This window comes from Callospermophilus lateralis, chromosome 5 (assembly GCF_048772815.1).
Source record: "Callospermophilus lateralis isolate mCalLat2 chromosome 5, mCalLat2.hap1, whole genome shotgun sequence".
Classification (NCBI taxonomy): Eukaryota; Metazoa; Chordata; class Mammalia; order Rodentia; family Sciuridae; genus Callospermophilus; species Callospermophilus lateralis.
This window is the reverse complement of record NC_135309.1, coordinates 27,702,893-27,774,981: the sequence shown is the minus strand read 5'-3', so window position 1 is coordinate 27,774,981 and position 72,089 is coordinate 27,702,893. Positions and strand designations below refer to the sequence as shown.

The 72,089-nt window shown below is 35.4% G+C and overlaps 1 protein-coding gene across 2 annotated transcripts; it reads right to left on the bottom strand.

Annotated features, from left to right (window-relative positions):
- Positions 1-12,298: 12,298 nt before the first annotated feature.
- Positions 12,299-48,785, bottom strand: Sox30 (SRY-box transcription factor 30). 2 transcript variants are annotated; one of them, XM_076855723.1, is made up of 5 exons: positions 47,777-48,785; positions 46,214-46,453; positions 44,811-44,990; positions 35,972-36,464; positions 12,299-12,799 (listed from the first exon to the last, which is right to left on the bottom strand). In XM_076855723.1, the coding sequence occupies exons 1-5, from the start codon at positions 48,783-48,785 to the stop codon at positions 12,418-12,420; spliced, it is 2,304 nt and encodes a 767-aa protein (XP_076711838.1). In that variant the 3' UTR covers positions 12,299-12,417. The 2 variants fall into 2 exon arrangements, with proteins under 2 accessions (XP_076711838.1, XP_076711839.1); XM_076855724.1 differs by lacking the exon at positions 35,972-36,464 and having other exon boundaries at positions 12,652-12,799.
- Positions 48,786-72,089: the final 23,304 nt, after the last annotated feature.

The following is a 72,089-nucleotide window of genomic DNA, read 5'->3' as shown; positions in this document are numbered from 1 at the left end:
GCTAAGCAAATGAGAAATAGGACCAAATTAAACATTAGAAATTAAACAAAATGGCAGAAATTAATAAACATCTCTCTATAGTAACATTGAATGTAAATGATCTCAATTCTTCAATTAAAAGACATAGGCTGGCAGAATGAATTAAGAAACAAGGTGCAACTATATGTTGTTTGTAAAAGGCTCATCTTATATAGCCTCAGGCTGAACATGAAAGGATGAAAATTGATATACCATGAGACTAGATCCCTAAACAAGCAGGAGTAGCTACTCTTACATCCAACAAAGCAGATTACAAGCCAAAGTTAATCGGAAGAGACAAAGAAGGTCACTTTATACTGGTAAGGAGAAAAATCCAACAAAAAGATATAATGATAGTAAATATTTATGCCCCAAACATTGGTATACCTAATTACATAAAAGAAACAGTCCTGAAATTAAAGACTCAGAGAAACACCAGTATAATAATAATGGGTGATTTCTGCCACTTTCACCAATACAAGGTCATCCAGACATAAACTCAGCAAAGACTCTTTGAACCTGAAAAATATTGTAAATCAATACAATTTCTTCTTAGCAGATCATGGAACCTTCTCCAAAATAGACCATCTTTAGGACACAAAGCAGCTCTTAGACAATATAAAAATTTGATATAATTCCTTTCATCTTATCATATTATACTGGAATGAAATTAGAAATTAACAAAAACCCTACAGAAACTACATAAACACATGGAGATTAAACTATATTTTTGAATGATGAATGTCTTATAGAAGAAATCAGGGGAGAAATTTTAAAATGTGTAGAATCAAATGAGAATAGTGATATGCCACTGAGATACTATGAAGGTAGTTCTAAGGGGAAAGTTTTGAACTGTAAGTGCCTATAATAAGAAATTCAGAAAGATCCCAAATAAGCAATCTAATGATGCATTTCAAAAACCAATTTCAAATCCAGTAGAAGAAAGAAAATAATTAAGATCAGAGCCTTATTTATTCTCAGTTTCATTACAAAAGATCAATAAAATTAAAAGTGTGCTCTTTGAAAAGATAAGCAGGATTGAAAATATGGAGCCAAACTAACCAAAAGAAAAAGAGAGAAGTCCCAAATTAATGAAACAAAAATGATGAAAAGGAGAAATCACCACAGACAAAACAGAAATAGAGGATTGTTAGGAACTATTTTAAAAACTTATGCTCCGGGCTAAGGATGGAGCTCAAGCGGTAGTGTGCTCACCTGACATGCGCGGGGCTCTGGGTTCAATCTTCAACACCACATAAAAATAAAAAATAAAGATATTGTGTCCACCTAAAAGAAACTAAAAAATAAATATTAAAAAATCTTATGCTCCAAAATATTGGAAAACCTATAAGAAATAGATATGTTTCTGGATACAAATAACCTGCCAAAATAGAATAAAGAGGACATTGAATATTTAAACAGACCAATATGTAGTACTGAGATATGAGCAGTAATAAGAAGTCTTCCAACAAGGGAAATTCCTGGACCAGATGGATTATCACCTTAAGTCTACCAGATCTTTAAAGGATAATTAAAGTTAATGCTTCTCAAATTATTTCATGGAATAGAAAAGGTTGGAACACTTCCAAATTTATTCTATGAAGCCAGTATACACTCATACCTAAACCAGATAAGGTCACATCAAGGAAAGAAAACTACAGACTAAAATCCCCCTCATGAACTTAGATGCAGAAATCCTCAATAAAATATTACCAAATCATATTCAACAATGTATTAAGAAGATTGTACATCATTACCAAGTTGGTTTTATATCAGGGTCGCAAGGATGGTTTAACATATGCAAATCAATAAAGGTCATCATCACATAAATAGAATTAAGGACAAAAATCACTTAGCTATCTCAATAGATGCAGAGAAAGCCTTTGACAAAATTCAGCACCCATTCATGGAAAAAACTAGGGATAAAACCTACTTCATAAGGGTTATATACAAAACATCCAAAACCAACATCATAGTGACTGGGGAAAAACTGAAAATGTTTACCTTAAAATCTGGAACAAGGGGGCTGGGGTTGTGGCTCAGTAGTAAAGCACTCACCTCAGCACATGCAAGGCACTGGGTTCCATCCTCAGCACCTCAAAAATAAATAAATAAATAAATAAATAAAGATATTGTGTCCAACTGCAACTAAAAAAAAATTAAAGTCTGGAACAAGACAAGGATGTCTCACCACTGATATTTAGTATAGTATTAGAAATCCTAGTCAGAGCTATAAGGCAAAAGAAGAAAGTAAAATAGATGAAAGTAGGAAGGAAGAAATCAAATCATCACTATCAGCAGATGATATGATCCTATATGATCCCCACCAGAAGACTTACAGGGTGTTATGGGTTAGATGTGATGCTCCCCAAAAGCTCATATATGAGACAATGCAAGAAGGCTTGGAGAAGAAATTATTGGGTTATAGCCTTAACCTAATCTGTGGTCAATTCCCGATGGAATTAACTGTATGGTAACTGGAGGCAGGTGGGGTGTGGCTGGAGGAAGTGGTTAATTGAGGCCTGTCTTGGGGGTATATATTTGTGTCTGGCCAATGGAGTCAGCCTCTACCTCATCCCTGTCCCTCTGCTTTCTGATCACCATGTGAGCTGCTTCCCTCTGCCACACTCTTCTGCCACCATGTCCTGCCATACCTTGAGCCCCGAGGAATGAAGTCTGCTGTCTATGGGTTGAGACCTCTGAAACCATGAGCCCCCAAATAAACCTTTCCTACTCTACAGTTGTTCTGTCAGATTCTTTAGTAACAGCAGTGAAAAAGGCTGACTAAAACATACGGCTAATAATCAAATTCAGCAAAGGAGTTTACAAAATCAACAGGTTTCCTATATACCAACAACGAAACTGCTGAGAAGGAAATCAGGACAACAATTCCATTCACAATAGACTTAAAAAAAGAGAGAAAAAAATGCTAGGAATAAACCTTACCAAAGAGGTGAAAGATCTCTACCATGAGAACTATAGAACACTGAAGAAAGAAATTGAAGAAGACATAAGAAGATGGAAAGATGACATTTGCCCATAAATGGGTAGAACTGGAGAATATCATGCTAAGTGAGATAAGCCAATCCCCAAAACCAAAGGCCAAATGTTCTCTCTGATATGCTGATGCTGACTGACAGTCAAGGGGGGCAGGTAGGGAAGGATAGCAGTACCTTGGATTAGACAAAGGGGAATGAAAGGAAGGGAGGGAGAATGGCAATAGAAAAAATAGTAGAATGAATCAGACATTACTGACCTATGTGCATATATGATTACAACCAATGTAATTCTATATCATGTACAATCAGAAGAATGAGAAGTTATACTCCATATATGTATAATATGCCAAAATACATTCTACTGTCATGTATAACTAATAAAAACAAATTTTTAAAAGAAGGTAGAAAGATCTTCCATATTCATGGATAGGCAGAATTAATATTGCTGAAATGGTCATACTACCAAAAGCAATTCACAGATTCAATGTAATCCCCATCAAAATACCAATGACATTCTTCACAGAGCTAGAAAAAGAAATTCCTAAAATTCATTTGGAATAATGAAAGACCCAGAATAGCCAAAGCAATTCTAATCCAAAAACAGCAATGCTGGAGACTTTAAAGTACACTCCAGAGGTATAGTAACAAAAACTGCATGGTACTGGGATAAAAGCAGACATATAGACCAGTGGTACAGAATAGAAGACAGAGACAAAGACACATAGATAACAGTCATCTGATCCTTAACAAAGGCACCAAAAACATCCATTAGAGGAAAGGGACCGCCTTTTAAACAAATAGTGATGGAAAAAATGTTATTCATATACAGAACAATAAGACTGGACTCTCCTCTCCCACCCTGAACAAAAAAAAAAAAAAAAATCAACTCAAAATAGATCATAGACTGAGGAATTAGACCACCAGTTTTGCAACTTCTAGAAGAAAACAGAGTCAACACTCCAGCATATGAAGAGGCAATAACTTTCTGAATAGGACCTGTAAAGCTTGGAAATAAAGCCAAGAATTAATGAATGAGATAGCATCAAATAAAAAGCTCTGCACAGCAAAGGAAGCAATTAGTAATGTGAAGAGAGAACCGACACAATGGAAGAAAACCTTTGCTAGCTTCTCTTCTGACAGAGGCTTAATATCTAAAATATATTAAAAACCTCAAACACTTAACAACAACAACAAAAATGACCTGATTATTAAATGGGCAAATGCCATCTGAAAAGAAGAAATACAAATAGCCAATAAATATATGAAAAAATATTCAACATCATTAACAATTAGGGAAATACAAATCAAAACCCGCTAAGACTTCATCTCACACTTGTAAAAGGGCAGTCATCAAAAATACAAATAATAATAAGTTATGGAGAGAATAAGGAGAAAAAGGAATAATTTTACTCTTTTGGTGGGGTTGTAAATTAGTTCAACTACTGTAGAAATCAGTATGGAGGTTCCTCAAAAGACTAGAAATGGAACCATTATATGACTCAGTTATACTACTCCTCAGTATTTTTCCTAAAGAACTGAAGTCAGAATACTATGGTGATACATGTGTATCCATGTATAACAAGTCACAATAACCAGACTATGAATCCAGCCATCCAGCCTAGGTGTCCATCAACACATGAACGGATAAATAAAATGTGATATATTTACACACACACACACACACACACACACACACATAATGTAGTTTTATTCAGCCATAAACAAAAATGAAATTATGTCATTTGCAGGAAAATGGAGGGAACTTGAGACCAATATGTTAAGTGAAATAAGTCAGATTCAGAAGGTCAAGGGTCATCTGTTTTCTCTCATATGTGGAAGCTAGAAGGGAAAAAGGAAAAGAAAGGGGGTGGTTTCATGAATATTGGAGAGAGATTAGTAGAGTAGAGGAAAGGTACCAGGAGCGGAGAGGAGGTGAAGGAAAAAGGAAATCCTGGAGAATGGTATTGGCCCAAGCTGCATTTGTTATATTTTGTGCATGTATGAATATGTAACAACGAATCCCACACTGTGTACAACTATAATGCACCAATAAAAAAATGAGAAAAAATGAGAGAATCATTTTTCATGAGGAAAGCAAAGTTGCCCCAGCCTACCCACTTAGGAAAATCCTTGTGAAGGCTCTGACTGGCAGCACAGCCAGCCCTGAATCAGTGTGACCAGGGGCACTGTTGTGATTAGCTACACCAGAAATACCCGACTGCAAAGGATCCCCCAAAGGAACAGGTGGGGTGAGGGTGGTTGTCACAAGTAGAAAGAAAATGTAGGAGGGCTCTGTCATACATGGCTGGAATTGGGAACATGGGGATGCTCCTTTCAACTTGGAGCTAGATTTGTGTTTTCCTCCATCCTAAGCTAGCTCAGCCTCTGGTCAGGATGCCCATACCTGACGGAAGAAAGGACTTCATCTGATTCAGTTTAAGTGGATTTTACTCCAGGATTGTTTGTCAGTCATAGAGCAGAAAGAGCGCCAGGTTTGGAGGCACACTGACTTGAGTTCGTTTCTCAGTGTTTTCTATCACTTGTTGGGTGGCCTTGGATAAGTCGATTCATCCCTTAAAGTCTTCATTTTTTTTTTCCTTTGTTAAACACAATACTTATTTAGAAGCTTTTTGGGAGGACTAAGTGAAATAATCACATGAAATAGCAGATATGGTAGTACCCAGTTGCTGAGACTAGCTTTGAATTTGCAATCTTCCTGTCTCTGCCTCCCAAGTCACTGGGATGACAGGCATGTGCCACCACACCCAGCTCTCTCTGGTGGAACATAGTAGGTGCTCAGCAAAGTAGAGCATCTATCAATTAATTCAACAAATATTTATTGAGCATGTAACACACTGGCAGAAGCAGTACTAGGTGTTAGAGATAATGCATCAAGCGAGAAATGCAACATTCCTGTTCTCTTGGAGCTTCTAGCGGTGAGGTTTGTAGGAAGAAAATAAGCAAGGAAACTAACCATGTATTTAAAGAAGGTAATAGGTGCTTTGAAAAAAGAAAAATTATTTCTATGTTTATATTTATTATTTGTGTAAAGCCCCTCTGCCAGGGATTTTGAAACCTCCTTTTCAATCTTTCTCCACTTCTATCTATGTGATGTGAACTGTCCTCAAGAGAGATCAACAATTACCTCAAACTTGAGTGTAGTAAGACATTGAACCATTTTTCCTTAAGGTGCCACGGATAAGATAGAAGAAAGGAAATGGAATGTTGTCAGGAGGAAAATCTGGTGCTATCCCAGAGCTTGCCCAATGCCATTTTATGAATCCTTGCCTGGTGGGTTTTCAGATCACTTGGGAAGTCTTTAAGATTTAGATTCCCAGGTCCCATCTTCAAGTATTTAAATTCCAGCAGTCCAGAGTTTGTCTTTCTTTCCTTTCTTCCTTCTTTTATTTTTTTTATTCTTTATTCTTCCTATCTTTCTTTCTTTCTTAAAAAAATTTTTCCTGGTAATTTTCAGGCAATCAGACATAGGAAGCTTGCCCACCAGTCTATGAATTGCTGTAGCCAGTGAGGCTGGTAATACAAACTGTTATTCTGTTGAACAACATATTTCTTTTTCTAGTTTATAGAATAAAACATTGATCTTGGCTGGTCACCAACAATCTTAAAATTGGCAGGAGATAAAAAAAAATAAGGGTGCTGTGGGAACAAGAAGCAGGAGCAATTAACTCAGTCTTTGAGGGTTAGAGGACACTTTCTAGAGGAGAAGAATCTAAATTTAGAATTTGATTCCACTGTATGTGATGGAGAATACAAAATTATCATGGATTACTGTAGATAGATATATATTTATCTTATATAGTCTTAAGGAAAGCAATCCAGTCCTGATTTGGGGCTTCCCTCTTCTTTTCTACCATCTTCTGTGGAAGGTCTATGTGTTCCAAGATAGTTGCTCAGATTCCAGCCATCACTTTCATATTTCTGCCAATAGAAAAGATAAAGGAGCAAAGAAGGGCCTAACCTCGCCATTTAAGAATTTTTTTGAAAGTTGAACATGAAGCTTCCATTGTTATCTTATAGTCCAGAACTTAGGCATTTGGCAACACCTTTCTTTAAGAGACAAGTCTTTATTCAAAATAGCCATGTATGTAAGTAAAAATACAGGGTTCTGCTAAGAAAAAAAGGAAATAAAAGATGATGTTGGGAGACAACTAGAAAATCTCTGCAATTTGGAAAATGATAGGCAATTAGACAAAAGACATCAGAAGTAGACTTTCCAGAAAGAACTGGTGAGGCCTACGGTCAGAGGGACACATGTAGCACGCGTCTTTCCACTTGCTCTGCTCATCATGCTTATTGTGGTCCGGAGCCCACCTGGCATGTGCCTGCTTGCCCTAGCTAGATCCAGAATGCCTTTAGCCCAACTCAAACAGTAAAATGCATCATAATCCCCAGAATGATGACTGCTTAGAGAAAATCCCTCCTTTTGGTCTGTCAGTATGAGGGCTCACTTGAAGCTCATTGTTGAAATTTGTTGGGACCGATTACTGACACCAATTTAGAAGGCCCTATAATCTCAACTCTTTCAAATGACACATCTGTTAGAGAATAATATGCAAACATGAAAGGTGATCAATTTGAAGGCATAAAGTAGGATAAACAGCTTATAATGAAATAGATAAAATGAAAATTTGTGCATGTGTTGTGATTATAATCATGTGAAAATGTGTGTGTGGACAAATATTAGAACATCAAAAAATAGAAATAATTACTGAATTTGGATTAAAGCCTTTTTTTCTCCTCTGAAAATTCTCTTTAATGTAACTATATTGTTTTCAAAACAAAATTTGAAAATAAGTCTTGCAAACATTACATGGTGTCACTGATAGAGATGCATGACAATCATGTGATGAACTTATTAAAAATGCAGTTTACACACCTGTAATCCCTTAGCTGGGGAGGCTGAGGCAGGAGGATTTGAATTCAAAGCCAGCCTCAGAAACTTAGCAAGGCCCTAAGCAACTCAGCAAGACCCTGTCTCTAAATTTTAAAAAATACAAAAAGGGTTGGAATGTGGCTAATGTTGTAAAGCACCACTGGGTTCAATCCCCGGTACCAAAAAAAAAAAAAAAAAAAAAAAAATGCAGTTTACCACTAAAGAAAGAGTGCAATTACCAGGCTCCAGTTCAAGAGATCAAGTGTATACATCGGAGAATGATTACTTTTTACATAAGCATGGGGGCTCAACTTGTTGGAGGTAGTTTACTGAAAAACACTGACATGATGTCTCACAGACACCTGAAAATGGGTGGGACAATATCTGTGCCAAAGTAACTCAGCTTTATTTGTTCTAAAGGCTCTAGACTCATATCCCTCTATAATTATTGGGGAAACTAAAAAAGTTCAAAACAAAGACTCCATGTTAATGAAAACATACCCTTCTCCCTGGTTTGGAAAGTGAAATGTCACTAAAAGGCACAGCTAGGATCATTTTTCTCTTAGTCTTCCAAGTAAACTTGAAGTTGTCTGGTAAAAGCACCTCCAGTAATAATTGTTATGAATCTCCACACATCCTGTGTCTTATCCCACATCTTTCTAATGGGCTCTCCTACAAGTTCAGCCATGATCTGCCTTCGAAAGTGAGACTTGCCAATTTCAAACTCCATGTGGGGTGGAATAATTTCGAAAGCCAGCTCTGTAGGTGATTCAATATTCATTTTACTCATTAGGGTGACCAATTCACCCTAGTTGACACAGAAGTTTCCCAATTTTAGCACTGAAAAGTCCCTTGTCCAGGAACCCTCTGCTCTTCAGTCCCTGGCATAGTGGGACTAGGAGGATTGGTAGTCTTATAATTTTTCATATCCTATAACCTGTGTACTTTCAAAAGCAGCTCAGACTTTCTTTGGCTTAGAAATAAACTCACTGACTGGGTAATTACTTGTAGCGTAAAAGAAAAAACATTCTACAGGAGGGATTGTCAGCCCCACAGTGCCCCAGGACACAGTCAAAACCAGCTTTCTAATGATCTTCCTTTGAAAAAGAATATGTGTTAGATGCAGGACATTCTTTTTAGAAAGACATTTCCCTGAAGTGCTCTCAGAGGAGGAGATATAAAGGTGTAGAGCAAGAACCCTCCCTCATTTGCCAGCCCCCTTTCCCAATAACCATTCAGTAGTGAAATTTTTATTAAGCTTGATATGTTAAACTCATCACAAAGCAGAGGGATAAGGTTGGGTCATGCAGTCAGAACCCAAAACAAAGGGTGTGAAAGTTTTCTATTAAGTAGAATTAGATAAAAGGTGCTTTCTCCTTTTGTAATTATTTTTATATAAGTATTGGGATGCCTTTGGAATTTCTCTTAAATCCATAAAACTTAAGATCATTAAGAAAGCTAAAAAAGGATGTGTTTCAGCCGAAACTGTTTAAAATGCAGAATTAAAACATTTCAGTTACTCTGCCCACATCAGAATTAGACTACTTGAAAATACTGCAAGCAGTTCACAGAATCCCCAGAAATTCACTTCAAAATCAGTTCCAAACTACAACTTTCAAAAGCAGCTCAGGCTTTCTTTGGCTCAGATATAAACCCATTGACAGCTGGTTGGCACTGTCAACCAGTGAAAAATATACTGTGTACGCATTTAGCACTTTTGCCTACTTGAATTCTTCGGTGCAATATCAACTTTCATTAAAAAGCCAGTTTAATAGCCAACAGCAACTGACAACAATTTTTAGTTTCAGTTCTTTAATCTCTTAAGATCATTACATATTTAATTCAAAAAAGTTTATTCAGCTACTGTTTTCTTTCAGTAAAGGATTTTAGGTAACCAATGCAGAAAATCATATGTAAAGTCAACAATTTTTAAAACAAGGCCACCAAATATACTTATTGTATTAGCATTTTCCAAAGTGTATTCCATGAGATGTTAGTAGGCATTGTTAAAAAGAAAACAAACAAGGGTGGGGGTCTCGTGCACTGGGAAACACAGAGACAAACAGAGGTCTTTACAGCTATACTTTTGAGACATTACAATGGAGATGAATGTTAACATTCTCCAAGGTAGCAGGGAATGGTATGAGTTTCCAAAACTTATTTGACCAGATTTTGTCAGAATATCTGAATGGCTTGGGTTCTAACTAACACACACGGAGAAACACATCTCTTGCCTTTCTAAGTCTGATAACTCAGCTCCTTGAAAGTTGGAACTAAACATATTTTCAATCTATTTGCTGTCAAACTGGTTATTTTTATTTGCAAATGACTAGAACAGTTATGTCAAAAGCATGGAACAGTTTGAGTGACATCCTAAACATATTGACATTGCAACATACTTTGAAAGGGAAACTATTCTTATAATATCATGAACTCCAATTCATAATAAGAACAAACAAGGCAATGAGACCCATTACAATATACTTGTGGCTTCCAGATCAGAACATTTTCCCTTTGATGACTTGGAGAGGCAGATCAATCATTGCCAATGGGGCAGGGCTTTGTTTAGTCTGTAGTTCTTTAGTCAGTGATTTGAAGAGCTATAAGGGAGTAGATATGTAGTTATACATGCTTATCTACAATTGGGCACTTTTCTAAATAAGAGATAAGCATATTTCCTAACCCAAATTATACCATGGATCTATAAATATTCTAAATTCCTGACTTCTGATCCCAGCACTAAAGAAAAAGGAGAAGATTAAAAGAAATGTTCAGCCATTAAGAGAAAAGACTGGGGAAGACTACCCTGAAAACAGGTAGAAATACTGAACTATGCTCTATTATCATTTCACTACTTTACACAATGATTCTCCCAACCAATTTTTCTGTAAAAATAAGGTCTATGATGAAGACCTAGTTTAATTACATAGGTGTTATTAAAATGAGATCTGGAAAAATGGGTCAAATTGTTGCATACATCACTCCTAAGGTATAGACATTAAATGTATATACAACCAATGTTGCTCTAGTTCGGATGTGAAATGATATAATGTTTAGTCTCTACCAAGAAAGAAATTCATGTTTTGCTCTTTAACCACATCAAAATGGCATTGGGTTGAGTGATAACAAAAATATAAAAAATGAAAATAAAAAATTTTATTGGGAGTGAAAATGTTATGTACAGTCAGAATAGGGTTGATGAAATGTATTACATTAACAACCTTTGTTTAAGAAACAAATGCAGGTTTAGTAAAGGAAGAAGTTGGAAGCTTAAAACAGTTTTCTATACACAATTTCCAACTTAAGTAACAAGACCTCAATTTACACAAATTATACAGATCACTGAGGGAAAAGTGTACTGATTTGTGGCAATTATCCATCATCAACTCACTTTGTGCCTTCTAGATCTGTCTTTTACCATGATCCCATCTCTGGTGGTCCTGATCCCATTCCAAAAGGTCTTTGCTATCTATAATTGGGCATTTGCCCATAGCAGGGGTTAATAAGTAGGGGCTTTTGTGTATTGTGGATTAAATAAATTCCATACGCTTTTGAGTAAACTCATGGTTTTCAAGACAGCTGCTTGAACCAAATCTGGAACCATTGCCCCTTCATAGGAGTGTTTAAGTTACATGTACACATGTGTAAACAGTTTTGAAATAATATAAGTATGTGCACATCTTTATTAATACAATATCAAGTCTCATGCAAGATAATGGGATTCTGTACAATTCTAAAAGCCATTAAACAAAAATAAATATCTGTATGTGGTATGAAAAATAATCTTAAATGAACAATATTCATTATACTTATTTCTATCATCCAAACAGAAAACATCCATCAAGAACAATTTTATCTATGTTTATTTAATTATAACAAAAATACAACAATGCATACCAAATGGAAAAAAATATATTTTAAAATGATAAAAATGTTTAGGGACAGCAATGACTAAATATAGCTGAAAGAATTACCCAGGTGCCATTAAAACACATTTACAACTTATAATTGGTTATTGGTGTAAATTAGTAACTGAGTCCCAATTCACTTCTAAAAGTTATCAAAATATTTTCAAAATGTTACATAAAAACTGACAATATAAGTATTATATAAACACCAAACAAAAATTATTTAAGAATATATATGTATCCTGAGATAAAATGCAAATCACACTTCTTATGCCAGATATATACTACCTTTCTCTTCACACACAATTGTGAGGTTTCTGTATTTTGTACATGCCAACATAAAGTAATGATAACATGTTGGTGCAAATTTCAGCCATAAAAGTAATATGCTTCATATTTTAAATATTCCTATGATGAAACATCAGGACTCCAGTTTCATTAATCAACATTTTATGAAGACATGAATAGAATTTGGTTTTGACTCCTCGAATCATGGCTGAAAACTCTCAGCAAAGGATTCTAGGCTTTTTTTCTCACACCAACTGACCCAGAGTATATTTTAAGAAATGTTTATTTTCTGTGCATATTTGTTTTAAAATTATAAATTCCTGAGCACTTTTTCTTCTTCCTCCTCATCGCTGTCAGTCACGTTGACTTGCTGGATACTAGAGGGAGTTGAGGTGGGAGCTGTGAAGACGTTCTCCAAAGCCCCAATGTCCAGCTGGGGCATGGGATTTAAGTATTCTTCCCCACTGTGGCTGTGGCTGTTATAGTAAGAGGTCCCATCCATGCTCTCACAACCCCGAGAATCTTCATTGTGTGTGCGCTCGTCTGGGTAGTCTCTGAAAGGGTAGTCTCTATTTAAAGCTGAAAACATGGCCTCGTGTTTTTGGTACCTATCTTCATAATAACCAAGGCATTCTGGCATTGAGCTTGGAAAATTCCCATAGCCAAAGGGAGGCCGACTGTAAGGACATGTGCTGTGGCAGAAAGATACAAAAAAGGAATTAGATTAGATCTTGCCCGAATCTTTCCTTGCATACCAACTAATTGAGAAAGTTAACTGCATTCTCTTTGGGGTCTGGAAAGTTCCCAAGATCCTTTATGAAACCATTTCATATATTCATTTGCTCTTTCCCCACTGCCCAAGTCCCTACTCAAAATAAATAGCAAAGGAATTCTGCAACTAGAATAACCATCAGTATTTATTTATTACTTGCTCCTGGCTTCTTACCTTTTGCTGACCTTGATAAAGAAAAATTGCTTATCCTGGCCTCTTAGGGTATTTCACATTATGAAAGGTTTGGAAATGCAGATACATGTTTTGTCAAGCTAACAAATAACATGGTAAATAATTCAACAATTGTTCTTACTGGTGTTTGAAAGAAAGCTCATGGGGGGCAGAAAATATATAAGTTAAAAGGGTTGAAATCAAGAGCTCCTAAACACTGAATTCCTGGAACAGAAGATGACAACTTTATTTTTTAATTAACATTCAATAACAGAGTAAATTAAAAACACTCTTACTATCACGTACCATATACCATCAAGATTTAGAACTGAAATTTAACTGTGATCTTTAAGGTCTTTTGCAAACATTTTTTGGAAAAGAAGAATGTGGTTCGGAAAAAAAGACTTTTGCAAACCAAATAATTCTGCCATTCAAAATCATTTGCCAGTTTTTAAAAAAGTATTATTATCTCCTTCAAAAGTCAAGAAGAGGAATTATAGGAAGAAGTATAGAAAAGGTCTACCACCGTGGGCTCGTGGACTCCATCTAGTGACAAATAATTTAAACATAATAACTATATGTATTAGGCAAAACCTATGATGAATTGGGTATTTCATTTCATGACACCACGTTTGAAAGAAAGAAAGAGAAGCCAGTCAGTCAATTTTGTTTACTTTTAAGAATATAAATATGACTGACATATTAGATTACTCTCTCAAACTGTGAAACTAATTCCCACTTCCAAATCTTCAAATGCTAGGTTCCTTGTTCATGTTAAATATCACAAATGTGAGGCAAAGCTTCCCTAAATTTTCAGCTTTCCATTCTTACTGCCACATCTTAGTTCCGGCTTTTAAAATGTAATACGTGTGCCCTCAATTTAAAAGGTCTGTTATGAGAAACAAGAGGATATATATATATATTAGTACTGAATATACTATCCTTCTAGCTACTATGATTTTGTTCATGCAACTTCCCAGCTACAGGTCTCTTGGTCCATTGCGTTTTAAAGGTTCTCCAGAAGGAATATTAAATCTACCTGCTCCACAAAGTCCTCACTTCAGGTAGAAATAATTCACCCGGTAACTATCTTTTTCAAGATTCAGTGTAAGCAAGACACTATGCAAGGCCTGAAGGAGAAATTTTTTTAACGACCTAATATCTCGATATATACTAGGTGTGCTAAAGTTTGTAATGCCAGCATTACGACGACTATATTGGTGCAGCAAAGACAGGTTAGTGTCATACTCAGAGAATTAAAAATTCAATTAAGACAAAGGTAATCCCAGATTACATGGATGAAAATAAATGACAATAAGAGCATTGTGATGGTAGTGGGGAAAGCATCAGTGAAAATGATTAGAATAATATTTTCTAGGCATTGGCTAAGGATTTTATGTTGTCTCAATAATTCCTCAGAACAATCCTATGAGATAGATACTATAAATATCTCTTCAGTGGAGGAAACTGAGCCTTAAAAGAGGTTAATATTACACAAACTCATAATTAGTAAGTGGCAGAACAGTACAGGGCACTCTGACTCCAGAGCTTGTTTTCTTAAATACCATGCCACACTATCTGGGCACTAGTTCTAGTTGTGCCACATACAAACCTGGTAAACTTAAGTAGCTCTTCAATCATCTGAACTTGGGTCCTTAATAAAATAGCGATAACATTGCCTGTTCTGTCAATTTAAAAGGTCTGTTATGAGAAACAAGAGGATATGTATAAGTACTTTGGAAACTGGAAATACTATTTCAATGTGTGATTGGTAAATCTCACAGGAAGTTATATTTAATAATGTGCTCATAAACACACATAAATGTACATTTTACTTTTACTTTCAAAAAGAATGAAAACAAAGCTAGGAAAAAATGTAAATAAAGATGGTTATCAATGGGGTAAAGAAGAAAGGAGAGAGGAGACAGGGATAGAAGCTAGATCTTTGTAAACATACAACTTGAATTATGGTTTGGACTTTGAAACCACATGAATATTACATAATTTTTAAATGAACTTATTTTTTTAAAAGTCAATCACTAACCAGGCAAAGTGGTACACCTGTATTCCCAGTGACTTGGGAGACTGAGGCAGGAGGATCACAAGTTTGAGGCCAGCATAGTAATTTAGAAAGTCCCTCATCAACTTAGTTAAGACCCTATTCCAAAATAGAATAAAAAGGACTGGGAAAGTACCTTAGTCACTGTAAAGCACCCTAGATTCAATCCCTAGTAATTTAAATCTAGTATTTGTATTGTTCCTTGCTGGTAACATATTTCATAAAGATAAAATGAATCACAAATGAATCTTAAACTGTACTGAATAATTTTATTGTTAGTGATATTGCTGATTTGAAACTATTGCTATCATTTTAAAATTATGCTCAGGAAAAAACATGTTTAGTATGATAAAGCAAATAATTATGTAATCATTATTGGAAACTAAAATTTTTAACTTGACGAAAAGATACTATTTCTCATAAAAATCAAAGAAATCAAAACTCTGCAATATTGTATTTATTTGGGAAGTAGCAATAAACTTGTAATTTTTTCTCATTCAAAAATACACATATTCAAATAATTTCCACTGACAAGGCCTATATACTTTGTTAATTCAATAGTAGTGAGCGTCCCATAAAACTACTTTCACTAAAAGGAACTAGGGCTTCTGGGGAAAATGGCTGGTTCCAGGTCTCAAATAGATAACCTATGAGATGAATGAGATGAATGTGGAACACACTGTGCCAAAGAGCTAAAATCTTTGATAGACATACAAATGGTATATGAAAAAATGCTCAGCATCACTAGTCATCAGGAAATATAAATCCAAACCACAATGTGATATCATCTCCCTTAAGTTAGAATGACTATCATCAAAAAGTTAAAAAGTAACAAATTCTGGCAATGATTCTGTACACTGTTAGTGGTAATATAAATTAGTTTCACCATTATGGAAAACAGTATGGAGATTCTTCAAAAAACTAAAACTATAAATACCATATGATCCAGCAATTCCACTACTGGTTATATATATTGAATCATTATACCAAAAAGATATTTTCACTCTCATATTTATTGCACTATTCATAATAGCCAAAATAAAGAGTCAACCAGTTGCCCTCCAATGGATGAATGGATAAAGAAAATATGGTATTATCTATATAACAGAATATTATTCAGTCATATAAAGAATAAAAGCCTGTCATTTGCAGGAATTTGAAGTCATGATGTTAAGCAAAATACATCAGACATGGAAAGATGAATATCAAATGTTCTCAACTCATTTGTGGAAACTAAAAAGTTGATCTTTTAGAAGAATAGAATAGAATAGGGGTCACTAGAGAATGAGACAGGCAGGTTGAGGATATTTTATCCAAAATCCTTGGGACCAGAAATGTTTTTGATTTCAGAGTTTTTTTTGGATTTTGTCATAGTTACAGAGACAATACCAATTGAGCATCTCTAATCCCAAACCTGAAATCTGAAATGCTCCCAAATCTGAAACTTTTTGAGCACTGATAAGACACATGAAGTTTCGGATTTTGGAATTAGGGATTTCAACCTGTATTGATGTATTTGGAGATGAAATTATATGTCTGTGATTTGCTTTAAAATATTTAAGATCTCTTCCTTCAAAAAAAGTCATAGGAAATAGGATAAACGAGAAAAGCAAAAATGTTAATTGTTGAAGCTAGGTGATGGGTTCATGGAGATTCTACTATTGAAGGAGAGAATTTTTTTAATGACCTAATATCTCGATATGTAGTAGATGTGCTAAAGTTTGTAATGCCAGCATCACGACATATTGGTGGAGAAATGAAAGGTTAGTGTCATACTCAGAGAACGAAAAATTCAATTAAGACAATGGTAATCCCAGATTACATGAATGAAAATAAATGACAATAAAAGCATTGTGATAGTAGTGGGGAAAGCATCATTGAAAATGATTAGAATAATATTTTCTAGGCATTGGCTAAAGATTTTATGTTGTTTTCAATTATTCCTCAAACTACTATTCTGTTTTACAAATGAAATTTTCTATAAAAACTGATAAATAAAATATACCATTCATGAGGAATTGAAAGCAAGTTTTCCCTCTATTACTGAAGGAAACAAGAGTTTCTTCTAGTCTTTAGCACATTCTATCAAGGATTCAACCTTCGTGCTTACTGCCCTGGAAAAAACCCTCTACTGTGGCTTACTGTGGCTGGCATTATGGGTAGTCTTTAGTCCCAGTAGAGGGGCTAAAGACATTAGGACTTACTCTTGGTGTTATAAATTCTATAGATTTTAGCAAATGTATAACGGCATAAATGTACCATTAAAGTGTCATACAGACACTGATTCACCACCCGGAAAATCTTCTGTGCTCTGCTTTTCTCCTTTGAGAATGCCCAGGAACTAGAGTAAGACACATGCAAAATGACAATTCATGGATTTGTACATTCCTTCTTCCACTCGAATTAACCTCAAGTGCTCAACTATAGATTGAGTGTACTGTGTTGTTTAAATTCATTCCAAAATAAAATGCATGATCCATGATCCATGGAATAAAGTCACTGGGTTGGCAAGCAATTCAGGGAACGAAATCAACAACTTTGAAACTTGGTGAGTTGCTATATATAGTCCATTGAATATGTACCATGGGTAAGTGCTAGATGTATCTCCAACTATGAAAATAACAAAGTATAGTACGTTAAAGATCTATGCTTCTAAAACCCTCTTTAAACATAATCTATAAATAGAAATGCAAATAACTATGGATTGCAAAGGACCTACATGAAACAAGGATGCTGTGGCAGGCTGAATAATAGTCTCCCAAAGACACCCCTGGAACCTTCGAGTACATAATCTTAATAACAAAAAGGACTCTGCTCATAAATCAGGGATTTTGAGATGGAAAGATTATCCCAGATTATCCAGGTAAGGCTCCATGTAACCAGGAGCATCAGAATGAGAAGAGATGTGACAATAGAAGCAGAGGTTAGAGTGATTTGAGGACAGAACCAGGAGCAAAGTGTACACAGGTGGTACGTAGAAGCTGAAAAGAGAAGGAAACTTTCTCCCCTAGAGACTCAGAGAAAAGTACAGCCCTGCCCACATTTTTTTAGCCCACATAGTGGATTGAATAGTGTCCCCCCAAATTCATATTTACCCTGAATCTCAGAATGTGACCTTATTTGGAAATAGGATATTTTCAGATACAATTAAATTGAGATTATATTTGGTTAGGGTAGAACTAATTCCAATAACTGGTGTCCTTATAAAGAGAAGATGACACACAGAGACATACATGCACACACAGAAAAGAGGCCAGGTGATGATAAAGAAAGAGATTAGAATGATGCAAACAGAAAGTAAAGGGGAGCTGAGAAGGGTCAGGAACCACCAGAAGTTGGGAAGAGGCTTGGAAGAATTCTTCCTCAGAATCTTTGGAGGAAGATGGCCCTGTTGACAACTTAATTTTAGACTTCTATCCTCCAGAACTATGAAAGAATAATTATTATTTCTTTAAGTCACTAAGTTTGTGGTAATTTGTTATGTTAGCCCTAGTAATCTAATGCAGCCCAGAAGCACATTTCAGACTTCTGACTTCTAGAAATTTATATTGTTTAAGCCACTATGCTTGTAATAATTTGCTGTAGCAGCAATAGTAAACTAACTCTAGTTCAATTCAAATTTCAGCTTGATATCAATCCTAAAATTAACTATATCTAATTTACAGTCTGAATTGCTTAAAATGATAACTTCCATTCTGCAAAAGTCCAAAAATAACCACAGCTGCTCTTTATTTCTTCCATCTATTCAAATGGTTTCTGTAATGACAAGTGTTTGAGTATACAATTCTCTTTGGTATATATACCTAGATGTAGACTCATTGCTAATTCTATATTTAATATTTTTGAGAAACTACCATTTTTCTAAAATGTCTATACCATTTTTCATCCCCACTGGCAATATATGAGCCTTTCAGTTCTCCACACAGTCATCCAAAATGTTCTTAAAAATTTTTTTTAAATATTTTTAAAAATTCCAGCCATATTAATGGTGTGACATGGTAAATCATTGTCCTTTTGATTTGTTCTTCCCTAATGACTAATTCTGAAAGTCATTTTTTTTTTTTTTTTTTTTTTTTTTTTGGTGGTACTGGGAATTGAACCCAGGGCACTTAACCCCTTAGTCACATCCTTAGCTGGTTTTATATTTTATTTAGAAACAGGGTCTTGTTAAGTTGTTGAGGCTGGTTTTGAACTTAGAATCCTTTTGCCTCAGCCTTCTGAGCCACTGGGGCCACTGAATATCTTTACAAGTACTTTTTGGCCATAAGGATAGCTTCTCTGAAGAAATGTCTATTCAGATTTTCTGCCCATTTTTTTCATTCTTTTTATTTAGTTGTGAGTTCTTTGTATATTCTGGATAAAAGTCCCTTATTATGCATGATTTGCAAATATTTTTATTCTGTAGGTTATCTATTTACTTTCTGATAGTATCTTTTGATGCAAAAATGTTTTTAATTTTGAAAAAGTCCGGTTATCTATTTTTCTTTTGTTGCTTGTGTTTCTAATGTCTATAAAACCATTCTCAAATACAAGGTCAAAAAGTTTCTTCAATTCACTCAATTTTTGTATGTAGTGTGAGGTAAGAATCCAACTTCATTCTCTTGCATGTGGATATCCAGTTGTTGAAGACATTATTCTTTCCCCCATTAAATGGTCTTGGCACCCCTGTTGAAAATCAATTGACCACAGATATATGTATTTATTTCTATACCTCTCAATTCTATTCAATTGATCTAAATATATCTCTATCCTTATGCCAGTATCATAGTTTTTTAAAAATATGGTATACATTTTTTAAAAATACACTTTATCTCTTAGAAAAATTTTAGGTGCATGACAAAATGGAGCAGAAGTACAGGTATCTCCCATATAATTCACCCCCCACACATACACTGGATAACATCCTCTGTATTAGCATATCCCATATAAAAGTAGAACATTTATTAAAACAGAAGAACCTGCATTGACACATCATTATCACCCAAGGTTCACAGTTGACATTAGGACTTACTCTTGGTGTTATAAATTCTATAGATTTTAGCAAATGTATAATGGCATAAATCTATCATTAAATTGTCATACAGAAGTTTCACCACCCTGAAAATCTTCTGTGCTCAGCTGATGCATCCCTTCCTTACAAGGAACCTTGGCAATTCTTCTATCATGTCCGAGGTTTTACCTTTTCCAGAAGGTAACATAGTTGAAATCTTACACTATGTAGTCTTTTCATATTGGCTTCTTTCACTTAGCAAGATTCATTTAAGCTTCCTCCATGTCTTTTCATGGCTTAATAGTTCATTTTTTTCTAGCACTGAATAATATTCATTGTTTGGGTGTCCCACAGTTTATCCATTCACCTATTGAAGGACATTCTCAATTGCTTCCAAGTTTTGGAAATTATGAATAAAGCCTCTGTAAACATCCATATACAGGTTTTTGAGTGGACACAAAATTCAATTTCTTTGGGTAAATACCAAGCAACACAATTACTGGATCATGTTTAGTTTTGTAAGAAACTGCCAATCTGTTTTCCAAAGTAGCTGTGTCATTTTGCATTTCCATCAACAATAAATGAGAGTTCCTGTTGCTCCACATACTCATCCAGCAATGCTTTGTGTTTAACATTCAAATATGTGTGTAGTGGTATCTTGCTGTTTTAATTTGCAATTCCCTAAAGATGTGATATTTCTCATTGTTTCCTTCAAAATAGCTTTCTTTATTCAGGTCTTTTGCTCATTTTTTAATTATAAGCTTCTTGTTTTCTTATTGTTGAATCTTCAGAGTTTTTGGTGCATTTTGGATAAGTTGTTTATCAGGTATGTCTTTTGCAAATATTTTAAACCAGTGTGTGGCTTATCTTCTCATTCTCTTGTGCCACATCAAAATAGATATTGTTTTACAGTAAGTTTTGAGATCAGGACTTATGAGTCCTTCAAAGCTTTGTTCTTTTCAAGACTGTTTTGGCTATTTTAAGTTCAGTTAAAATTTCACATGAATTTTAAGATATTTTCCACTTCTGGAAAAAAATTAGGATTTTTAGAGGGATTGCAATAACTCTGTAAATTGCTTTGGAATCTTTACAATATTAAATCTTCCAATCCACAAACACAGATGTCTTTCAATTTATTTATATATTCTCCAATTTCCTTTAGCAACATTTTGCAGTTTTCAGTTTACAATTCTTATGTCTCCTTGATTAAATTTACTCCTATTTTATTCTTTTTGATGCTATTATAAATGAAATTGCTTTCCTAATTTTCACTATTATGCCCTGGGAAATTACTTCATTTGTTTATTAACTCTGTCTTTTTTGTGAACTCTTAAGATTTTCTACATACAGAATTACATCAATGAGAATTGAGGTAGTTTTACTTCCTTTTCATTGTGGAATCTTTTTTATTATTTTTTCTTCTTGCCTAATTGATCTAGATTGAACTTCCAATGTTCAATAGAAGTAATGAAAATGGACATCCTTTTCTTATTCCTGACCTTACGGGGAAAGCTTTCCATCCTTCATTATTGAATATGATGTTAGTTGTGTGTTTTTGATAAATTTCTTTATTATATTGAGGAAATTCCTTTCTCTTCCTAGTTTGATGAGTAAGTTTTGAAATTAGGAATTAATTTTTCTCAATAAAAGCGTGGTATTAGGTTTTGTAAAATACTTTTCTGAATCAGTTGAGATGATATGTAGTTTCACTACTAATCAACTTTCAGAGACTGAACCATGCTTTCATTCCTGGAATAAATCCTGCATGCTATTGCTTATATGCTGCTACATCAATCTTTTAGTTTGTGTTTGTTTGTGGCATTGGGGATTGATTCCAAAGCTTAACACATGCTAGACAAGCACTCAGTCATTGAGCTACATTCCCAGTCAATTTTATTTTTTATTTTGAGACAGGGTCTCACTAAATTGCTGAGGTTGAACTTCAACTTGTGGTCTTCCTGCCTCAGCCTCCCAAGAAGCCAGGATTAGGTATATGTCACTATGACTAACTGCTAGTATTTTGTTGAATATATTTTGTATCTACATTCATAAAGTATATGTAATTTTATTTTCCCTGGATGTCTGCCTTTAGTAATAGGGTAACATGACCTTAAAAGTGTTCCCCTCTCTCCTATATTGTGGAGGAGTTTGTGAAGGGCTGGTGTTAATACCTCTTTCAGTGTCTGGTAGAGTTCACCAGTGATGCTATCTGGTCCACAGCTTTTCTTTGGGGGGAGGTTTTAAATTATTGATTATAACCTATAGTTTTGTTTAGATTTTTCTTTCTTCTTAAGTCAGTTTTGGTAATTTGAGTATTTCTAAGAATTTTTCCATTTCATCTAGGTTATCTAATTTATAGAGTACAATTGTATACAGTATACTCTAATAATCATTGTTAATTCTGTAAGGATGATAGTAATAGCCCCAATATAATTTCTGATTTTAGTGATTTACATCTTTTTTTTCATAGTGTAGCTACACGTTTTTCAATTTTATTGATTGGTTTTCTACTATTTTATCTATATGTATTTTGATATCTACTTTCTCTCTTGTACTTTAGCTTTGGTCTGCTGTTCTTTTTACAGCTTTTAAAATGTAAAGTTGAGTTTTGATTTGAGATTTTTCTTTTTAAATGTAGACCATCCATTAAGGCTATAAATTTAAATCTGACCACTGCTTTCAATACAGAAACACATATGTTTTAGTATGTTGGATTTTCATTTTCTTTCATCACAAAGTATTTGTTTCTTGTTTCTTTTTCTTTCTTTGTGTGTGTGTGTGTGTGTGTGTGTGTGTGTGTGTGTGTGTGTTGGTCCAAGGGATTAAAACCAAGGGTGCTTTACCAATGAGCTAAATAAATTTCCCCAGTCCTTTTTATTTTTTATTTTTGAGACAGGGGCTCACTAAGTTGCAAAGGCTGGCCTCAGACATATGATCATCCTGATTCAACCTTCCTAGTTATTGGAATCACAGGTGTGAGCTACCACACATGACTCAAAATATTTTTCTTATTTCTTTTATAACGTCTTCTTTGACCCACTGGTTGTTTAAAAGTGTGTTAATGCCCAAATATTTGTGACTTTTTCAGTTTTCCTTCTATTATTTTTTAAAATATCATTCCATTATAGAAAAGACACCTTATATAATTTCATATTTTTAAAATGAGACATTTTTGTGATCTAAAACTGATCTACTTTAGAATGTTCCCTGTACATGTGAGAAGTCTGTATATAATTGTTAGGTAGAATGGGTGTTTATGTGCATCTTAGGTCTAGCTGGTTTATAGTGTTTTCAGTCCTTTCTTTCCTTATTGATCTCCATTATTGGATATATTTTGGATCATCTATCTATTACAGTGGGGTATTGAAGTATTGTAGTTCTGCCTATTTCTTCCCTCAATTCTTTCAATTTTTGCTTCTTATATTTTTGGGTCCTGTTGTTGCATATATATATAATTTCTTTATATATATATAAATATTATATATATAATATATAATATATATATATATAATTGCTTTATTAATGTTTTGATGCTTAGGTCAATATGCAACATCCTTGTGTTAGTAAGCTCCTCATTGCCATCCAAAACACCTGACAACTTATAAGAGGGAAAGTCTATATTGGCTGACAGTTTCAGAGGTTCAGTCCATGGTGGGTCAACTCTACTGCCTCTGAGCCTAAAGTGAGCCAGAACAGCATGATAGAAGGGCTTGGGGGAAGGAAACTGTTCACACCATGGCAGACAGGAAGGAGAGAGTGTGGAACGGGAATGGCCTGCAGAGAAGATGAATCCTTCCCGAGCATGCCCTCAGAGACCTAGCTCCTCCAGCCCACACCCCACCTGCTTACAGTTCTCACTCAGTCCATTCGAACTAGAATGTACTGATTATAGTACTCGTGATCTAATCATTTCACCTCTGAATATTGCTGTATTAATACTCAAGAGCTTTGGGGGGCACCTTATATCATAACCATAATAGTCCCTGTTTCTTGTAATAATTTTTTACTTACAATCTACTTTGTCTGATATTATAGCCACCCTACCTCTCTTTTAGTTATTGTGTGAGTCAGCTTTCCATTGCTGTACAAACACCTGAAATAAATCAACTTATAAAGAGGAAAGGTTTATTTCAGTCTGCCATTTCAGAAGTTTCAGTCCATGGTTGATGGGCACTGTTGCTTTTGGTTTGTAATGACATAGTACATCATGGTTGGAGCATGTGGTGTGTGGCAGATAGAGAAGGCCTATTCACCTCATAGCAGCCAAAAATCAAAGAAAGATGGGTAGAAGCCAGAATCGCAATATCCCATTCAAGGGGCATGATCCCAACCACAACTTTCTTGCTCTAGGTCTCAACTCCTAAAAATTGGACCACCTCCTAAGAGCACCCCAGGCTGGGTTCCAAGCCTTCAACACACAGGCTTTTTAGGACCTTCAAGATCCAAACAGTAGCAGTTACTATTTACACACAATACCTTTTCCAATTTCAGTTTACACCTATTTATAGCCTACTTCAAAACTAGCCTCTTGCAGATAAGCTATAGCTTAACATTTTTGTGATCTCTTTCTCATTCTGCTGATCTCTTTCTTTTAATTGGAGATTTAAATTCATTTACATTTAGAGTGATTACTGATAAGGAAAATCTTATTCTGTTTTGTTATTTGTTTTCTATATATCTTACATCTTTTTTGTTCCTTAATTCCTCTATTATTGCCTTACTTTTTGTTTAAAGGATTTTTCTCATATATCATTTTGATTCCCTCATTTCCTTTTCATACATTTTAAACTATTTTCTTAATGGTTACCATGGAGATTTCAATTAAACATTTTCAATTTATAATGATCTAGTTTTAATTGACACAAACTTTAGTAGCATACAAAAATCTCTGCTCATATGTGGTTTTACCCTCTTTATGTTATTATTTTCATTAATTACATCTTTAAACATTTTGTGCCCATTAACACAAATTCTAATAATTATTTTATACATTGTCCTTTTAAATAATTTGGGGAACAAAGAGTTATTACCAAAATTATAATGTCATTTACATCTACCTCTATATGATCTTTACCAGTGTTCTCCATTTCTTTATATGGTTTTTATACACTTTCTCAAGTCATTTCATGCCAACCAAAAGTACTCTCTCTAGGATTTATTGTAGGAGCTAGGCAAGGTACTGCATGGCTATAATCCCAGCTACTCAGGAGGCTGATATAAGGCAATTGTGAGGTTCAAGGCAACATAGCAAGACTCTATCTCAAAATATTATAGGGCAGTTCTACTAGTGGCAAACTTTCCCAACTTTTATCCAGGAATATGTTTCTTTCTCATTTTTGAAGGATAGTTTTGCTATAAAATTCTTAGTTGCTATTTTTTAAATGTCTTCCTTTCAAATTTAGGTGTTATCAATAGGGTAGTATTAAGAGGTGAGGCCTTCAGGAAATGATTAACCATATATGGACTTCTCCCTCCTGAACGGGATTAGGAGCCCTTATAAAGGGACTTGAGTTGGTTCTTCTTGCCATTTTTCCTTACAAAATGTAAGGACACAGCAAGAAGACCCTCACCAGGTACTGGCACCATGATCATGGGTCTTCCCAGTCACCAGAACTGAGGTAATTTTCTGTCCTTCATAAATTACCAATCTTGGGTATTCTGTTATAACAGTACAAACTAGATAAGGCGTTGTTTGATTCTTCCTCCTTTCTGGCTTGTGTGGTTTCTGAGGAGAACTTCACTGTTGACCTTTTTGAAAATTCCCTGTATATCATGAGGCACCTCTGTCTTGTGGCTTTTCAAATTCTTTTTTTATCTCTTCTGTCTTTTGGTATCTTGATTATATGTATCTTGGTGTAGATTTCTTTAGATTATCTAACTTGTTTTTTTGTTCATTTGAACTTCTTGTATCTATGGTGTGTTAAGTTAGCTTTTTGAGCTGTGACTAAAATACCTGATGAGGACAACTTAAAGAAGGGAAAGTATATTTTGGCTCAATTCAGAAATTTGATCTATGGTGGTCCAGCTTCACTGCTCTGGGCCTTAGATGAGGCAGAACATTATGGCAAAAGGGCATGGAGGAGGCAAGCTGCTCACAGACATTCAGAACAGAGAGAGAAGGAGAAGGAGGTAAAGAGTATTATTCTTCCAGGGCATACCACACCCCCAGTGACCCACCTCCCCCAGCAACACCCCACCTACCTACAATGATCACCCAGTTTATCCATTCAGCTAGGATGGGTTGATTAGGTTATAGCTCTCATGATCCCATAATTTCAGCTCTGAACATTTCTGCATTAAAACAGAAGCTTTTGGGGGACAATCTCATATCCAAACCATAGCATGTAGATTCACATCTTTCTTCAAATTTTTCGAAGTTTTTGGGCCATTATTTCTTTAAACATTCTTTCAGTACCTTCTCCTCCACTTTTGGTACACTTAATAATATACTAAAGGTACCTTAGGTTATATTCACTTTTTTCATTTTTTTTCCTATTTCCCAGAATGGATATTTTCAATTGATCTATATTCAGTTTCACTGGTTCTTTCCTCTGCCTTCTCAAATATGCTTCAGAACCCTTCTAATGAATACCTTTTTTCTTTCTGGTAGTGCTGGGGACAGAACCCAAGACCTCACACATGCTAGGCAAATTCCTACTACTGAGCCACACCCAGCCCTAAGGAATTTTTCATTTCTGTTATCTCAATTTTATATTTTACTCCATTTTATTTCCACCTGTTCATTCATATTATCTGTTTGGTAAAACATCCTTCTTGTTTTCTTTAGTTCTTTCTTTTTTATCATTTTATTATTGATACATTATAGTTTTACATAATGGTGAGATTTGTTGTTACATATACACACATACACACAATATAACAATATAATTTGGCCAATATTATTCCCAAGTATTTCCCCTTTCTCTCCCTTCCTCCTTCCCTCTTTTGTCCATGGAGCATATTTAAGACTACTGATTTATATAAGTCCAATGTTTTGTTTTCTTAGGAAAATCAAAGAGTTGCTAGTTTTTTTTTTCCTGTAAATGCCATACTTTCCTTTGATATGTTCTGATTTTTAAAAAACTGCACATTTTTAATAGTATGTTCATTTGTTAATATGCATATTATGAATACTGAATGTATGCTCTTTGAAACAAAATTTTCCTCCACCCACAATTTGCTGTTGCTGTTTGTTTTGGGGTAGTAGATGGTTGGTGACTTTTTTGCAGGCGGTATTAGGAACTGAACTCAGGGACACTCAACCACTGAGCCACATCCCCAGCTCTATTTTATTTAAAGACAGGGTCTCACTGAGTTGCTTAGGGCCTTGCTAAGTCGCTAAAGCTGGCAATGAACTCGTGATCCTCCTGCTTCAGCCTCCCAAGCTCCTGGGATTACAGGCATGCGCCACCTGGTGATTGGTAACTTTTTAAAACATATTTTTTGGCAATCATGATCATTGAAGTGTTTGTTCTCTTAGCTTAGTGTTCAGCTGCTGATGTGACAGAGATTTTCTTAATTACCTAGACACAAAAGCAAAACAAAAATATTCCCCTTGATCTTTGGAGAATGTATCTGGGTTCAGGCATTGCTTCAATTCTTAGCCAGGGGTTGGGATTGTGGCTCAGTGGTAGAGCGTTTGCCTAGCATGTGTGAGGCACTGGGTTTAATTCTCAGCACTGAAGATAAATAAATAAAATAAAGAACTATTGACAACTTAAAAAAAATTCTTAGGCCATTTTCAACTCTGACTTAGCCTTCACTTCCTGCTTACACAGAGCCTAATGATTGACCAGAAGTGGAATTTCAGGGTCTTTTCAGATAATTTCTGAGCATGTATATAGCTCTGGGCATGAGGGGAGCATTTTGGATTCCCTGCTATATGTGAGTGCTTCACAAATTCTCCCATGTATCTCCTTTTGCAGTCTCTTCTAAGCTTCTTATCTGTCTGCCACTTGCTTTGTCTGTTGTTCCTTTCTCCAGGCAACAGCAAATAATCAATACCTTTAAATATTTTCTACCATCACCCTGGGGAACAACTCCAGCCCTGACAGAGTTCTGAGGAGGTATGGGTAAAACAAAGACAAGTCTCTAAACCATTCCTCAAAGAGCAGACTGATAGAGCAAAATGCACAAAGTTCTTTTGAGAATGAGGTCTGCATAGCCTTCGCTAACAGCAACAAGCTTCAAGAGGAAACTGGGCCATGCTGAGCAGGAAAGTAGAGAATTGTAGGTGGATAAACAAAATGCCAGAACCCCCTCTTGCCAAAATTTAAAAGTTTATCCTTCATTAAGCATTTCCTACAGTTGTTCTGTTTTTGATTAAACTCCAGAGTTCAAAAAAAGTTGATTCTGTTCTTACCAGCTTGTTACTTTGTTAGAAAGATTGCTGGAGTTCCCTTAGTCTACAATTCTCAATGACATCCTTCCTCAGCAGAGTTTTGTAGTTTTCAGAGTATAAGTTTCACACTACTTCTGTTAAATTTACTTCTAAGATTTTTCCATTATTTTGATGTTATTATAAAAGAAGTTGGTTTCTCAATTTCATTTTCTGTTTTTTTCATTGCTTTTATGTAGAAATGCAATTGATTTTTGCATATTGGTATTCTATTCTATAAACTTACTTTTTTTACTAAAATAATAGTTTTTTTGTAAATTCCTTTACATTCTGTCTCAGATCACATCATTTATAAATACAGATTTATAAAATTTCTTCTTTTACAATCTAAATGCCTTTTATATATTTTTCAAGTCTAAATTGTTCTGGGATAACCTCTAATAAAATGTTGGATAGAAGTGACAGAAACAGACAACTTTGTCTTGTCCCTGATTTTAGAAAGTATTTAGTCTTTCACTACTAAATATGTTAGCTATGGCTTTTTTGTAAATGTTCTTTGTCTAATTTTCCTTTATTCTTAGTCTGTTAGAACACTTCATGTTCAACAAAACTGAATTCTGTCAAATGCTTATTTTGTGTCTATTGAGATGACCATGTGATTTTTGTTCTTATTTTATTGATGTGATTTAATACAATAATTGATTTACAAATGTAAAGCCAACCCTGTATTACTGAGATAAGTATAACTTGGTTATGATATATCATCCTTTAAATATGCTGTTGGATTCAGTTTGCTATTTTTTGAGGATGTTTGTGTTCATACTCATAAGAAACATTGGCCAATAATTTCTTTTTCTTGTGTCTGGTTTTGTTATCAGGACATTACTGTTCTTCTATTTTTTGGAAGAGTTTGAATTTAAAGAACAGCTCCTATAGAGAGCATATAATTGGGTCTTGATTTTTTTTAATCCAAGACAACAATATCTACCTTTAACCCATTCATATTTAATGATATTATTGATATAGTTAGATTTAAATTATTTTTTATGTGTGTGTGTGTGTGTGGTGCTGGGACCTTGTACATGCATATGCTCAATCACAGAGCTGTATTCCCAGCCCTTATAATTAGGTCCATATCTGCCATTTTTAATTTTTTGTTTTCTACTTATCTCATGGTTTCCGTTTAGTCTTCTATTGGTTACTTAATGCTTTATTTTGCTTTAAATGAATACTTACTAGACTAGCATTTTAGTTCCTTTAACAATTTTTTCACAATTATTTTTAGTTATTTTCTTAGTAGTTGCTCTATGACTTGTCATATCTATCTGAACTTAGCAGAATCTATTTTGGACCTATATTAATAATTCCAGTAAAATATAGAAATGTTGCTTCTATATAGCTCTATGTTTCCTTCTCTACTTTATGTGCTCTTATTGATACAAAACCATATCAATATATGTTACAAATCCAATAATATATTGAAATAATTATTACTTTATATAATTGTAGGTCCATCAAATAAACTAAGAAAAGATAAGAGTATTATGTTTATAGAGTATGCTCATTAATATTCTTATTTACCATTTCTAGTTCTCTTCATTTATTTCTGTGATTTCAAATGATCCTCTGGCATGTTCTTACTCCAAAACAACTTTGAGTCTACTCATTATTTTGCACTGTTATTCTCGACTAAATAACATTTCCGTATGTTACAGAATCCCTTCCCCCAAACAATAATTACATGTTGTTTTATGTAATTACTCTTAAAATCAATTAAAAGTCAGAGAACATATAGATATACAATTTGTTTCTCTAATTACATGATTACTTTTACTGGTATTCTTTGTTTTCTTGTTTGGATTCCAGTTACTATTAGCCATCACTTAGTTTCAGCCTAAAGAACTTCCTTTAATATTTCTTTTGCAATGCAAATTTAATAGCAATAGATTATCTCCATTTTTGATGAACTAAGAATGTCTTTATTTTTCCTTCATTTTTGAAAGATAGCTTCAGTGAATATAAGATTTTTGGTAGAAAGGTCTTTCCCACACTTTGAAATATGAATTGTGACCTCCATTGTAGTGAGTCGTTAATTTTATTGGGGTTACTTTGTGTATGATGATTTTGTGTGTGTGTGTGTGTGTGTGTGTCACTAGAGATTGAACCCAGGGGTGTACTATTGCCAAGCTACATCCCAAGCACTTTTTAATATTACTTTTTATAACAAGGTCTTGCTATGTTTTTGAGGCTGACTTCAAATTTTCAATTCTCCTGCCTCAGTCTCTTGAGAAACTATGATTCCAGGTCTGTACCTCTGGACCCAGCTGGTAATGATTTATTTTTCTCTTGCTGCTTTTAAGATTTCCTTTGTCTTTGTCTTCTAGCATTTCACTATGATTTGTTTAGGTATAATCTCTTTGCATTTAACTACTTAGAGTTCAATAAGCTTCTTGAATATGTAGGCTGTTTGGAAAGTTTTCAGCCTTTTTTTCTTCAAATAGTTTTTATGCTTCTTTCCCTCAGGTATTCCTATTATGTATAATTTATTGTGTTTAATAGTGGTTCCATTCTGAAGTGGTAGTTCTGAGGCTCTGCTAATTTTTCTTCAGTCTTTTTTCTCTCTGTTCTTCAGACTGCATAAAATCTATCAGTCTACTTTCAAATTTAATTCTACCAGTTGAATTCTACCCTTAATCTCCTCTCTATTGGATTTTTCATTTTGGCTACTGTTCAGATCGACTACAGAATTTCTATGTGCTGCTTCTTTACAATTTTTGTATCCCTGTAAATATTCTGTTTGCTGAAACATCATCATCATCATCATCATTTCCTTTGTCTTTTAGCATGATTTCCTTTAGCTATTTGAACTTGTTTATTATGGCCTTGAAATCTTTATCAAATCCAATACTGAAACCACTCAAAAGCAGTTTCTGTTGCCCTCCACACACACTTTAAATGGGTCACATTTTCTAGTTTCTTTGTATGTCTTATATATTTTTTTTTATTGAAAACTATATCTTTTTTGCCAAGTGGGGTGATTCAGGAAGCTGAAACAGGAGATCACAAGTTTGAGGTCACCCTGGGTAACTTAGACACTATCTCAAAAACAGAAAAAAAAAAGTATGTGGGTGGGGTGATGTAGCTCAGAGGTATAGCACCATTGGATTCAATCCCAAGTTCCAAAAAAAAAAAGAAAAGAAAACTACAAATTTTTGGGTAATATATTGTGACAACTCTGAATAATGAGTCCCACTCCCTTCTCTGGAGGGCTTGATTCATTAGTTTCCTATCTCTAATGGAGCCACTGCCCTTCATTTCCTGATGTTCAATATCTTGAAAACCATATCTTCATATATTTTGGGTAGTTTTTGTATTGTTTCAGAGAGAGGTGTATCCAATTCATATTTCTGCATTTCAACTGGAACAGAGGTCTTATTTAATGATTTGACATATTGATTTTGTTTCTTTCTGGTTTTCAGTTATCTCAAATTCTTGGGCTACTAAAATCTACAAATAATTAATCCTTTTACAATATTCTGACAATTTTCCCCCTTTGAAAGCTCCAAATGACCTGAATGATGCAAGTGTTCTGCTAAAGCAGTGTCCAGGTAATTGCCAGCCCAGATCTAATTTCTCAACTTAGACATTTCTATATCAAGTGGATAGGGTGATTTTAGATTCTATATGTGTGAAAGACACCTTGGAGTTTTGACTTCTAGTGGAAATCACATAGAACCCTGGGTAAAAACAAGTTTCTTGGGGCTGGGATTGTGGCTCAGTGACTTGAGTGCCTGCCTTGTACATGTGAGGCCCTGGGTTCGATCCTCAGCACCACATAAAAGAAAAATAAAAAATAAAAACAATGTCCTCATTTGCTATTCCCCCTTTCAAGACTTAAACCTTTCTTTAAAAAAAGTTTCTCTTTTGTACTTTATCTGAGTCAACAATAAAAATATTCTATTTTTTTTAAAATCAAGGTTGAAAAGCCCTTCTAGGGTTCTGGCTTATGAAGACGTTTAGTACTTAACCCTGTCTTGAACAGATTCAATACTGCACCTCTTCTTACTCAAGTAGTAAAATCCAAGTTTACAAAAACTTAGATAAATTATGAATTTGAAAACATCTCCAGGACTACTATAAAGAGTTTTTAGCTTATTGGTCACTTTGGCTCATGGAGACTTCTTTTCCTTTCGATAGGATCACCTAGGCATTAAATTGCTCATATTTAAATTCAATGTTAAGTACAACAGAAGGAATTGCATGAAAAATTTATGATATTTGGGGACCATAAATTTCCTTCTCCCACAAAAATTCATGTAAAAATTTATATATGTATGTGTATGTCCATTATTACAGGGAGAGTCTAAAATTTCAATCAAATTCTTAGATGAGTCTATGACCTAAACAAAGGTTAAAGAATTGTTTTTCATCTTGTGTTCCTTTTGCCTAAAATTTTACAATTAGGGTGCTATCTTTTCCTACAAATTGAGGAATTCTTTGACCCATCTTCTCTATCACATATACATATCTGAGTATATTTTCTATATATTTCAAGTTAACAGCTCCCCATTTGTCTTTTGTATCTTTCAGTATCTCTAATTTCAATAGGTTTGTAACATTTTTTTTTACTCAATAATCAATAGAATCAGAATTCTACATGTCTCTCTTGAATATGAAAATAAAAATGCACTGCAAGGGCTGGGACTGTGGCTCAGTGGCAGAGCGCTTGCCTCACACATGTGGGGCCCTGGGTTTGATCCTTAGCACCTCATAAAAGTAAATAAAAAGGTATTGTGTCCATTTACAACTAGAAATATTTTTTAAAATGTGCTACAAGAGGAGGAAAAAGGAGGGGTAGAGAGAAAAGAAGAACTATTCTACAGAATCAAATTAGTATACAGAAAAAGAGGATTCAAAAGGCACAGAATGAAGATGGTTAAGATTTAAAGGCATAATTATATTAGCCCTCAGAGAGGGATCAGAACATCTGAGTGTTCATCTGTTTTACAAAATAACTCCTTGATTATACCACCTAACCTACTTGACTTTTATTCTAGATACACAGGGGGGAAATAGCCAGTTCAGCAAAAATATTAAAATAATATATAAAATACACATATACACCCAAAAATGTTTATATCTACATCTCAAATATCCATTATAATTATGGTATTCAAATAGTTGAATAATTCCACACATAAATAGATTAAGGAAGAATTATTCTTTGTAGAAGACTTCATTGTCAATTCAGAATAAAGAAAACAAGAGAATCAATTTTGTCATTTACTCATACTACATTTTACCGAAATATACTAGCTAGGCAAGCATAAATAATTAGATTATCCATTTCCTGGTGAAAATTATCGTCAGACACAGATGAAAGTCAGAAAAGTACTTTAAAAGTATTTTAAGTAATAATTTATAAGACTTGCCTTCTGTTTTGGAAAGCTATTTGACATCTGATCAATTTATTTATTAAATAAATGGGAGTATTAAACCCAAAAGTCACATGATTGTTGTGAGAATTACACATGAAGATGTCTGTCTCTCAAAACACAGAAAAAGGAAGAAAAATACAGTGAACAAAAAACAATTGCAGCTAGAGTAAGACTGTAGGACTTTCTGATTCATTTTCTACTTTCCTGTGAATAAATTGTCCAAGACTTTCCTGTATTAGAAAATGAATTATGTAACAAATAAAATTTCTGCAACTTTAGTTATGGCCCCTCAAGGTTCTAATTGAGGCTAAGTATCCCCAAATCTACTCATTTATTAAATTCCATTATGTTCCTAATACTTTTCTTTTATCTAGGAAACATTTAAAACAGTTTCTCTTCTTCTCCCATTTAATTTGTTGTTGGTGGTGGTGGTGCTATTTTGTTTTGTAGTTATGGAGATCAAACCTCAGAGATACAACCCACCTGCAACCCTCCTGTAGGAAACATTTCATAAAATTCTCCAAAAGTCCTATAAAAATTCCAGATCCTGGCAGATAGCAAGGAGAAAAGATTATCAATCCCTGACTTTAGTAGTCTCTTGATATTTGATCCCTTGAACTAAAATACTCCTGTAAGTTCCTAAAAGATAAAAAGAGTATATACGAGGGGGGAAAAAAAGCAAATTTCAGATAGCAAAATCTCCTTTCTCCTATTCTAATCCCCTTTAGTTCCACTTTCTTCCAGTTCTGACCTAAGTATTTGAAAGCAAGAAATCCTATTATGAATTGAAGCAATATAATATATCCTCAAAAGCTGTTTCTTTTGAGAAGTGAGTATACCCAAGTGGGGAGTAGCTTTGCTTTCTAATAACAATATATGATTAATGTTAAATGTCTAACACTCCATGTCAACAAAATCTATCTCTGACTAGGCATGGTGGCACATACCTATAATCCCAGCAGCTGGGGAAGCTGAAGCAGGCAGATCACAAGTTCTAAGCCAGCCTCAGTAACTTCACAAGATCCTAAGCAACTTAGTGAGACCCTTTCTCAAAATAAAAATAAAAAGGACTAAGGATGTGGCGTAGTGGTTAAGCACCCACTGGGTTCAATTCCTGATTAAAAAAAGAAAATCTCTATCCATATAACAGCAATTAAAAAACAGAGGTTGTTACCAGTCTATCAGGATACTTCTAAGGGCATTAAATTCTATCACTCCAAAAATGAAAAGTTATAAATTTGTTTCCCCTAGACGTTTCCCTATGAAAATCAATTCCTTCATTGTTAAATTACATGGGAAATTTTCTGGTTTGATAAAAAGGCACAGAGAAGAAAAGTAACTCTGACCTACTCATTTAAAATTTCTTAGATGGAAAACTTTCCTCTTTATCTTGCTATTCAAAATGTGGTTCACAAACCAGCAGAACTGGCATCATTTGGGAACTTATTAGAAATGCAGAATATCACTGAGTGCAGTGGCACATGCTCATAGTTCTAGCTACTTTGGAGACTGAGTTTTATAGGTTCAAGGTCAGCTTCAGTAACTTAATGAGACCTTGTTTCAAACTCACTTTTAAAAATAAAAAGGGCTGGAGATATAGCTCAATGATAGAGTTCCTGGGTTCAATCCCCAATGCCACAATAATAAATAAATAAATAAATACAGACTATCAAGCATACTATACTCCAGCAGGATACTACTACATCCCAGATCTAATAAATCAGGATCAGCATTTTAAGAAGATACCCATAATTTACGCACACATTAAAACTTAAAAAGCATACAGTAAGGAGATCTTAAGGTCCTTACAGTTGTTTCCTATGAAAAAAATCATCTGACAATATTGAAGCCTATATTTTCATGTGGAAAGACCTGGATAGGGCTGAGTAAGAGCTATTCTGTTAGGCAAGACATGCACTCTTTCTAGCTCCCCCAAGCCTCACCTGCAATCCCCATCCATTTGTGAAAATTGCTTGGCTCCTATTCAGTCTCTAAACTGAGGAAGTCCCCTTTTTAATAAAAAAGATATGCCTTCAGAAGTAAAATTCATTAGCTACATTTTTAAGTGAAAGGAAAAAAAAAAACTGTTCATTTACCTTGATGGGAAGTAGTGAGGTCCAGGTAGGAAGTAAGGGTGATGGAAAGAGAATCGTGGAGGTGTCCCAAACAGTGTGGCTGGATGGCCAAGGGGAGGAGGCTGGTAGACATGTGAGTGTGGAAGGGGAGGAGCCTGGGGGATTGGAGCACTTCTGGGACAAGTGGAAACGCTGGAATACTCCTTGGGAGGTTGGATGGTTGAGGTTGCAAATCTGGCATGGGCTGTACTTGCACTAGTTGGAATCCTGCTGGTGCTCTCCAGAGAGACAGGAGTAGGTCTCTTCACAGAGCGATTGGCTCCGGAAGGTAGCCGATGAGTGTCAGTTTGGGAAGGCCCAGCAAAGCGTTGAGGTGGGAGTGCTGGGCGGAGTGGCAGACTTGGAGCCTGGACGGCTACCTGGGCAGTACTGGAGACGCTGGGCTGGAAAAGTGTGATGGGGCTTGGGCGCTGGACTGCAGGTGTGGGCAGTTGGATGGCAGGTGGGGCTTCACCTTTAGAAATAAAAAGAGCATAGGTCAAGCATTAATTGGATCATGGCATGTTTTTCCTTTTCCAGTAAAATTTAATGAACTGTTAAGAGGCCTTCATAATTACCTTACCTAACAGCATTATCATACCAAACCACTGTATTTCATTTATAGCATTTTGAACAAACTGAAAGACACCATGATTTTTTTTATTCATATTTCCAAAAAAAATCTATTTCCCAAACAAACTCAAAGTCCCAAAAAAAGAGAGACTTTTTCTGTTTTGTTCATTACTGCACTCTGAGGCAGAGTTCTGCAAGGCACAGATTAAGCCCCCAACAAATTGTTTTGGATGAATAAATAAATTGATAAAACTACTTATTCATAAGTTGAAAGCAGGAATATATACAAATGCTGGTAGGCATATATAATTTTTTCTAACAAATAATATAACTATTGACAATAACTACTTGAAAGGTCATCTAGGAAAGGGAACAGGGCAGTTGAACAGTAGGAAAAGCTAGACTTTGATTTGGTATTATGTGAATTTTATAAATTGAAATGTATTAATTTTATTTTTAATATTAATAGTTTCAGAGTAGTAGTATCGGTCATTTTTCTTTTATATACTTCTGTATATTAAACTAAATTATAAATGACAATTTTGTTGGAAAAAAGTTAAGTGATAAACAACATTGTTTCACTCTATTGCATTCAACATGAATCCATAAGGAAATTTCCCAACGAAAGTAAACTTAGCAAAGATCAACCATTTGTGACATATATTAAAGGAAATGCTATTTAGAGCAGGGCACAATGGGGATTATGGCAGAATTTTTCAAGTCAGGTAAACCAATTTTGTGTTTTATCTTTCTGTTCCTGAAGACAGGATGCTGATTGAGTTGCCCTTTTATCCAAATGACATACCTATCCTTAATGTAACTAAATATTCCTAATGAAATACTGACAGAAGTCATAGCAATAGAGTAATATACAGTATATTCCAATGCAGCTAGCTGTCTGCATTGGAAAGAAAAAAAAGTGCAGTTCAAGAACAGACTGAAGTTAGGAATGTCTCTGTCAAGGCCAAAAAATTATAGATCAGTCTTTCAACCATATCCAGATAACACCACCCCTTCTTTATTTCAGTTAATGCAGATAATTCTTCTCATCCTGGAAATAGGGAATGAAGGGACACATGCATCTGTTTCAAGATGGCATCTGACCCAATGAAGTAGCAATAAAGTATGAATGAAGCTATCCTGATGCTCAGTTGATGAGGTAGCATGGATTAGTCCTCTCACCTGTGAGGCACAGGCTTTAGTCAGGCCTTTCCTGGTTTATCAAGCACAATTTCTTTCCTAATCCCCATTGTGCCCTGCTATAAATACCATTCCTCAAAACCTTGCAAATCTATTAACTATCACAAAATAGTGTAAATATTTTTATGTCCACCACCCCTACCACAATCACCAAGCTGGGCACTTGAGAGTGTATCCCCAGAATCTGGTTAATAAAAAATAAAGAAAGATTGGAGTGGATAAAAGAAGAAACTAACAAATCAGCCTAAAGATATAAACCTCCTCCTAAAGTCGGGCTCTAACTTTCAAAATCTCTCAAGATTTTATAAATTGCATTATTTTTGTGCTCAAAACATTTACCAAAAATCTACCTCTGGTGCAGATTTCTTTTTCCTATAACCAGTACAAAAAGTTCTTAGTTTTCAGTAAAGAAGTATGGTCTTTCTAAGCAAACAAAAAGTAAATTATAAGAGCTGTACAGAACTATTAATAAAGTTTCAGTCACTGAGGAAGGGAGGGTTGTGTCTTTTACCAAATGTTCTTTTCTACCAAATGTATTTCTATAAAAGAAGAGGTGAAAATGAGGCATGGCACTATAATTATGCATTCATTCGATTCAAGTATTCATTAAGCAACTAAAATATTCCAGGCACTTTTTGCTCTCTGGTCATAAATTAGGTAGATAAGGAGTTATATGAAAGCATAGCATCATGTCAAAATTCAAGCCACATGAGTTCATGCATGCCTTTAATCCAAGAGACGTGGGAGGCTGAGACAGAAGGACTGTAAATTCAAGGTCAGCCTCAGGAACTTAGTGAGGCCCTAAGCAACTAAGCCTGGCCCTGTCTCAAAATAAAAAATAAAAAGAGCTGGGATGTGATTCAGTGGTTAATTACCCCTGGGTTCAATCATTGATATTCCACCCACCAAAATCAAGGATGTTAAATAGGAGGTTAAAGTCTGCAACATACAGTCACCACTGTTAAAACTGTCAATGAACAAGGAAGGTTTGTGAAAAAGACAGACCTCTAACCTATCAAACAACTATATATGGTAGAAACTAGCCAGTCAGAAACTAGTCAGTGCCTTGTTTACTCTTCTTCTAGGTTATATTTGCCAGCCTCCCTTGCAGTTAAGAGTGCCATGTAGATAAGGGCTACCTGGTAGAATGTAAACAGAAGCTATGTCCATCTCTTCTAGGACTGGCCCATGAAGACTCTCACACATGACCATCCATGTTCTTTTCCCTTCTGCAGGTCCAGGCACAACAGTACAGAGGCCTTAGATGCCATATATTAAAGATGGCAGAACCACAAATCAGGATCAGCTTGTCTATAAATTGGAAGACAGCCACTTACCAATCAAAAATACCCCTTTTGGACTTTACATGCGGAAAAAAATAAGCTTTGTGTTTAAACTGTTTTAAGAGCAAAAAAACTACTGCACATGTTCAATGAAAGAAAGGTACAATCAATTTTTTGCTGTATGATTGGAATGAACAGTGAAGCAACAGAGTCGTGGCAGAAACTGACACAGACCAATTTTTTTCTATAAGAGGTAATAAGAAGAAGAGAACATGTATGGCATGTAGCTGGGGACAGACAGATGGGAAATGGAGAACTGAGAATAGTTAGACAATGCTAAGAAAAGTAGAGCTTAGGAAAAGACAAAGGTAATAAGGAGCAAAAGAAGACTTTGCAGATGGCACACACCTGTAATCCCAGTGGCTCAGGAGGCCAAGACAGGAGGATTACAAATTCAAAGCCAGCCTCAGTAATTTAACAAGGCCCTAAACAACTCAGGGAGACCCTGTCTCTAAATAAAATATATAAAAGGGCTAGAGATGTGGCTTAGTGGTTAAATCTCCCTGGGCTCAACCCCTGGAACCAAAAAAAAAAAAAAAAATAGAAGACTTTGCATTGAACCAAGTGATTCCTCCTTCCCCACTTTTCAAGAAAACTTACAAGAATTACATCACTTTTTAAGGAATTTTTTCGATACATTTGAGTTTCTTATGGACATAAAACTTTTCTGGAATGGATCTTAAGGCCTTGACAAGGACAAGTAGACCATCTTTTAAAAAAATTATATCAGAATTATAACAATTATATCAGAATATAATTATATGATAATATAATCCTAACAGCATCAGAATAATGAAAATTTATTTTCTTTTGTTCTGTTTTGTTTAAGCAAGAAATAGGTAAACTAAAAATTCCATGCATTTACTATGAAAATATTAAATATTAGAAGTAGTAAACTTCTAAATTAAAAACTTAGAGAAAACATATGAAAAATTTAGAGAAAACATTTTCTGAAGAGGAAAATGTCAACTAAGATTTAGTACAGGGGCTGGGGTTGTGGCTCAAGCGGTAGGTAGCACGCTCGCCTGGCATGCGTGCAGCCCGGGTAAGATCCTCAGCACCACATACTAACAAAGATGTTGTGTCTGCCGAAAACTAAAAAATAATATTGAAAATTCCCTCTCTCTCTCTCTCTCTCTCTCTCTCTCTCTCTCTCTCTCTCTCCTCCCTCCCTCCCTCCCTCCCTCTCTCTTAAAAAAAAAGATTTAGTACAGAAAATCAATTTCAGGCTTGACAAATGAAATGCAGAAGACAATAATATAATAAGAAAATTCATACACGTGCAAATTGACATTTAAAAAGAAACTAAAATACAGTTTCTACAGAAGTTCTAAATCCTTTAACTACATTTGAATACTAACTAATACTAATATAAAATGAAGATGCTGGCATAACTAGCAAAGACATTTGATAAAATACACCCACAGAGAATTCTGGACTATCATGCTATAAGCACTTTCAGTTATTAAAAACAGGAAAAGATCTTGGAATATAGCATTAAATGTGAGAGGCAGAGAAAATAATGTGTTGGATTTAAAAATAATACCAGACAAGAAAGTTACTATAAATTGTATCAAAGATATAGTAAAATTAGTTTAATTTGTATCCATGTTTTCCACAACTTGATTTCACAGAAACTATAAAATCATCTTTATATTTTGTTCACAACACAGTTCTACAATAGTTACTTAATAAACATAAGGCAGCAGAAAGGACAGATAGGCAGGCAAATAAATATGGTTTTAGAATTTATTCAGAAAACATCTGAGATAGCAAAATTCACCAAAATAGGGAGAATATCAAATTACACTTCCAATCTTCAAATAGATTGAAGAGCCAAAAGGGATAAAAATATGCTAGGAAGACCTGCACAAATTATTTCTTATTAGAACAGGGTTAGTAGAATACACAATAAAATGTAATAAGCATGATTAGGCGTCAATAATAGAGAAAGATACTAAAAAGCCAATGAATTCAGTGTGTTAAATATCGTGCAGTAGTAATCATAGCATTTCTATATTCAAATTCCTCAGTAATAAGAAAAAAAATCCACCCTGGGATTATTTCCTTTTGGAACCCAAATGTTCAATAAGGTGAGAAGACTGATAAGGATAACTAAAATGAAAGGTTAAAGAAAATTGAGGGTTATTTTATATGATAAATGCTAAAAACACAGAAGAAAAAAATAGGTACTCCCAGATCACAGCTGCTATGACTAACTGTCCAAAATCAAACTGATCCCATTAAAAGCTTGTCCTAATGTGCAAAACAAATAAATTCAAATATTGCAAGTTATATGCAAATAAAAATTAGCACTAAGGAAAGCTTAAGTAACCAGGTCTGAGAGATCTCAAAGTCAATATGAATTGACTTTCTAAATATTTTAACAGAAAGAAGAAAATCAATGGAATCATTTAGTCATTATAATACAAAAGACGAGAGAGACTCAATAAACTCCTTCCTACTGAAGACCTTACAAAGATTTCTAAATCCTAATTAACTTTGACAGCAGCTAGTTTAAGAATATTAGGTTAACTACAGTAAAATGGCAAGTTCACAAAATGTTTTAATCCAAGAGAACAGAATGAATAAAAATAATCTTAGGTAGTATTCATCTAAGAATTATAGTGAAATTCAAAGGCAAAACTGATAAAATATTAGATAAAGTGAATACAAATGGCCTCTTCCAAGAGCATTTTTGGAAAGTCAACAAAACTTCTGGCTATTGAAAATGCTGACTTTGAGTACTCTAGCTTGGTAAGTCTATTTTCTACACCCGAAATCTGATCAAATCAATACACTATCAAGTTAGAATACAAAACTTGCTAGGAAAAAAATTAGAATATAAATTGTTTTTTTAAGAGAAAAGTCACACTACTCTGACATCTCTCTTCCATGGAAAAAAAACAAATGTGCTTAAAAAATGAAATTTCCATGACTTTATATTTAGAAAACAAAAGTAGTTGAAAGAAACAACAAAAGAGGAAGGTATAAAAATTATCATCTGTAGATGATGAGAAAGTAAAACTGATTCCTCAAAAGATCTGTGCTATAATTTGTTATTAACAATTTTATAAATTATTTAGAATATGAAATACTACAGTGAAATTTGCAAGTTATACTAACTCCTCTAAGTAATATAACACGCTGATGAGAACAGCCTTCAGATAACATATTTAAAATCTGTATGATTAGACAGCATAGTAGCATATAAATATTTATTATTAAGATAGGTATCTGGGAAAATAATTCTCAAACTATGTTTATAAAATAAAATTCTCTAATTGTTATTTGACATCCAAGAATGGAATATTTACTGATATTAGTTCCCACCATAAAAAAGGCTATTGTTAAAAATAAATCATTACCTTGTCTTTGGTTATTATTGTGTATGATTATAAATTTCTTCCTATAATTCTGTCTACCATACTTATATATAACATCACAGATGAAAGAACCTGGGCAACATTAGAAGAAAACCTCCCAGTTTTCTCATAACTTTGTATGGAATAAAATTAATATAGTGTATTATTAATTTCTACTGCTTCAAATAAGAACATTGATAAAAATGTTTTTTAGAAAGCATACAGTATTTAAGGAGGCTGAGGCAGGAGGATCTTGAGTTCAAAGCCAGCCTCAGCAACGGCGAGATGACTAAGCAACTCAGTGAGACTCTGTCTCTAAATAAAATACAAATTAGGGCTAGGGATGTGGCTCAGGAGTTGAGTGACACTGAGTTCAACCCCTGGTACCCACCACCTGAAAAAAAAAGGGGGGGGGCTGGGGATGTGGCTCAAGCGGTAGCGCACTCAACTAGCATGCGCGGCCCAGGTTCGATCCTCAGCACCACATACAAAGATGTTGTGTCCGCCGAGAACTAAAAAATAAATATTAAAAAATTCTCTCTCTCTCTCTTTCTGCCTCCCCCACTCTCTCTCTCTCCCACTCTCTCTTAAAAAAAGAAAAAAAAGAAAGAAAGAAAGAAAGAAAGCAAAAAGATAGTATTTAACAGTGGATGCAGCAGATCTAAATGAAGTCTTAGGAATAAAATGGGGAAACATGTATTATGAAAATAGAAATCACAAATAACATAGCATGCTGGGCATAGTGGCAAGTTCCTACAGTCCCAGCTATATAAGAAGCCGAGGCAGGAAGATTGCAAGTCCTCAAAAATAAAAAATAAAGGGCTGGAAGTGAAATAAGCCAGACTCAGAAAGTCAATGATCATATGTTCTCACATGTGGAAACTGGAGAGAAAAAAGGGAAAATAAGAGGGAAGATGCCATGAAAATATAAAGGAGACCAGTAGACAAAGGGGACCAGAAGGAGGGAGGAGAAAAGGGTAAACAGAGTTTCTTCCGGGAATGAAACTGACCAAATCATTTTAAGTGCATGTAACTTAACAAAAAATCCCACTATTACATAAAATTATAATGCACCAATAAAATAAATAGATAAATATCTGGGACAGTTGTAGATTGCCCAAGTTCAATCCCCAATATCACAAAAAGAAAAAAAAAAGCATGAAAACAAAGAAAATAAAGACAGACGTAAATAAGCCTATTTTAAAATATAAGATTAAAGGCAATACTACCAAACGGTAAAGGGTAAGAGTGCCTGACTATGCTGGGAGGGGGAAAAGGTTACAAGATTAACTTTCTGAACCTTTTTCTTGAGCGTAGGCATCTTGGATATGGCTTTATTGCTACTGATTGCTAAAATGATACAGTAAAAGAAACATTGAAAATGCTTAAAATGCTAATAAGTTAATTTCTAAGATATCTATACCTCTCATAGAGGTATATTTGTCATCAGGAAGATATTAACAAGTGATAGCAAACAGTCAATGGATAAAGCTCTTCCTAAGAGCTTTTTTATATGGTTATTTCACATGGTTAAAATAAGTTCAGGAAGAACAAATCAATGATGGATAGCCTAATAACAATTAATTAAGATACAAGGTTCTCAATTTTGAGCTCCTACAATCAGTAGACAGACATGTTATAAAGAACTGATAATAGAGCCAGGCACCATGGTACACACCTGTAATCTCAACTACTCAGGAGTCTGAGGCAGGAGGATCAAAAGTTCAAGGTCAGCCTCAGCAACTTAGTGAGACCCTGTCTCAAAATAAATAAAAAGGACTGGTGATGTAGCTCAGTAGTTGAGTACCCCTGTGTTCAATCCCCAATACCACAAATAAATAAAGTAACTGATAATAGAGAATAAATTTAGAGAGAAAGAATACAATAACCCAAACAAATATTTTGTAGAAAATGAGTAACTTCCACTGCATTTCTAGGGCATCAAGAGAATGGTCTTTAACAGATCAGTGTTATTACTAAGTTCCAGAACAGGATGCCTCATACCCCATTAGTGAGACTTTCTTTTATGCTAAGAGTGAAAAGACACTCCTACTTCCTACTAAATTACACCAGTCATTTCCTATATTATCTGACTAATCTAAGGGCTAATCCTGACTTGCTTAAAAGGTGAGGTTTTACACATTTGCTACTCTGGCAAACCAAGTATTTCGTGGTCTACTGAAATTCTTCCTTCTCCTATTTAATGTTCTTTTTTTTGATTCCCCTCCCTTAATATTGTTGTTCTAAATTCTAAGCCTAATATCTACACCTCGCAGAAACAAAATTTCAACTTTCATGCAGCTATTTAAAAAATAGTAATCTACAATAAAACCAACTCACCAACTGGATGAGTGATGGTGTTCTGTAGGCTGGGAATTACCACAGAGTAGGTAGGTGAGCGATAAGGATAAATTGTTGTAGGATTTGTAGAGATAATATTCTGTGTGGTACCAGAAAATACATTGGAAACACTTAGAGGGAAGCGTTTTCGCTTCCCTGGACGAGGCTGATAAACCCAACCTATAGAAGAAGATAGACTGTTTTTAATATAAAAGTACAGACTAATTAGCCTTTAAATAATTCTTTTTTGTTAAATTAGAAATGTAATATAATTCAAAGTTTTTAAAAGTATATTTTCCAGTTCTATAATAAAATTTCTGTGAATGACTCCTCCATTGTGCAAGTTAACATATATATGCATATAGCTTCTAACTAGTTGTCACTTTTGTAACCCATAGCTGAAAGTCAAATGTCTTATATACAGTGACACACTGAATTATAGCAGAATCTACCTCAAAGCCATTGAGTTTAAATCCAAAAGCCATTCCTCTCCTATTTTTATTTTTCCTAAAGCAATGTCTCCCCATAAGACTTTATTCATTTCCTCCTGTTTCCTCCCTTTCCATAAGATAAAATTGTCTATAATAGACATTAATAACTAGTCACTATTTTTATGCTTAAAAAAGAGTCACTCTTCTAAACCTAGCAATTTCCAAAACCATAAATAACTCAATTTCCTTCCAAAGTCAGAAGAGTAACATTAGGGCAATTTTAGCGAACGCATAACCAGAAGAATCACAGATTCTCTGTGGTTACTACCTCCGATCTTCCCTCCTAAGACGCCTCGCTCATATTTCGAGGGAAAAAAACTAATTATTTTGAATACTGTGTAGTTATGTTAGCCATATACTGTGTAATTACCTAAGCTTAATCTCAACATCATTGCTGCTGGGAAAGAATCAGATTCATTTAATTATAACATGAAGGGAATAAGTGTATCAATCAAAAGACAGGATGATGTTCTGATAACCATATAATATGGTATTAGTCCTTGCTTTTTCATTGTCTTTTAAGTACATACTGTACATTTCTGTTGCCATGATTTTAATATATCCAGTATACCCCAGAAATGTAGATATTTATTGCCATTAAATTTATGCCATTATCTATATATGTTTCTGTCTAGGTTTAATCAAAACTACAGTAAAACTGTATGTCCCCTGGTTTGCATTAGTTGGTAAATATGAGACCACTCAGATATCCCCCATTTATTTCCATTTAAGAAAACTTATGCTTTGTATATCAATCATTACTATAATAATGGTCACTATTCCCTTTCTTGCACATTATCAGATTAGGAAAAAATTACACATTTTTGTCCTTCCATCTCAACCTAATTTAGTCTGTATCTAAATAAATTTAAAATAAGTTAGAAAGAGACTTTGTTTATTTCATTTGATTACCAGGAAATTCCTCTCTGTGCTTTTCTTTAATCTTTTGTGCTTCATCATAATAAGGTTTCTTTTGTTCTTCACTAAGTTTGTTCCATTCTAACCCGAGCTGGACACTGATTTCTGCATTGTTGGCCGCTGGGTTAGCTTTGGCTAGTGCTGGCCGGTGGATCCTTGCCCAAACCATAAATGCATTCATGGGTCGCTTCACGTGACCATTTCTGTCCTTACTGAAGGGAGTATCTGGTATTCCTACATGACAAAAATTAAGAGACTAAATTAATGTGACACACATACAACCATAAAGTGAAGTGTACCTTCATCTATACTTATTTTTTAAGTATCCAAAGAAATTATACACTTCAACACAGCCAAAGAATCACTAATATTCCAGAATTCCTTATAATCCCTGAACTCAGCATTCAAAACTATAGCTTAGAAGAACTCTTTTGATGAAATAATAATGTTGAAGACACAGTAAATTGCTGGTTTATTATTCCTTTGAGCTTTATTAAAACTGTAACAATAATTAACATTTATTTACCACTAAAAAACACTCCATCATTAGAGGAGAAAAACTATGACTTATTCAGGATTATAAGTCTACCATTAAGTAGATGTTATCTATATGTCTAAAGGAACTAATTTACATGGTGCTATAATGTCCTTTGAAGCAAAAATACTTATAATAATACTATATTAATTGTATTTCACTGTAATGGTGAAGCTCCTGTCCAACAAAACTATGTTCTACAAGATAAACAGGAAAAAACAAATAAAAGTGAATTTCAAGAGCCACAGCTTGTTCAAATAAAGAAAACTGGCTAGCTTCACATTTCTATGCAGTTCATAAAAATACCATCTGTAAACTTCCCATATTTTTCTCTTTATTGTAGGATTACTTGATTTATAAAATTATTAAAGGATAGAAATGTAGTGTAAAGATAACTATTCTATTATTTCTTTTAGACAATAAAAGCAAAGTCAAAACTAGGGAAAAACAAGCAAATAAGGTGGGTAGGTGAAATCAATAAAGTAAAAACAAACAATAAACATAAAAGTGTTTAGAAAATGCAATAAAAATAGAAAGTGTCCTAAAAGTTTTTAGACTAGTTACATTTAAACATTTGTTTTCTCCTAGAAAAACGTTTATTGTTCATTTTTGAAGAAGATAATCTCCAAAATGGGTATAAACACCACTGTTTCTTCTATTTCTTAATACTTAGTATTGACCTACTATAATAGGATATATTTAATGTTGATTTTTTGTAGCATATAAACTGAAGGCTTTGCCACTGTCTAGCAAGAATATTTCTATTTTTTTGTGTACAAAAATTAGCTAAATCTTATTGCTTACTGGTCCTTAAAACATTCTTTAAAACTATGTGGGACTCTTGAACGTGTAAAGTGTATTTTACTGGTATACGTACAAGTCAATCAGAAGTGATACCTGTGCAGACTAAGAATCAGTTCCATGATTTTATTTTTCTAGTTTAGGCTTCTGAACTGCTGACATGTCTGCTATGGGGCAACATAGGCGAAGTTTGAAAACCAGATTCCCCTGCCGTCTAATACCTGCGTCTGAGGGAAGCACGGTGAGCGGGACATCTTTGGTTTCAATTTTTACAGAAGGCTCCAATAAGGATTGCATTTTAATAGGCACTGGTGTCAGGGGAACCTTGGTCAACCTTATCAGCTCAGAAGGTGGAGGTCCCTGAAATTGGATCCGGGCCCCCGGGGGGACAGTGTGGAGAGTCAAAGGGATCCTGAGGTCTTGCTGGTGCGGCCCAAAAGCACTAGACGGCTGGGCTAGGATGACCTCCTTGCTGCCATGGCCCAAGCCATTGGAGGCCGGCTCCACGCCGAGCCTGCAGTCCTCCGAGAGTCTCTCAGGCTCCTCAGTTTTGATGACTCCTTCTCCGACAGCCGTCAGGCTTTTGCCTTCCCTGCTTTTTGCTGCATCCCTCATGACCTCCTCGGCCTCCAGCTTGCCCTTCTTCTCGTCTCCTCGGCGGCTGTCGAGGGCCGACCCGGGGCCTTCCACTTTGGCCGCTCTGCAAGCTCTAGGGCCCGCCTCGACCGCCCTCCGAGGGCCGGTCGACGGGTCCAAGGCGGGTCCCAGCTCCTGCTTCTCCGCCTTGACCTGCAGCGCCCGCGGCTGCACCGGACGCAGCTCGGGCCTGCAGGGGGCGCCCTCGGACGCGGGAGGAGGCGGCAACAGAAGCAGCTCGGACCTCAGCTGCAGCAGCCGCGCCTGCGCGGGCGAGACGGCGGCGCCTTCGTCCTGGGCCTGAGGCAGTAGTGGCCCCGGCGGTAGCAATAACACCTGCTCCGGCTTCACCTGAAGCAGCCGCCGTGCGGTGGACTGGACGCCCGACGCCGGGGCCTCTCCGCACGACGAGGCCACCGTCGCAATGGCGGCCCCGCACGGGGCCGGCGGCGACGGAGGAGGCTCGGCGGCCGCCGCCCGAAAGGCAGTGCCCTCGACCGGCAGCGGGGGCGGAGCGGGGCGCAACCGGCGAGGTGGGGTCGCCCGTGGCAGTTGGCGCGGCTGAGGCGGCGGCTCCGGCCTGGCTCTCTCCATAGGGGGGAGGGGGGCGCCCCGGCCTGGGCCCGGCCGGGATTGTGAGCTCAGCCGTTTGTTGGCGACCTTCCCCCTCCCCCTTTCGGTTAAGACCCTTCCAAGGACTTTGCTACCCAGAACCCTACGCGGTTCAAAATGCAGCCTCCGTCTCAGCCTCGTCCAATCGGAAGCGTCCCACCGCCCCCGGCACACCAATCGCAGGCACGTTCTTCGGCTCCTCCCGCCTTTCGCTCTTGCCTCGTGCAGAAGCCTCGAATCACCTGAGATAGCCGGAGCAGCAGCACGTGTTCCCCATTTTCCCCCTCTGACTCTCCCTCTCTTCCGGAGTTCTCTTCCGGCCGTTGTCCTTAGTTACCCCTCCCCCGCCCGGAGCACCGACAATGGCGTTGCCCTGGAGACGGAGCTGTTCCAAGCTACTGACCTCCAGGGATAAAGCCGGGAGCCTCCTACGTGGGCTGGGAACGAGGCCTTGTGCCTGCGCTTTGCAAGGACGGCGGTGAACATCGACTGGACGTCGGGATCGTCATCGAGGAGGTGTGGGGGGAATTTCCAACTTCTCAGTAACCCTATTTGTTGAAAGCTTGGGGATGACATTCAATTTACTGTGGTTATTGTGTTATGAAACTTTCAATTGCCAGGTCTTCTGGGCCCTATTTCCCGAATACACACCAAAGTCATCCGTTTCTTTGGGGCTTCATCGCTGTTACCCTGTTTTAAGCTTCCACCTTCTTTCACCTAGATCCTTCCATAGTCCTATAAATAGTCTTGCTTTTCACTTTTGTCCCACTACAGCTGCCAAAATCTTTTAAAAATACAAATCTAGTCAGTTGGGCTGGGAATGTGGCTCAAGCGGTAGCGCGCTCGCCTGGAATGTGTGCGGGGCCGGGTTCGATCCTCAGCACCACATACAAAGATGTTGTGCCCGCCGATAACTAAAAATAAATATTAAAATTCTCTCTCTCTCTCTCCTTCACCCTCTTTCTCTCTTAAAAAAAAAATCTAGTCGGTCACATCGTTTCCCTATCTGTAGCTTCTCACTGTCCACGTGATGTAAAGGTCCAAATTCCTTGGCAAAACCTTTTAAGTGTCCAAATGTCTTGGGCTTTACCTCCTATTATTGTTCATCACTCCAGCTCTGTCTGCTTCAGCCATATCCTCCCCTGCCCCCTTATCATTCTTACATACCACTGGTCTTTCTTACATACCCAGGATGCTGTTCCTCCCTTGGTATCTTGGTAGCTCTGAGACTGAAAATCGGTCGAATCTCCTTTATGTACTCATACCTCCATCACTTCCTTTAAAGGGCTTATCACAATTGGTAATTATTTATTTCTTTATGTGACTGTACTGTCTCCCCCACTTGGCTATAAAACTTCCTTAGGGCAGAACTGCTCATCTTTTGTGCAGCATTGAATCCTCAGTGATTACCATTAAGCCTGGAATACAGTAAGCATTCAGTAAATACTCCATGAACAAATGAGAACTTCCTTTATTAAGGTCTTCCTTTTTCAATGGGCACTATTTCAGGTTATTTCTATGTTTATTCCTTCTTTTTTTTTAGGATTGCATTTATATTTCTATTACACATCAAGAAAAAGAAATCTGGCATTAACATTTGCTACATTTCTCAACTAAAAGCTACTTATTTTGCAGTAGATGATTTTTGCAACCATGGTATTTCTCAAAGAAGACCAACTCTAATTCTCTATAGTCCTCTATTGTTAAATATGGTGAACAGAAGTTTTTAACACCTACAGGCAGACAAGGGCAATGGTTTTTTTTGAACATTTTAATCTCAGGAACCCTTTACACCCATATAAACTGTTGAAGATCCCAAATGGTTTTTTTTTTTTTTTTTTTTTTGGTGTGGATTTTATCTGTCAATATTACCATATTATGAAAGGAAAAAAATTAAAGTTAGCAGCTCATTTAAAATATCAATCCTTTACGTGTTAACATAACACATTTTCATGAGGGGAAAAGTCGATTTTTTTCACAGAATAGCATTGTGGATCTAATGTATGGCTTTTAAAAATAGTTGTATTCCCACATCATCTGCATTTGTTTTGTTATGATTCCCATTATAGATCATTTAGGCTTTGGGAAACTTTATTGTACACTCATGAGATAATGAAGAAAAAAATAACAAATATTATCAGAACTATCATTCAAATAGTCAACCTAGCAAACTCTCTGAAAGGGTCGGTCCCTATGGCACTTTGAGAACTACCCGACTAAAGTTTAAATGAAAGAATGGGTTGTGGGCATAAGCAGAGGTTGACAAGAGAGGCAAATAAATCAAGTTACTTTGGATTTTCTGCAATGTTGTAGTTTATATTCCAATCTTAGTTGCTGAAAATAGGTTGACAATATATGCATGGATTGATTTCTGAACTCTATTCTGTTCCTTCCTTCTATATACCTATCTTTATTCCAGTACCACAGTCTTTATTACTGTAGCTTTATGGTAAATTTTGAAATTAGGTTATTTAAGTTCTTGAATTTTTTTTTCAAAATTACATTGGCTTGGGCTGGGGTTGTGGCTCAGCGGTAGAGCGCTCGCCCCGCATGTGGGAGACCCTGGGTTCAATCCTCAGCACCACATAAAATAAATAAATAAGTGAAATAAAGGTATATAAAAAAAAAGATAAGCTTTAAAAAAATTGCATTGGCTTTTCTCAGTCCTTAACATTTAAAATGTAAACATTAGGATTATTTTATCAATTTAGAAAAGTCTGGTATTTAAATAGGAATTGTATTGAATCTATGGATCAATTTTAGGGAAGCTGTCATCTGAAAAATATTGAATTTTCTAATTTGCAAAAGTGGAACCTGTCTTCATTTACTTAGTTCTTTATTTTTTTTAAGAGAGAGAGAAAGAGAATTTTTAATATTTTTTAATTTTTGGTGGACACAAGATCTTTTTTATTTTATTTTTATGTGGTGCTACCGCTTGAGCCACATCCCCAGCCCAAGTTCTTTATTTTATTGACAGTGTTTGGTAATTTTCAGAGTACATTTCCACACTTGCTTTCATTAAATATATTCTTTTATTCTTAATTATTTTGGATGCTCTTACAAATGTAATTATTTTCTTATTTTCATTTCTTATTTATTTTATATTGATTTGGGGGGCGGGTATTGGGGATTGACCTCAGGTACACTTTACCTACTGAGTTACACCCAGCCCTTTTTATTTTTAATTTTGAGACAGGGTCTCATTAAGTTGCTGATGGTCTCACTGAATTGCTGAGGCTGGCCTCAAACTTTGTGATCTTCCTGCCTCAGCCTCCTGAATTTCTGGGATATATTGATTTTTTATTTTTATTTTCTTGCCTTATAGCACTAGATGGAACCTCCAGTCTAATGCTGAACAAAACTGATGAGAGTACACATCCTTGCCTTGTACCCAATTTTAGGGAGAAAACATTCAATCATTCACCTTTAAGCTTGTTGTTTGTTGTAGGTGTATGTAGCTACCTTTCATCAGGTTAAGGAAGTTTCCTTCTATTCCTGCTTCATTGAGAGCTTTATCATGAAGTTTGACTTTATCAAATTCTTTCACATCTACTGATATGATCATATATCTTTCTCCTTTGTTCTAGGGGTCAGCAAAATTTTTTCTAGAAAGCTGTATAGTAAATATTTTTTACTCTGAATTAAGTTATCTGATCTCTGTTGTAACCAATCAACTCTGCATTTGAAGGATGAAAGCAATCATAGACAGTCTATAAATGAATAGGCATGGCAGTATTCTAATAAAACTATACAGAAGGCATGCCTAATTTAGTCTATAAGTCATTCTATTAATAAGTAAATGTATTATATTACTATTCAGATGATAAGCTAATATGAATTCTTCCTGGGAGAGGGGAAATAATCCACTTGATTATAAGTTGTTATGAGTGTAATTCATTTTATATATTACAGAATATGCCTTATTCATACATGCATATAACATAATTCAATCTCATCCTTCAGTACTTTTGCTTTTTCTCCCCTCTTACCTTCCCTATCTGCTTTCTCTATTCACTAAAAGAATTTTAGCATTTATATTTATGAAAGGTACTGTCTAATAGTTTCTTTGGATATTTTTTGTCTAAGGTGTTGGCAGCAGTATAAAATGAACAAGAACATGTCTCCTTCTACTTTCAAAAAGACTTTTTTTGGATTGATCTTGTTAATTCATTAAATATTAATAGAATTTACCAGGCAAGTCATCTAGACCTGGATTTTCCTTTGTAGAAAGAGCTTTTAAATAACTTAATTAAATATTAGTACCTTTACTTGATATAGAACTATTCTGATTTTATATTTCTTCATGAATCCACTTTTATCATTTCTATCTATAAATTTGCCTGTTTCATCTAAATTATCAAATTGCTGATATAATATTCCTTTATAATTCTTTTGCTTTCTGTAGGGTTCAGAATGTTACTGTTTTTATTCCTAATGTTGAAAATTTGTCATCTCTTACTTTATTGGTTATTCTACTAAAATTTTTACTTATTTCAGATATTTTCAAAAATCAATCAACTAAAAAGTTTCATTGGTTTTATGTATTTTTTTGCTGTTTTCTTTTTACTGTTTTCAGCTGTGACTTTCATTATTTCCTTCATTCTGCTTACTTTGGCTCTTTTTTTTTTTAGTTTAAGATAGGAGCTTAGTTATTATGTTTTTAATTAATGATTTTTAAATCTTTCTTTGTAATCTTTTAAAACTGTAGATTTCCCTCTACATACTGCTTTGCCTACATTGTGTTAATTTTTATATGTTGTGATTTTATGCTTATTTAGTGGAAGATATTTTATAATTTCCCTGGTGATTTTTTTCTTTGACCCATCAGTTATTTAGAAACATGTGGTTTAGTTTCTGACTATGTGAGGATTTTCTAGATTTTCTTCTGCTGTTGATTTCTAATTTAATTTCATTGTAATCAGAGAACATTATATTATTTCCATCCTTATGAATGAAATGTGACTTGATTTATGACCTTGCCTATTGTCCACTATGAAGAATGTTTCACTTGTACTTTAAAAGAATATATTCTACTGGTGTTGGATGAATTATTCTACTTGATTGATAGTGTTGCTCAAGTATTCTATACCCTTTCTGACTTACTTTCTGGTCATGTTATCAATTAGTGAGAATGAGAAACATCCTTGGCCCATTTATTGATTGGGTTATTTGGGGTTTTTTTTGTTTTTGTTTTTGTTTTTGTTTTTTTTTTTTGGTGCTTAGCTTTTTGAGTTCTTTATATACCCTTGAGATTAGTGCTCTATCTGATATGTGAGGGGTAAAAATTTGCTCCCAAAATGTAGGCTCTCTATTCACCTCACAGATTGTTTCTTTTGCTGAGAAGAAACTTTTTAGTTTGAGTCCATCCCATTTATTGATTTTTGGCTCTAATTCTTGCACTATAGGAGTCTTATTAAAGAAGTTGGTGCCTAATCCCACATGATAAAGATTAGGGCCTACTTTTTCTTCTAATAGATGCAGAGTCTTTGGTTTAATTCCTAGGTCCTTGATCCACTTTGAGTTGAGTTTTGTACATGCAGAGAGATAGGGGTTTAATTTCATTTTGTTGCATATGGATTTCCAGTTTTCCCAGCACCATTTATTGAAGAGGCTGTCTTTTCTCCAATGCATGTTTTTGGCACTTTTGTCTAATATAAGATAATTATATTTTGTGAGTTAGTCTCTGTGTCCTCTATTTTGTACCATTGGTCTACCAGTCTGTTTTGGTGCCAATACCATGCTGTTTTTGTTACTATTGCTCTGGTATAGTGATGCTACCTGATTCACTCTTCCTGCTAAGGTCTGCTTTAGCTATTCTGGGTCTCTTATTTTTCCAGATGAATTTTATGATTGCTTTTTCTATTTCTATGAGGAATGCCATTGGGATTTTGATTTGATTTGCATTAAATCTGTATAGTGCTTTTGGTAGTATAGTCATTTTGATAACATTAATCCTGCCTATCCAAGAGCAAGGTAGATCTTTCTAATCAATAAATGGGCCAAAGACCTGAACAGACACTTCTCATAAGAGAATATACAATCAATCAACAAGTATATGAAAAATGTTCATCATCTCTAGCAATTAGAGAAATGCAAATCAAAACTACTCTAAGATATCATCTCCAGTCAGAATGGCAGCTATCAAGAATACAAACAATAATAAGTGTTGGCGAGGATGTGGGGAAAAAGGCATACTCATACATTGCTGGTGGGACTGCACATTGGTGCAGCCAATATGGAAAAGTAGTATGGAGATTCCTTGGAAAACTGGGAATGAAACCACCATTTGACCCAGCTATTCCTCTCCTTGGTCTATACCCAAAGGACTTAAAAACAGCATACTACAGGGACACAGCACATCAATGTTTATAGCAGCAGAATTCACAATAGCTTAACTGTGGAATCAAGCTAGATGCCCTTCAGTAGATGAATGAATTTTAAAAATGTGACCTATATACACAATGGAATATTACTCAGCAATAAAAGAAAATAAAATCATGGCATTTGCAGTTAAATGGATGGAGCTGGAGAAGATAATGCTAAGTGAAGTTAGCCAATCCCCCCCACCAAAAAAAAATGCCGAATATTTTCTCTGGTATAAGGTGACTGACTCATAGTGGGGTAGGAGGGGGAGCATGGGAGGAATAGATGAACTCTAGATAGGGCAGAGGGGTAGAAGGAGTAGGGAAGGGGGCAGGGGGTTAGCAATGATGGTGGAATGTGATGGACATCATTATCCAACATACATGTATGAAGACATGAATTGGTGTGAACATGCTTTATATACAAAGATATAAAAAATTTTGTTCTATATGTGTAATAAGAATTGTAGTACATTCCACTGTCAGGTATTTAAAAAATAAAATCAATAAAAATTTTAATAAGAAATACTAAAATAGCCTAATTCCTGAAAAGACTTTTCATTCTGTTAGTTTTTGCTTCAGAAGTACATTTATAATTACTTTAACTTTTTGATGAATTAGCTGTTTAATCATTATGAAATAGTCCTGTTAATCTCTAGTAACATATATTAAAATGCATTTTAACATAGGTTTTCTAAAATTTTCATGGCTACTGTTTGCTTCATACATCATTTCCCATCCTATTGCTTTTAATCTATTGTATGTTAAATATTAACTGTTTCTTTTGCATACATAATATTGTTTTTATAAAGTGAGTATTTTTGCCTATTGGTTGGAGATTTTTAGTCAAGTTAAATATAATGTAATTATTGATAGATTTATGTCTGCCATGCTTTTTTGTTCCTTTGTTTCTTCTATACTGCTTTTTTTTTCTCTTTTGGTTATACAAATTTTTAGTATAGCATTTAAATTCTTCTATTGCTTTTAAAAAGCAATTTTTTCATATTAGTTATATGTGCAGCTTTAATGTATCACAGTTAAATACAGGTTAACAGTCACTTAATTCTTGTCACATATAAATACATTTCACCAGAACTCCATTTTCATCTTCCCCCTTTATGCTATTTTATGTGTGTGTGTGCATGCACACACATATATCTTATAAATTTACAAACCAGATAACATAGTAAAATATTTACTACTTTCAAAAAAATTGTGATTTTTTTAGAGAAATTGAGAGAAAATCTATAGTGCTTTACATTAGCCATATATTAACTATTCCCCCATGCTATTCTTTCTTTCATGAATATCCAACTTATTATCCAGCATCAATATCTGGTTTTTCTTGGAATACAGGTCTGCTAGCAACAAAATCTGTTTTTGTTTATCTGCAAATACCTTTATTTCACCTTCAAACTTCTTTATCTTTTCTTTCTCTTTTTCTTTCTTTCTATTTTTTTAAGTGGAACTGAGGGGTGTTCTACCACTGACTTAAATCCCTAGCCCTTTTTATTTTTTGAGGCAGGGTCTTGCTAAGTGGCCCATGCTGATCTTGAACCTGTGATCCTCCTGAGTAGCTGTATTTACAGACATATGCTACTACACCTGGCCATCTTTACAGGGCTAGTTTTTGGGAGGTGGGGGAGGCAAGATGGCAGGTTAGAGAAAGGCAACATTTCTCCTAGCTTGGCTACCTAGAACTCAAGCAGTGGGAATACTGCTTCTTTCTGAGGCTTAGAGTGAAAAATTCTGAGACTGCTGTAGTCAAATCACAGACAGTTAGACTCATTAAAGTGATCTTAAAAAAATAAAAATTAAAAAAAAAAACCCACAGCCCTGTGTTTATTAGTTCCATCCAGGAACCATCTTGGGACTGCAGGGGAGCCAGAAGAAACTGAGTTTGCAGCCAGATGGTAGGCCTGAAGGAGCCTAGCAAGGAGTGGGCTGGACTTAGCAAATCCGTGGAAATTCAAAAACTGGGAGCATTTCACCCAGGGGAACACAGGCCACCTGGGCCCCCCAGACATGGCCAGCCACTTCACTACCCTTCTACAACCAATGTTGCTCAGCATGCTACTTTGCTACCAGGCCCATCCAACCCAGCCAGCTGCTTTGACACCTGGCAGGCAGCATGGCCCACCTGCACTAATCTCTAAAGAAGCAAAGTTGGGAAGTCTTAAACCCCAACCTTCAACTTAGTGAATAACACAATAAAGAAGGAAGGACTATAAGTCTGTACTTTTCGACCCCCTCCAAGAGTCAGAACAAATCTTTTATAGATCACAAGTAAAACATATCAAATCATTAATCAAAAGTGATTGTTACTATGATTTAATTCCATAAACAAACGTCATGAGATCTACAAGTCATAAGCAGAAGGGGAAGTGGGTCAAAATGACCCTGGTTGAGTACACTTTAAAGAATAGTAACTAATATTTAAACAAACACTAATTCTATGTAGCTAGGGTATATTGACCAAGAAAAATGGGAACAAAAGAGAAAACAATCTTACATTATATGAAACTTGCCATTTTGTGTTGCCAAACATGCCTTGCTAAGCAACTACTGATAAGTACAGAGGTGAGGTGTTACCATGGGAGAAGCTTTTTCTACAGTCAGAGAGTCTCAAAGCAAAATGGAGTCTGTTTGGTCATTGCCCATATAGCCTGGCCCATAATACAATAAACACTAGATAGCAAAATAGGAACTAAGGACCTAGTCTACTGCTATATATTTTTTGTGTAAGTTGTCGCTATCATTGGACTCCCCCTCCTAATCTGTGAGGTACTAGTAATATTGAGGGACACTATAAAGTCAAAGGTAGAAACTCTATACAGCATCAGATCCATCCAGATAGATGGATAGAAACACAAACACAATGAAAAAGCAAGGGAACAAAGTCATTCCACACAACACAAAATACTGCAACAATATACTCCCTTGACACCACAGTGGAGGAAATGTCAGATGGAATTCAGAAAGTTCATGGTTAAACTGATCTGTGAGGTAAAAGATAACATAAGAAGTGAAATCAAAGAGAAATCAAATAGAAGATGTGAAATATCATTACAATAAGAAGATAAGGATCCTGAAGAAGAATCACTTGGAAATTCTCAAAATGTAGAAATCAATGAACCAAATTAAAAATTCCCTGGAAAGTATAACCAGCAGACTAGACCACTTGAAAGACGGTTTCAGGCAATGAAGACAAAATATATGATCTTGAACATAAATTGGGCATGGAGAAAAGATGTTAAGATACGTGATATCATGAAAAGACCAACCATAAAATTTATTGGGTTGGATTAAGGCTCAGAGATACAAACCAAAGGAATGCACAATCTTTTCAATGAAATAATACAAGAAAGTTTTCCAAACCTTAAGAATAAAATGAAAAATACAGAAGGCTTATAGTACCCCAGACATGCAAAATTACAACAAACCCACACCAAGGCACATTATTATGAACATGCCTAACATCCAAAATAAGGATAGAATTTTAAAGACTGCCAGAAAAAAGTGACAGGTCACAGAGGGAAACCAATCCAGATCATGGCTGATTTCTCAACACAGACCTTCAAAGGTTAGGAGGGCTTGAAATAATGTATACCAAGCTCCAAAAGAAAATGGATGCCAGACAAAAATACTATACCTAGCCATATAAAGCTTCAGAATTGATGATGAAATAAAAACCTTCCATAATAAAAGTGAAACAAATTCACAACTAGAAAGCCGGCATTACAAAACATTGAATAAATTATTTCATGAAGAAGAAATGAAAAATGAAAGAGAAAACCAGCAAAGAGAGGAACTACACTAGAAGAATAATCAAAGGAAAAACAAATTCAAATTAAAAACCAAAAATAAATCAAAATGATAATATTGAATGTGAATGGCCTAAACTCATCAATCAAAATACATAGATTGGCAGATTGGATTAAAAAATGAGATCCACCAATATGCTGTCTCCAAGAGACTGACCTCATAAGCAAAGACATCCACAAGATTGAAGATAAAAGGAGGGGAAAAACATATCATTCACATGGATCTTGTAAATTAGCAGGAGTATTTATCCTCACATCAGATAAAGTGGACTTCAAACCAAAGTTAATCACAAGGGACCAAGAAGGTCATTTCATAGTGTTTATACAATAACAAGGCATAACAATCATAAATATTTATGCCCCAAACAGTTAAACACCTATGTATATCAAATAAACCGTTCTCAATTTCAAGAATCAAATAGACCACAATACAATAATACTGGGTGACTTTAACATGTCTCTCATCACTGAAGAAGCTATAGAATTAATACAATAATTTACACTTAACAGATGTTGTGGTTGATGAGAGGTGTCCCCCTAAAGCTCATGTGTGAGACAATGCAAGAAGGTTCAAAGGAGAAATGATTGGGTTGTGACAGTCTTGACCCAATCAGTAAATTAATCCCCTGGTAGGGATTAACTGAGTGGTAACTGAAGTGGTAGGGTGTGGCTGGAGGTGGGAATTGGAGGCATGGCTATGGGGTATATATATTTTCTATCTGGAGAGTGGAGTCTCCTCTGCCTCTTGATTATGATATGAGCTGCTTCCCTCTGCCAAACTCTCCTGCTCTGATGTTCAGACTCACTTTGAGCCCCAAGGAATGGAACCAGCCTTCTGTAGACTAAGATCTCTGAAACTGTGAGCCCTTAAATAAACCTTTCCGACTTTACAGTTGTTCTGGTCAAGTCTTTTAGTCACAGCAGTGAAAAAGCTGACTAAAAAAAACAGACATATATAGAATAATTCATCCATCAGTGACTGAATACACTTTTTTCCAGCAGCACATGGATCCTTCTCTAAAATAACTATCTTAGGCAACAAAGCAATCAAAGCAACTCTTAGCAAATAAATAAAAAATAGAGATAATACCTTCCTTTCTATCAAATCATAATGAAATGAAATTAGAAATCAATGATAAAATATGCCACAGTCTGGCTGGGCACAATTCAGGAGCCACTTGTCAAAAGAAATGAACTTTATTTTTAGAATACACACACCAAACCACACAGCTCCTCAGGAAAAACCTTCAGAGCCCAACTGCCACCACCGGCTTCCCACAAGCCTCTCAACCTCCCCCACTCCTCCTGCTCTTGAGGCTGATTGGCTGGGTCGTGTGGGCAGAGCCAAAAAAAGTCCCCCAATGAGCAGCTCCGTGGTCTGAAAGGGCGGGGAAACGGCCCAATGAGCATCACCGCAGAGGAGCCAATCAGTTGGTAGCTAAAAGTTTGCTGGGGCCACTGTGAGCCAATCATCAGCTGGCAGTTGGAAGTTTGCTGGCAGCTGGAAGTTTGCTGGCAGCTGGAAGTTTAGAAGCTACTCTAACATCTGGAGATTAAAGAATTTGCTATTGAATGAGCAATGGATAGTAAAAAGAAATCAGGAACGAAATAAAAATATTTAGAGGTAAATGAGAGTAGCAACACAACTTCTCAAAATCAATGGGATACTATGAAATTAGTTCTAAGAGGAAAGTTTATTACATTGAGTGCATTCTTTAAAAGAATAGAAAGTCACCAAATAAATAAACTACATATCAAAGCCCTATAAAAAGAACAAATCAACACCAAAAGAAGAAGACAGGAAATAGTTAAAATCTAAGCCAAAATAAAAAAAAAATTGATACCAAAAAAAAAATTCAAAAAGTTTGTTCTTTGAAAACTTCAATAAAATCAATGAACCCTTAGCCAAGCTAACAAAGAAAAAGAGAAAAACTCAAATCACTAAAATTCATGATGGAAAAGGAAATATCACCATGGATACTACAGAAATAAAGATGATAATCAGAAACTACTTTGAAAATCTATACTCCAGTAAAACAAAATCATAAATACCTAACAAACTTCTAGAGACATATGACCTACCCAAACTGAATCAGGAGGACATAGAAAATTTAAACAGACGGATTTCAAGCAATGAAATTAAAGACACCATCAAAAGCTTACCAACAAAGAAAAGCCCAGGACCAAATAGATTATCAGCCAAGTTCTACAAAACCTTCCAACAAGAACTTACACCAACACTCCTCAAATTATTCCATGAAATAGAAAAGGAGGAAACCCTTCCAAACTCATTCTATGATATCACCCTGATATCAAAACCAGACAAAGACATACCAAGGAGAGAAAACTTCAGACCAATATCCCTGATGAACATAAATGCAACAATTCTTAGTGAAAAATTGGCAAATTGTATACAAAAAGTATTATATAGTACACCATGATCAAGTGAGGTTCATTTCATGGATGCAATGTTGGTTCAACATATGGAAATCAATAAATGTAATTCATCACATCTATAGATGTAAAGACAAGAACCACACAATTATCTCATTAGATGCAGAAAGAGCATTTGACAAAATTCATCATCCCTTCATGACTGAAACAAAAGAAAACTAGGAATATTAGGAACATATTTCAACATTCTAAAAGCTATATATGCTAAACCCAAGGCCAACATTATTTTAAATGGAGAAAAATTGAAAATATTCTCTCTAAAAACTGCAATAAGTCAAGAATGCCCTCTTTCACCACTCCTATTCAACATAGTCCTTATAACCCTATCCAGAGCAATTAGACAAAGAAAGGGATACACATAGGAAAAAAAGAGCTCAAACTATCCCAATTTGCTGATGACATGATTCTATATTTAGAAGACCCAAAAACTGTTCCAGAAAGCATCTAGAACTCATAAACAAATTCAGCAAAGTAGCAGGAGGTAAAATTAACATCCATAAATCAATTTCATTCCTGTACACCAATGATGCATTAGCTGAAAGAGAAATCAGGAAAACTATCCCATTAACAATAGCCTCAAATAAATAAATAAATAAATAAATACTTGGGAACCAATCTAACAAAAGAGGTGAAAGATATCTACAATGAAAACTATAGAACACTAAAGAAAGAAATGGAAGAAGATATTTTCTATCTGGAGAGTGGAGTCTCTCTCTGCTTCCTGATTATGATATAAGCTGCTTCCCTCTGCCACACTCTCCTGTTCTGATGTTCCAGTCTCACCTTGAGCTCTGATGTTCAGACCTTGAGAAAGTGGAAAGATCTCCCATGTTCTTGAATAGGCAGAAATAATATTGTCAAAATAGCCATACTACCAAAAGCACTATTTAGATTTAATGCAATTCCTATTAAAATTCCAATGATATTCTTCATAGAAAAAGCAGTTGTGAAATTCATTTGGAAGCCCAGAATAGTCAAAACAATTCTTAGTGAGAAAAGGGAAGTAGGAGGCATCAAATATCAGACCTTAAATTATACTACAGAGCTACAGTAACAAAAACAACATAGTATTGGCACAAAAAGATAAGACCAATGGAACAGAATAGAAGATATAGAGACATAACCACATAAATAGAGTTATCTCATACTAGTCAAAGTGCCATAAACCTGCATTGGAGAAAAGAAGCCTCTTCAACAAATGGTGCTGGGAAAATTGGAAATCCATTTGTAGTAGATTCAAATTGAACACTTACCTCTCACCCTGCAAAAAACTCAACTCAATGTGGATCAAGGACCTAGGCATTAGACCAGAGACCCCATGCCTACTAGAAGAAAAAGTAGGCCCTACTCTCCATCATGTTTGCTCAAGAACCAACTTCCTTTACAAGACTCCTAAAGCACAAGGAGTAAAATCAAGAATCAATAATAGGTAAGAATCAATAAATGGGATAGTATCAAACTAAAAAGTTTCTTCACAGCACAATAACATGAAAAGAGAGCCCACAGAATGGGAGAAAATCTTTGCCACCTGCACCTCAGATAGAGCATTAATCCCCAGGATATAAAAAGAACTCAAAAAAACTTAACACCACAAAAACAAATAACCCAATCAATAAGTGGGCAAAGGAACTCTGAACAGGCACTTTACAGAAGAAAAGCAAATGGTCTAGAAATGTCCGAAAAAATATTCAACATCTCTAGCAATCAGAGAAATACAAATTAAAACTACACTGAGATATTCTATCTCACTCAGAATGGCAATTATCAAGAATACAAGTAATAATAAATGTGAGGATGTGGGAGAAAAGATTCACTCATCTATTCCTGGTAAGACTGCAAATTGGTACAACTACTATGAAAAGCAGTATGGCAATTCTTTTGAAAATTTGGAATGGAGCCACTATTTAAACCAGTTATTCCACTCCTCAGTTTATACCCAAAGGACTTCAAATCAGCATAATATAGTGATGCAGCCACACCAATGTTTATAGTAGCTCAACTCACAATAGCTAAGCTATGGAACCAACCTAGGTACCCTTCAACAGATGAATGGATAAAGAAAATGTGATACGTATACCAAATGGAATATTACTCAGCCATAAAGAAGAATGAAATCATGGCATTTGCCAGTAAATGGATGGAGCTTTAGAATATCATGCTAAGTAAAATAAGCCAATCCCAAAAAACCAAAGGCCAAATATTCTGATATGCAGATGCTAATTCACAATAAGGGGGAGTGGGTAAAGAATAAAGGAAGGGAGGGGGGATGGGAATGGATAGTAGAATGAAACGGACAAAAACCTTCTTCCGTTCACGTATGAATACATGACCAGTGTAACTCCACATCACATACAACCACAAAAATGGGAAGTTATACTCCATGTGTGTATGATATGTCAAAATACATTCTGCTGCCATGTATAACTAAGAATAAAAAAGGGAGATGAAGAGAGAGGGGATGGGAATAGAAAAGATAGTAGAATGAATTGGACATAACTTTCCTATGTTCATATATGAATACGTGTCCAGTGTACTCCACATTTTGTACAACCACAAGACTGGGATCCTAATTGGAATGGGTTGTATTCCATGTATGTAAAATATGTCAAAATACACTCTACTGTCATGTACACCTAAAAACAACAAATACAATAAATAATTTCTTCAGTTAAAAAAAAAGAAAAAGACTTTATGATGGAATAAATTTGGGACTAGAGTAACAATCAAAGTACCTTGTTAACCTGCTTGAGGGCTGTATTTTGAGGATGTCATGATAGAGACTATGATTGTATATATCTAGATCAAAATATTCACATAGCCTTATTATTATGCCTTCAAATAGTTTTCAAATACTAAGCTATTAAATAAACAAACAAATAAATAAATAGTTTACTGGATATAGAATTCATGGTTGAACATGTTTTCTTTTTTCTTTTGGCATCTTGAATGTGTCATTCACCACACTCTTTGTTTCTGAGAAGTCAGCTTGTAATCATATTTTTGGATCAGTTATTTTTTCTCTTACAGCATTCAGAACTTTGTTTGGGCTTTCATCAATTTGATTCTGATATGTCTAGTGGCTCTCTTTATGTTCATCTACTTGGAGTTTTTGAAATTTTTGAATACATGTTTCATTTTTCTTTTCCCTCCCTCTCTCCCTCCCTCCCTTCCTCCTTCCTTCCTTTTAATTTGGAATGTTTTCAGCCATTATTTCTTCAAATACTTTTCACCCATTCTCTTTCTCCTCTCCTTCTTGGACTCTCATTTACATGTGTTGAAAATTTCTTGTAAGTTTCTGATGCTCTGTCATTTTTCTTCAATTCTTTTTACTTCTGTTCTTTGAATTGGATACTTTTTATTGATCTAAATCTTGCTGATCTTTCTATCTCAGTTCTGCCATTGAGCTTATCCAGTGAAATTTTTATTTCAACTCTAAAATTCTAACCTTTAATATTTCTATGTTTAATGCTTATTATTTTATTATTAGCTTATTTAATTCTTCAAACATATTTATAATAATTTCCTTAAAAGTTTTTATTTTCTACGTTCAAACTCTGAGCCCCATACAAAATAAGTTTCAATTCATAGAAAGTCATCTTTTGATTTCATGAGTCAATAGATTTTTTTCCTCACTTTTATCATCTCTCAAGGAAAGTTATCAATAATAATTGTCAACATAAATATGAATTTCAGGAGTTGGTTACTTGATGTTACAAGGTCTTGCAAGAGATGGTGCCGCAGTCTCTGGCTGGGCACAAATCACGAGTCTCCACACAGCTTGTAGATTCAAACAGCAATTCTTTATTCCTGAACTCACACCGGCCGTCTACAAACACGCTCTGGGGGAATCCACGTTCTCTGCCCAAATCCACTCTCTCCCAAATCCACTACTCTGCCAAAATCCCCTCCGCATGGGCTTCTGTCTCCCAAAATATACTGTCTGACCCTAAGCACTCAAGAGGAACTCAGCAGCAGGATACGCCCTATTCTAAAGGGGGAACACCCTAATCTCCTATTATGCTAAACTGCCCTATTCTAAAGGGGGAACACCCTAATCTCCTATTATGCTAAACTGCCCTATTCTAAAGGGGGAACACCCTAAACACTGATCCTGCCCTGGTCCTTGAGCAAGGTCACCTTTCAGAAGTCCTTCCACTAGACAGCATGGGAGTAAGCTGGCAAGGAATTTGTCATACCTACTTGGCTGATGGCTCCCAGCAAGATGGTACTTATTTAATGATGGAACTATACCTTCAATGATTATTTCCATCAGGATTTCTTGTAATAAGTTAAAAATCCATGCTTAGAAACTCAGTAGGACCTTATTTGGAAATAGGCCTTTGGAGATGTAATTAGTTAAGAATTCAGGTGAGATCATATTGGACTAAATCCATTGACTGGGAGTCCTTATCAAAAAAGAAAATAGATAGAAGACAAGGCCAACATGGAGGCAGAGCTAAGTGTTCTGCATCTATAAGCTGTAGAATTTCAAGGATTGCTAGGAGCCACCAGAAGTTAGGAAAGAGACATTTAATAGATTTTTTTTCCTGTCAGAGCTTCTAGAAGAAACCCATCTGCTATACCTTGATTTCAAAATACTGGTCTCCAGAATTGTGAGAGGGTAAATTTCTGTTGTTTTAGGCCACCCAGTTTGTGGTAGTGTTTTAGTCATGGTTTTCTTCACTGTGACCAAAAGACCCAACCAGAAAATTTTAAAGGAGGAAGGTTTATGTTGGTCGATGATTTCAGAGGTCTCAGTCTGTAGATAGCGACTTTACTGCTCTGGGCCCAAGATGAAGCAGAACTTCATGACAGAAGAGCACAGCAGAGAAAAGCAGATTGGGACGTGGCCACCAGGAAGCAGTGAGAGCCAACTCCACTCACCAGGAACAAAATATAGTCCCAAAGTCACGCCTCCAGTGGCCTACTTCCTCCATTTACACCCTACCTGCCTACAGTTACCACACAGTTAATCCATATCAGTGGGTTAATTCACTGATTAGGTTAAAAATCACATAATCTAATTTCACTTCTGAAAATTCTTGCATTGACTCACACATGTCCCCTAAAAAAGGGGACATCTCATATCTAAACTATAACAGGCATTTTGTTATAGTATCCCCAAAAACAAATACATTCCTTTTGTTACAACAACATGAGCCCTAACCTCTTGTCCTGTATTTGGAGATAGGTCTGTGAAGTAAGTAATTAATGTTAAAATGAGGCCTAAGGTTGTGACCATCTGTTAATTTGTCTCTGATATCCTCTGTTGAATAGAAATTCTTAATGTTATCAAATCCATCATTTTTTTCACCTTATACTTTGTGCGTTTAGGATCTTGTTTAAGAAATCTTTTCCCACCCCAATTTCTCAAAAACATTCTGTTAGTTCTTTAGTCTTACCTTTTATATTTTGGTCATTAATCCATGTGGTATTTTCCTTAATATATGACATAAAATAGGGACCTAAGCTCATTTTACACAATGTTGTTATTCTAATACCGTCTAACAACCATATTTTCTTTGTTACTTTAACTTGTCTCTAGGATATATTATGTAACCCTATGAAGAGGTCACATGAGTAGATGACCTAGCAACAGCTATGAATCATATTGGAAGCAGATCATCTAGCCCCCATTAAGCTTTGAGGTCACTGAAATATACTAGATGACATCTTAATTACAATTTCATGAGAGATCCTGGGCCAAAAACATCCAGTTAAGATACCCTTGAATTCCTGAAAATTTGTGAGACAATGAAAGTTTATTGTTGTTTTAAGCCACTAAGTTTGGGGGTAATTTGTTATACAGGAAGGGAAAACTAATAGTGTTCATACTGAATAAAGAGCAAGTGAAATTCTTTGATCTCTGTTTCTACCTTGTTGGTATAAAAATAGTTCTAGCTTTTTAGTTTTGGCATTCCCTAAAATAAGAAAGTAAGATGATTAATAAAGGGAAAAGATGAAAAGAGAAGGAAAGATATCTGGAAAAGGAACAAATATATAAAGGCACCTTACAAAGGAGCTAATGTGTCCTTTGTTATGTTTTTATTAAGGGCATTTGACCAAATGGTAAAAATACAATTCTTGCATTTCTATTACCTTGAACCTTCTACCACATATAATCACTGATGGCCAAAGCAAGAAAGCTAGGCATGAAATGGCTCTAAACTGACTGGAAGCATGGGTCATAGGAAGAAATGAGGGATATTTGGAAAACACTATAAATGTTTATACTGTTTAAGTGGAGTTTATACTAATACTCCTTTTTAGTGTAAATTTTTTACATATTGATGGACCTTTATTTTATTAATTTATTTTATGTGGTGCTGAGAATGGAACCTAGCATGTGTGAGGCACATGTTAGGCAAGTACTCTACCACTGAGCCACAACCCCAGCCCCCTATACCAAGTACTCTTGAAGGAACACTCACTCTTTATGCTCTGAGATATTTTCTTTGTCTGATAAGCTCCTACGTACCTTCAAGACACCAGCTTAAACATCTCATTCTCTAAAGGAACAACTCTTGTTCTCCTAGATAAAGTAAAATATTTCTTTGTCTGTGCATTCACAGCACTTTCTATATGCCTCTATTTTGGCACTCGCTGGAAGAAACATATGGCAAACACTACTGTTAGGAATGGCCTGCTCCCTATCTAAGCCCTGCTTTATCCTTGCTAAGAGAACCTGCTTTTGTTTAGAAGACACTGTGCCAACTTCTGATCCTTTTTGTCAAAGATTGGTGTAGAGGCAGACACGAGATCCACGTTCTCTCTATTGAGAGCAACCAGGCACTGTGGCTCACACCTTTAATCACACCTATGACAGATAGACTGAGGCAGGGGGATCCACAAGTTCAAGATCAATTTAGCAAAACCCTAAGCAACTTAGCAAGACCCTGTTTCAAAATAAAAAAAAATAAAAAGGGCTGGGTGTGTAGCTCAGTAGTAAAGTGCCTCCCAGTACCAAGCGGGGTGGGCAGATAGAAAAGGAAAGTTCTTTTTGGTTCATCTTCTTTCTTTCTGTTTTAGATGCTATAGCATAAGGACATGATGTCTAGTACCACAATAGCCATTTTGTGAAGGTGACCAGCTGTCTCTCGGCTATGCTGTGGATAGTGAAGCAGAATTACAAGTGTTCCAATCCTTAATGAGTCACTGAGTCACTAAGTACCAAACTTACCTATATCATGTCAGTAAATTTTGATATTGCTTAATTGTTTAAGCTTTTGTTAGTGAAGTTCCCATTTATTCATAGCCAAAAGCATCCAAATTTAAGCTGGGCATGATGGCACATGCCTATAATCCCATGACTCAGGAGCCTGAGGCAGGAGGAGCACAAATTCCAGGCCCACCTGAGCAACTTTGCAAGACTCTGTATCAAAGAGAGAGAGAGAGAGAGAGAGAGAGAGAGAGAGAGAGAGAGAGAGAGAGAGAAAGAAAGTGATGTCACGCAGCATACTGTGCTCAATCCCCAGTACCAAAAAATAAAAGTAAAAATAAACCCCAAAGCATCCAAATTTACAGAAAAATGAATGAAAACCAACATTATTAAGATGCTTATATCATGCTTTAATTTTTGGTTAATATGTTTGGCTCCTTAAATTGTTAAGGAAGGAATTTGTCTTAATTCTTAGCACCTGCTGTGATCTCTGATTTAAACTGGTTGCTTATGAAGAGTTTGTGTAATTAATAAGCAAATGAATCCATTGATCAACATGATGATATTGGGAGGCAGTATAGAAAAACTGGTTAATAACATGAGCGTTTACATTATACCCTGGCTACACCACTATGTGATCTTAGATAAGTCACTTGTCTTTAAAACTCCTTCCTCAGTTGTAAAATAAGGCTAATAACTGTTTATACTTAAAATAACTATATGAGGGTATTAAATAGTGTATGTATGTAAAGGGCTGATCACAGAATTTGGTACCTAATCAACACTCAGAATGTTGGTCATTATTATGGAGAAGAATAGAGAATAGCCCAACAATAATTCCAAATTTTCAGTCTTGGTCAGTGGGGAAGACCAAAGGAAAGCTGATCAAAATTCAGTGTGGAAATAGAAAAGATGATGTTCACCATCAAATATATGTAAAACAAAGCCTAAGTATAATTATAAAGATACTCTGGTTATGTTTATGTAAATTTCTTATATAAAGAACTTAAGTTCTGATTTACATTGCAATTACTTATCCTGAAATGCTATAATTACAGAATTGTACTTTACAAATAAAGTAACTTTAAAAGAAGAATTACATTCAGATTGTATCTTCAATGAGTCAATTCCAAGTGGGTAGGAGTTGCTGATACTTTGCCTAGGAATGTGTTCTCAAGTAGTGATATTCAAAAGTGGTGATATTCATGGAGAAAAAAGATTTCCTTACATGGTGTAAATTCATGCAGTGTCAATGACGTGATGTAGTTCAGCCTCTGAAATCTTTTGAATTCTCTTCCCAATTTAATGTTTCTTCAGTGACTACTCTAAATCAGAGGAAGCCTGTGCCAGAAATATTTAAAGGGAAATTCTATGTATCTACTTTATCCACCCCCCAACTAGCCAGAAAGAAAATCAAGGAAGAGAAAGGGGGTATGGAGATAGGAATGAAAGTAGAATGAATAGGACATTATTATCTATGAGCACATATGATTACACAACCAATATAATTCTACATCATGCACAACCAGAAGAATGAGAAGTTATACTCCAATTAGTTATGATTATCAAAATGCATCCTACTGTCATATATAATTAGAACAAATTCAAAAACAATTTTAAGAAGAAAAAATCAAGGAAGGGTTGCCTTTACCATACATATTTTTCCCCATTGCTAGAATAAAAGATCTTATTGAACTCAGATAAGGAAGTAGTTCTTCCCAAGCAAATTACAAATTGCTTATTGGATTTTCTTCTGTCTTTAATATTCATTGCATGGAAATGACTAACAATATAAGCCAAGTAGAAGGTCAGTTCACATTTCCTGACTCCATTTTTAGATGGCCATGAAGATTTCAAATTTATTTATTCAACAAACCAGCACAGTCACAGGAAAAAATTTAATTGGAAATATAACTGCCTATGTCAAACCAGCTACCTCGTTATGGTTCATTCATGGTCAAATTATTACAGCACACTCAGTATGCAGGTCTGTAAATAACTCCTAGCTATGTTGTGGAATTCATTCTTCATTAAACACGACTCTGCCTCTCTATCAATAATAATCTTTATATTACTTCACAAAGATATCTTAATGCCATGCCTTTTCTAACAAACATTAAAGCTGAAGTTTAAGACCTTAATACATTTTATGAACAATAAACTCTTTGGCTTTTAAAAAAAATAAATGTCTTCCTTTTAATTAGTATGCATATTTGAAATATCAAAATAGATTCTCAGTTGGCCTAGACACCTACAGGTTTCCTTCACTCTCATTTAATTTTCATGTCTCAGCCAGAGTAATATTCCTAAAACACCATTAGCTACATCAAGGCTGAAGTCCTTAACTAATACTTAATATCTGCAAGTCTGATTTTGTCTCTTATGTTTTCTTCCTACTTCCTACTTTACATTTCTTTTTGAGTCTTCATATGTCCCTTAATCCACTTATATATATATATATCATACTCCTGAATTTACCTGAAATGTCATTGTATTCTCATTTTAAGTTCATCTTATCTGTATAAATTGCTTTTGATCCCACTCAAACCTGATTAACTGGATATTGTGATTTTTTTACTATTCTGAAGCATGGCAAAGACCCAAAGTTGAGAAAATAAGATATGAAGTATCCTACTTTTAAGTTCAAAGAGTCCCTAAAAAGGCACTGATGATTTAGAGACAAATATCTCTTTGAAGGAAATGCTGAAAAAAGCAATCTGGCCAATATTCTTTAAGGGAATGGCTAAATTGCAGGAAAGGAGAACATGAAAGGAAAATAAACTTATTTTTTATTGATTTCTTATTTTTTCCCCAATGAATTGAGACTTCCAAAACAACAGCTACATATACAACTGAGGAATTCATTGTCTCATTCAAAAATATTGATTGCTTCTCACATGACTAGAACTGTTCTAGACCTGGGGAATACAGCTTTGAAAAACATTAAGCAAAGTCCCTGCCCTCCAAGAACATATGGGAATTCAAGGGTAGCATTGGATCCTACCATTGTGATCAAACATGTCATCAGAAATCATTTTTCCATCTCTCAGATTTCCTTTCATTTGTATAAGCCTAATTCTTGAAAGCAATGTGGACACCCATGGGAAGAGAATGTGGGAAGAGAATCTTTCTAGAAAAGTGTCAGGCTATCTCTTTGACCTGGCTTAGGTCAGAAACATTTATGAACCTGATGGCCAGTTCTCAAACATTGAGCAGGCCATCACAAATAATTGTGCAAATTGTCCATTGCAAAGATGACAGATGGGCTAAAATCTAGTGTGGGCCATACTTACTAAGCCTCTGTTCTGGTACAGGACTGAGTCTGCCTGGGAAAGGGAGCCTTTTTTTCTACTTCACACTGATGCTATAGTGTTTTGGCTATGTGCTCGACCTAGAACAAAGGTGAGATGAAATTATCCCCACCTAAACCCCAAGGTCTGAGGGTGGGGAAAGAACAGTTGGGATGTTGTGTCCTGAAGTTAGAAAA

Bases quoted from the DNA above. Each gene is read 5' to 3' on its own strand.
- Sox30 (XM_076855723.1), bottom strand. From the start codon at position 48,785: ATGGAGAGAGCCAGGCCGGAGCCGCCGCCTCAGCCGCGCCAACTGCCA. The intron at 46,454-47,776 runs GTATTAGACGGC...TTTGTCATGTAG, and splicing joins CGTGCTTCCCTCAGACGCAG to GAATACCAGATACTCCCTTC. The intron at 12,800-35,971 runs GTAAATGAACAG...TTTCTGCCACAG, and splicing joins CCTCACTACTTCCCATCAAG to CACATGTCCTTACAGTCGGC.